Source organism: Copadichromis virginalis, unplaced genomic scaffold, assembly GCF_057382275.1.
Source record: "Copadichromis virginalis isolate Kocher_CV1m ecotype Utaka unplaced genomic scaffold, C_Virginalis_male_GT1.1 unmapped_scaffold_1, whole genome shotgun sequence".
NCBI classification, from domain to species: Eukaryota; Metazoa; Chordata; class Actinopteri; order Cichliformes; family Cichlidae; genus Copadichromis; species Copadichromis virginalis.
Window position 1 is genome coordinate 3,832,328 of NW_028188589.1, and position 71,530 is coordinate 3,903,857.

A 71,530-nucleotide genomic window follows, 5' to 3' on the forward strand; every position below is an offset into this window, starting at 1 on the left:
AATATTTACACACGAGACACCTGACAGCATGTTAATGCTAAGCTAACACTAAGCTAACACTAAGCTAACACTAAGCTAACGCTAAGCTAGCCAAGAACCCAGAGTGAGGTTAAAGCTGAGTAAACACTGACCCCAGACCAGCACCGTGATAAAGTGAGCTGCTGCTGCTGAACTTGAACAGGTAACAAAGTGATGAGCAGTCAGGCTGCAGGTTTCTACCTGTTCATGTTTCTACAGTAGAATCACTTTGAAGTGTCTTTGTGCTGTTTCATCTTTGATTTGTGTTCATAAACACTCAGAGAAACATCACGTGACCTCATCAGGATCTGTGTTGGTGTGTGGGGCTGTACCTCAGCTTTATGTTGTTACATGCTCATTTGTTCATTTTAACATCAAAGTAATGTTATGAGGAGTAATGAAGTAACGTACTCCATTACTTTTAATCAAAGTGTTCTGTGTAATATGTGTAATAATGACTGTTTTGAGTAATGACCAACACTGATCACAACAAAGAGGAAATGCCTCCAACATGCACAAACATTTGAGCCACAACATGCAGTTAATGTGCACAAATGTCTTTGATATGCTGCTCAGTGATGGTGGTGACTGTCAGAGCAGAGCTACTGAGAATCAATAAGTAATATCAATGATGGGATCAGAATCACTAAATTCTTCTCATCCCTGTCAGTATCATACATGTGCTGTATAATGTGATAAATGTAGAGGTGCTGGCTGTTCTCTCACTCTGCTGTTTAGCTGTAAAGGACGCCTCCCTGCCTTTGTCTCATTCATGACCTTTAATAGTCTCTTCTAACATGCAGAGATCTGTATGATCTGTTTCATAGAGTCTAACCAGCCTGTACAGGTAACAACAACAGTCACTGCATCACTGACACACAAACGTCATCTCTGTCAATAACAACATTCATACATGGAATAAAAACACATCAGTGGATCATTGCTGGAGCTGATGTTTGTGCTCCTGGTGCAAAGGCTCTCAGTTTCCTCCTTGAAATAACATCAGTGGTGGGTCAGCGACATGCTTTCTTTCCCTCTCAGGTTTAAATATCTGGGACTCTCCACCGTTTGGTTTTAGAGCTGAAGAAGCTTCTCAGATGAAACGTCTTCCAGAAACCTAAAGACGTCTCTTTTCTCTCCAAGCTCCTTAGATCACATGACCTGGATGACTGAACCTACAGACATATTGACCTGGTTTCATGGTCACATGACAGGTCAGAGGTCAGTTCCTCCTGTTAATGTGAACTCACTGAGTGTTTGTGGTTTACCTCTCAGACTGACTGAAGATGATGATGGAGGAAGAGGAGGACAGAGCAGAGTCTGCAGGGTCCAGCTGTCCGTCTGTGAGGAGTGACCGGTCCAAACATAGCAATCCAAACTTCAGTGGTGAACCTGGAGCAACGAGGTCAGAGAGCTGTGATGACTCCTTTACATGTTTGTGTTTCCTGGATAAATATGACCTGAAACATCCTCAGATTGTTACAAAGATTCATTAAAAAGAAAACAATGAAAGAGAAAAGATCCAAATGTTCGACTTGGTCATTTGCTGTTTGAGGACAGTGATGCTCATATCTGTGGGGAAAGTGTGACCTGAGTGGGTTCATGTTTGTCTTTAAAGAACAGAGCTGCTCTGATTCTCTTTGTGTCTGATCTGTTAAACAGTCTGAGAGGTCACACAGAGACCCAGCAGCTAAAGCCTGGATCATACTGGCTGCTGTTACTCCATCAGGACAACACTGAACCACAGTGGTGTGGATGTAGTGGATAAATCCCACCATACTGATGCTCAGAGTTAACCACAGGGAACAAAACCAGATGTTACCTTCAGATTGTGACCTTTGGAGTGGACGATGCAGATTTCAATAGAGAATAAATGTTGTTGTTTTTCAGCTGTGAAGAAAGAATCTAATTTTCTGAACTTAAGAATTTATGATGCTGGAAACAACATGGAGACTATAACACAACATTTCCACTGTGTTCATAGAATGAATGTAAAACTGTCAGACATTCATTAAATATGCAAAATGTCTACAGAAGCATCAGAGGGTCAGACGTGAAGCACTCAGTGATTTTGATCAAATGACTCATCAGTTATTGATCTGTACTACACTGATCTACCACGTTAGTAAAGCTGGTGTTCTGGTGGTGGAGGGAGACTCGGATCATGTTCTGGTTTTGGAGCAGTGATCTGCTGATGGTTCAGTTTGATGAGCTTCTTCAAAATCATCCCTGACATCACCACTGAAAGGACGTCCATGAAAACAGACTGAAAATTACTGATATGTTCACAATCTGAGAGTTTAAAACTTGACAGACTTGATTCAGATGAAGTTATTTGAGCAGAAACTCCTGGATCTTTATCCTGTGTTGATCTAATCCTTCATGGTTCCTCCACAGAGTGGAGCAGCAGAGCTCAGAGGTTCCCAGTGGTCAGTCTGCCCAGCAGCATCAAACACAGCTGGACTCCATATTTATGGTCTGTACATGTACAACAACTACTTTATTATTAATAATAATGCATTTATTTATAGGTCCCTTTCAGAACACCAAGGACTCTGTGGACTAAATGACCAAAAGAAACAAACTTTGAAATCAGACGGTGCAAATGTGATCACAGGGAAACGTTTTAAACATCGAGGCTTTAAACAAAAACCAAAGTGAAACAGTTTGTAGTCGAGATCAGTGGGAATGAAGCTGAATAACTGTTTCTTCAATAACTTTGAGCAATAAATGACAAATATGATGGAAATTAGCAGCATTAGCACTTACTAATGATGTTAGTCGACACTCGGCTGTATTGAGACGACCACATTAGGTGGTCCTCAACTGTAATGGAAACCAGTGGATCCAGTCCAGTCGTGGCGACCTGTGGCGAGTCGATCTGAGCAGCTACTAATGGAAACAGGGCCATAGATGTGTTTGTGCTTAATAACAGTGAATCACATGAGTTTTACATTATAGTTAAAATCTCATGTTGTTTGTTAAAGTGTGCAGTTCAGGGTGTGTTACTAAAACACTTTCCAAAGACCCAGCCCCCATAAAAAGCAGCCAATCAGCTTCTAAGAGTTACACACCCACACATATCTATCAGGTTAACTCTGGTCTAACACACTTGGATTTAGCTTGAAGAATGTTCCTGTACGAGGACTGAAAATGATTTAATAAGCAGCTAATGTCCAAAGAACAACTTTGACACACCTTCATAAAACCTGCAGAGCAAAGAAAAACTAGCTGAAAGTCTGGCTGCTCTTATGAAAAGTACAGAGAAATTATGGGTCGCTCAACACTTGTGCACAATATAGGAGTTTAAATAAATCTAAAGAATAACTCAAAATCCTACAATTATACTGAGAAAATCATCTACAGCTAACTATCCAAGTGGATTTGTTTAAGACAGCTCCATCTGCTGGTGGCCCTCTGCAGGTGCATGAAAGGGGCGTGTTTATAGTGAAAGTAGTAGAGAAAGTAAACCCCACGGGAAGGAGGAGGACTCTCAGCAGCTTCCAGCTCATATTCAGACATTTGACTTCTCACTGAAAGCAGCAAGTTTGAGTGTCTGTACCTTAGTTAGAAGAGATAACATGTCAGTAGTAATTAGAGTTGATTGAGCAATGCTGTCCTTGTAATGTAGTTTATGATTTTTATGGACAAGTCCAGTTTTTCTGTAGAGCCTCTCAAGTTGGTGACAGCAGTCAAAGTTCACGTGTAAACCAGAGCAGCAAATCAGGTCCAAATGTGTTGTTCACAGTGAGTGGGATCATCATTGGCTGCTATGTTAACCTCCTGCAGCAGGATGTCTTTGGTCAGAGAATGGATAGATCACGAAGTCATTGTTGAGTTTAGGGAGACAGTAGACAGTTGGAGGAGGTTCAGCCAGTTGACACACAGTAGATAAAATAACTGAAGGCAGGAGCAGACACCTGTATGACTTTCCACCTCTCACATAGCTTATTGTCCCTGGGCAGCGCCACAGGGCTGGTAGATGTAAACAAAGCTGGAGGAGAGGATTGATTCATCTGAGAAAAGTCACAGAGTTGTGTCTTGATGCTCAATCATCCAGGTACGTAAATCCCAAAAAGCTTGATTCTGTTCATCTGGATGTTTTCAGTGGGAGAAACGTTTCATCATCATCAGGTGACTTCTTCAGTCTCAGCTGACTGCAGGTTTCAATCTCATAAACAGGACATTTGTATGACTGAAACCAGCCCACTGAAGGAACAATGGGCTGGGAGGTCAGTTCATTGATCATTGGTACGCATATTGTCAGGACCATTGATCAATGGTTGTTGATCAATGGTCATGAGTCCAGTTCACAGAGAGCTGGGGAATGGCTGCAATCACAGCATGTAAGATGGTGACAGTTGTACCCTTAGGCCCCTCCTCCATTCAGAGATGGTCTTTTCACATAAATGGCCTCCTTGACTCCGCCCTCAAACCAGCGTTCACATTTACTCAGGACCTTCTTGATGTGAAGTTCTTCTGCTTCGCTGGCTGCTGTGTCTGTGGGGATGGTGTTTGTTCTGTGTTGTAGTGTCCTGATGACGCCCAGTTTGTGCCCCAGTGGATGATGAGAGTCAAACCTTAAATACTGATCTGTATGTGTAAACAGAGTGAACCTTTAAGACCAGTTGTCTGTACGATCAACTCAGTCACCTGAAACATCTCCAAGTTTCTGGCTTTGATCATCAACCTGTTGGTAGTTCAGCTCTGAACACCAGTGAAATGTTTCTCCCACTGAAATCGCTGCATTCATATGAACAGCATCAACATTTTGGGATCGTGGAGTTGTGGACAAAGTCTCAGTTAATCAGATAAAGTCAAACCTATAATTGGTAAAGAGTTCGTGGATGATATGCCCCTTGATCGTAAAGAAGTGGATGTTGTGTGGACTAAAGTTCAGAGTGGTGGGTCATTCATAAATATTCTGTTCCAGCTGCTGGAGGACAACATCATCACTTTTGTGAAGAACGAGCTGAAGAAGATCCAGAAGGCTCTGAATCCAAATAAGCCCCAGTGCTTGGAGTTTCAGAGGGAGGATGATGAGCAGAGGAGAAACAGCAGAGAGGCATTTGTGAAGATCACAGTGGACTTCCTGAGGAGAATGAAGCAGGAGGAGCTGGCTGACCGTCTGCAGAGACGTAAGAGGATTTATCTAAAGATTTAAGCTGCTGGATAAATGAGAGACTTGTGACACCAGTGTGTTCAGTCATTTCTCAGTGGGTCAGAAATTGTCATCAGCATTTTGTAAAATGTGATTGTTAAAGTTGTATTTTTATTATTATTATTCAGAACTTCCAGCTGCTGTTTGTCATCATACCCTTAAGTCTAAGCTGAAGGAGAAGTTCCAGTGTGTGTTTGAGGGCATCGCTAAAGCAGGAAACCCAACCCTCCTGAATCAGATCTACACAGAGCTCTACATCACAGAGGGAGGGACTGCAGAGGTCAATGATGAACATGAGGTCAGACAGATTGAAACAGCATCCAGGAAACCAGACAGACCAGAAACAACCATCAGACAAGAAGACATCTTTAAAGCCTCACCTGGAAGAGATGAACCAATCAGAACAGTGCTGACAAAGGGAGTGGCTGGCATTGGGAAAACAGTCTTAACACAGAAATACAGCCTGGACTGGGCTGAAGACAAAGCCAACCAGGACATCCAGTTCATATTTCCATTCACTTTCAGAGAGCTGAATGTGCTGAAAGAGGAAAAGTTCAGCTTGGTGGGACTTGTTCATCACTTCTTTACTGAAACCAAAGAAGCAGGAATCTGCAGCTTTGAAGACTTCCAGGTTGTGTTCATCTTTGATGGTCTGGATGAGTGTCGACTTCCTCTGGACTTCCACAAAACTACAATCCTAACTGACCCTAGAAAGTCCACCTCAGTGGATGTGCTGCTGATAAACCTCATCAGGGGGAAACTGCTTCCCTCTGCTCGCCTCTGGATAACCACACGACCTGCAGCAGCCAATCAGATCCCTCCTGTCTGTGTTGGCATGGTGACAGAGGTCAGAGGGTTCACTGACCCACAGAAGGAGGAGTACTTCAGGAAGAGATTCAGAGATGAGGAGCAGGCCAGCAGGATCATCTCCCACATCAAGACATCACGAAGCCTCCACATCATGTGTCACATCCCAGTCTTCTGCTGGATCACTGCTACAGTTCTGGAGGATGTGCTGGAAACCAGAGAGGGAGGACAGCTGCCCAACACCCTGACTGAGATGTACATCCACTTCCTGGTGGTTCAGGCCAAAGTGAAGAAGGTCAAGTATGATGGAGGAGCTGAGACAGATCCACACTGGAGTCCTGAGAGCAGGAAGATGATGGAGTCTCTGGGAAAACTGGCTTTTGATCAGCTGCAGAAAGGAAACCTGATCTTCTATGAATCAGACCTGACAGAGTGTGGCATCGATATCAGAGCAGCCTCAGTGTACTCAGGAGTGTTCACACAGATCTTTAAAGAGGAGAGAGGACTGTACCAGGACAAGGTGTTCTGCTTCATCCATCTGAGTGTTCAGGAGTTTCTGGCTGCTCTTCATGTCCATCTGACCTTCAGCAACTCTGGACTCAATCTGCTGGAACAACAACAAACAACATCCAAGAAGTCTGAAACAGGAGAATCTGCAAAGAAACACTTCTACCAGAATGCTGTGGACAAGGCCTTACAGAGTCCAAATGGACACCTGGACTTGTTCCTCCGCTTCCTCCTGGGTCTTTCCCTGCAGACCAATCAGACTCTCCTACGAGCCCTGATGACACAGACAGGAAGTAGCTCACTGACCAATCAGGAAACAGTCCAGTACATCAAGAAGAAGCTCAGTGAGAATCTGTCTGCAGAGAAAAGCATCAATCTGATCCACTGTCTGAATGAACTGAATGATCGTTCTCTAGTGGAGGAGATCCAACAGTCCCTGAGATCAGGAAGTCTCTCCACAGATGAACTGTCTCCTGCTCAGTGGTCAGCTCTGGTCTTCATCTTACTGTCATCAGAAGAAGATCTGGATGAGTTTGACTTCAAGAAATACTCTGCTTCAGAGGAGGCTCTTCTGAGAATGCTGCCAGTGGTCAAAGCCTCCAACAAAGCTCTGTGAGTAAACATGTTGTCATCGCTTCATTGTTAAAATCATGGGAAATAAATCAGAAATGCTGAGTTCAAAGAGCACTGTAACATTTTTTTTAAATAGTAAATTAAATGATCATCAGTCACTCGGTAAATATATGGTAGTTTTAATGTTTCACTCCAGCATTTCTAAAACACACTTTGTTCTGTAACTCTTATCAAAGGACAATCCAGACCCAGCCTATAAGAACATGAGCTCTGATGCTTCAGCCCCTCTGACAGGTTTATTATCCTCAGCTTGTTCACTTGTCTCCAACTCCAGGAGTTTGGTTGTTTTATTCTAAAGCACAAACTTCACCTGCCAGACTTCACCTACATCTTTTTCTGATGTTCATAATTTAAGTTCAAGTTTGTATCTCACTTTCAGTGCACACCCTCCCTTTTTAAATATAAATCTCTGCTGTGCTGTCATGTTTTCATCCTGTATGGAGGGAGAAACTCGGTCTTCATTACTGAAATTGCCTCTAAGGTCGTGTTTCTTGTCAGTAACCATATGTAACTGTAAGGCTTCCATAACCAGTGTTATCACAGAATTACAGTGGGTTCACTCTGGGTCCTCTACAGTTTCTTCCCACTGTCCACAGACATGCAGTTAGGTTACCTGGTGATCTAAACTTCATGCAGGTGTGAGTGAGAGTGGTTGTCTGTCCCTCTGTGGGCTTAGTGGAAGAGACTGGATGGATCTCTGCTTTGTCTTTGATATATGCTGACAGCAAACATTCTCCATGAAGTCTGCATTTCAGCTCATCTCCTTTATACACACCTTTAACAGGAAGAGTTTTATACAGCTAGTGTTTAAAATCAAGTGTTATTCACAATACACAGGTAATGAGCATGATTATTGAATTACTAAAATTTTCTAAAATAATTGTTTTAGTTAATATTGTATGACAGTGTACACAGAATTATTAGCTCAGTAGGCAGAGTGGTCGCCCCATGATCATAAGGTCAGGGGTCGAATCCACCGAATAGTTACCTTGTGGTACCCCTGAGCAAGGTACCATCAAGGTACCAATCATGTGCACTGGACTGGTAGCACTCATAGTCTCATAGGTTTAAATACATTTTTAAAAAAAAGGGTTCAACATATAAACAAATTTAATTTGATCACATATATTGTTTGTTTTTTTTGTTTTTGTTTTTTTCCTTTCTCTCTCAGACTGAGCAGCTGTAACGTCTCAGAGAAAGGCTGTAAAAATTTGCTGTCAGTGGTCAGCTCCCAGTCCTGTAGTCTGAGAGAGCTGGACCTGAGTACCAACAGCCTGAAGGCTTCAGCAGTAAAGCTTCTGTCTGCTGCAGTGGAGAGTCCACATGCCAAACTGAATGTTCTGAGGTCAGATCAATTTGTATTATGTTTAGTTCTGTTTGTTTATGTGTTTGATGTTTGTTTTTGTTTATGTCTTTATCCAGTTATCCTTGTTTCATAGCATTTTTATTCATTTCAAAGTTAAACGGAAGTTTTACTAACCTGCTCAGCACAAGACAATAAGCTATTGCACCTTGATTACACTTTAACAACAATCTTTATTCATGTTTTTATCTTCAGACTTAACATCTGTGAACTCTCAGAGGAAAACTGTGAAGCTCTGTCCTCAGTTCTCAGCTCGCAGTCCTCTAGTCTGACAGAGCTGGACCTGAGTATCAGAAAGCTGCAGGATTCAGGAGTGAAGCTTCTGTCTGCTGGACTACAACGTTTAAACTGTAAACTGAATACTCTGAGGTCAGATCAGAAAACATTTAGTTTTTAGAATTATTAATTAAAGTTCATCCATATGATGTTGTATCTTAGTATGTTTATGTTTCCTTTAAAAAATAGAAAGTCAACATTTAATGTTTTGAAATGTATTAACAAACTCTACATGAGTATTTGTTGTATAGACTGTCTTTTATTTTTCAGACTGAGTGGCTGTAACCTGTCAGAGAGAAGCTGTGAAGCTCTGTGCTCAGTCCTCAGCTCCCAGTCCTCCAGTCTGAGAGAGCTGGACCTGAGTAACTCTGACCTGCAGGATTCAGGAGTGAAGCTTCTGTCCGCTGGACTAAAGAGTTCACAGTGTGCAGTGGAAACTCTCAGGTCAGGATTCAAACTTTTCCACAGATGATCATTTGAAATGTGATTTATATTATTGTATAAACAGGTAACTTTTACAGCTGTCAAGTGAACTTTTATTTACATTTGAGTGGATAATTGGACTCTGAATTACTAAAAGTTGTTATAGTCATGTCTTTGTTTATTTAAAAAAATACTTCACGTACTGCCTAATTTAAAGATTTAGGCTCCTTTGGGCCCATAATATATATATTTGATTTCTTTGTGAATGAAATTAGGAGGATATTGGCGACTGCTGATTGGCTCGCTGTTTGTTTTTTATTCACAGTACTTAATTTTAAAGGCTGATTTCTCAAAATGAGATGTTTATCTTTTCTTCTACAACACGTGGAGCCACCAAATCTTCTTGCTTGATTTATTCATTACAGTTTGATTTAAAGAATATTAGACTCGTAACATAATAAATACATTTATTTCACTTCTTCTTGAGAGAAAGAAAGGGATGACTGGGTGAGCTCCAGTGGTTCATCCCAGCAGAGAGAGCGGCACACTGGGCTGCAAATGATCACAGTAGTAATGGCCATAGTTTGATAAAACAGGCAGTCTTACCCTGTAGATAATACAGGGTTCTGGTGCCGATGTGGGGGAGGGGAGTCGCCCGGTACTAACTACATACTACTAACTACCTCATCCAGATGTCTTCCCTACTAAACCTGATAAGAAGTAACTGCAGTAGCCTTATAGGTCAAATCAGTTTCACCTGTTAAAGTTAGCTCCACTATTAATTAGGGGTGGGGGAAAAAATCGATACTGTGTAGTATCGTGATATTTTGTTTGCTAATAATGTATCGATACAGGGACAGCAGAAATCGATATTTTGTTACAAACAATTTTTTCTCTGAAGTCAACATGCTCTGGAGTCAGAGCATGTTGACTTCAGAGCATGTTGATCCTTTTTCTGAGCAACAATCCTGACATTCCTTCACTGTCCAAATGTGTTTAACTTTTTTCTTGGCAGCAATAAACATGACAGTTTACTTATTTTAATTTAAGACATGTTTAATTTTAATTAAGTTTAAAACTTTTTTATTTAATGTAAAATTAAATTTTTTTTAAAATTTACTTTCAAATTCTTCAGTTGCTGAAGGGGCTGCATAGTTTTCATAAATTGCATAGTTCAGAATAGCTATAATTGTACCAGATGGTTGCATTCAGTTAAGTTGGACTAGACTGTAATACAAACCGTTCAGTCTGTCAACAATAAAACTGACTGAAATGAGAGAAAGACTGAGTGTGAGACTTTGATATTAGATAAAATGAATATTGATAAAGTTTACCTTTATGTGCAGAATTTAAATATCGCAAAATATTTTTAAAAATCGCAATAATATCGTATCGTGCGTTAAGTATTGTGATAATATCGTATCGCGAGTTGTATGGTGATTCCCACCTCTACTATTAATGGTGTCACTTGTTATTTCTGGGATGAGTTTAGTAGCCTGAACAGCTGCTTAAAGGAAAGTAATTAAATAATAAAAATAACCTAAGTCCGGGGGAACCTGCAAGAGCTGTTTGCACAAAGAATAATGCTCAGACTTTGAGGTTTTATCGTTTTACACAAGGTTTAAAAATGAATGTCCACAATTGAATTGCAGAAATTGTTATTGAGCTAATACTGATGTAGTTGTTATCTTTGGTAAGGAGAGGTTGGAGGAAGGATGAGCACAGTCAGGCCTAAAGATGCTCTTAATAATAATAATGGATTGCATTTATATAGCGCTTTTCGAGACCCTCAAAGACCCTTTACAATCCCACTACAGGGAGTGCAGAATTATTAGGCAAGTTGTATTTTTGAGGAATAATTTTATTATTGAACAACAACCATGTTCTCAATGAACCCAAAAAACTCATTAATATCAAAGCTGAATGTTTTTGGAAGTAGTTTTTAGTTTGTTTTTAGTTTTAGCTATTTTAGGGGGATATCTGTGTGTGCAGGTGACTATTACTGTGCAGAATTATTAGGCTGTGAGGGACCAAGCAGCCAAAGCAAAGAGGACACAAGCAAAAATATCTTCAAAAAGGGTTTTCTTTATTTTAACCCTCAAAAAGTCCAAAATTAACAAAATTCAAAACCATACTTAACAGGCCCATAAAACAGGTCAACTAAATATAACTCTACAAAAAGTAATTTCCAAAAACTTAAACAACAAAGTGAGACACAACTTAACTCACAAACTGACCTAATTAAAAAGACACATGAGGGTAGCTTTTATAATGATTTGGCCAAACCATTTGAACACAATAGGGGGGAAAACAAAAACACACACTAATATTAACTAAGCACAGAATAACCCAACTAAACCTAAAACACCCCTGCTCCTGGTAAGCCCATGGTTGGTCCTGCTGAGCAGGCATTTTGTCCCCAGAGTCCTCAGCCACGCCTTTTGCCCAGACAGGAAACAGCCACCGCCCAAACCCAGGTAACTCAAAGAAAGAGAAACATAATTAATATAACAAAACATTTTAGAAAAACCATACAATGCTACTATGTGCGCGCCTCATAATACCAGTGTTAGGTTTAACCAAATGATTAATGAATTATATTAATGAAGAATACTGCAAAGCAAAATAATAAAGTGAAAAATGGACTAATTTACCCCTGTGTGGCTGCTGCCATCACACACCCCCCCTCTTCAGGACTCTCGCTGGTACAGCGAGAGAGGAAGTCGGCGGTAACGTTGTTCTTCCCAGGAATGTGCTTGATGACAAACCGGAAAGGTTGCAGAGCAAGGTACCATCTTGTGATCCTTCCGTTCTTATCTTTCATCTTTTCCATCCACTGAAGTGCACTGTGATCCGTCTCCAGGGTGAATTCTCTTCCAAGAAGGTAGTACCTGAAGGAATCAAGGGCCCACTTGATTGCAAGGGCCTCCTTTTCCACTGTTGAATATCGAACCTCTCTCGGGAACAGCTTTCGGCTGATATAAGCAACAGGATGACGTTCTCCTTCCAAACCTTGAAGTAGCACTGCTCCCAGACCCCTATGAGATGCATCCGTTTGAAGGAAAAAGTGCTCATTAAAGTCTGGACTGTACAAAACTGGTTCGCTACTCAGTGATTGACCGATGTCCTTGAAAGCTGCTATAGCCTCCTCTGTCCAGTTAATCTGATTAGGACACTTGATGCCTATCAAGTCCGTTAGTAGAGCTGCCCTGGTGGAGAATCGTGGTATGAACTGACGATAAAAGCCTGCCATGCCCAAAAAGGATCTTAGTTGCTTCCTTGTCTGTGGGAGAGGACAAGACTCAATGGCTTGGATCTTACTGACCTGAGGCTTGATCACCCCATTCCCGATCACATGGCCCAGGTACGCAGTCTCAGCAGAGGCAAAAACACACTTAGAGGGGTTCACCGTCAACCCAGCAGTGCCAAGACGGTCGAAGACAGCATGCAGATGTTCCAAGTGTTCCTCCCATGTGGTGCTGTAGATGACAATATCATCAAGATATGCAGATGCAAAATCTGAGAAACCACATAGTACTTGGTCCATTAATCTCTGAAAGGTTGCTGGAGCCCCATGCAGCCCGAATGGCATCACTGTAAATTGGAAGAGACCCCAAGGTGTTCGAAAGGCAGTCAACTTCTTTGATCGCTCCGTTAGTGGCACCTGCCAATATCCCTTGCACAGGTCAAGTGTGGTCAAGTACTTTGCCTTCCCCAGCCGTTCCAGCAAATCATCAATGCGTGGTGTGGGGTATGAATCAAACAGTGATATTGAGTTTAGGTACCTGAAGTCTATACAGAACCTCATGCTTTCATCCTTCTTTGGCACCAGGACCACTGGATTACACCACTCACTCTTTGATGGCTCAATGATCCCCAAGGACAACATGAGGTCGACTTCCTTCTTCAGGGATATTAGCAGACGTTCAGGGATCCTGTAGCTCAAACGCTTTACTGCGACGCCCTCTTTAATGACAATGTCATGCTCAACAATATCTGTTTGGCCAGGATTCACTTGAAGCACCTCAGAGTTGCATGCAGCTCTCACCTGAAGCTGTTTATCATCTGGCAGATGACTAAGGTCAAAATCTACCACATCAGCAGAAGGCAAGTATTGCTCACCAACCTCTTCTTCCTCTGGCACACCCCTTATGAGCATCACCTCTGCTGTCTTTTCAGGGCGCTGCGCCCATTCCTTCAATAGATTTATGTGCAGAACCCTGCTGGAGCGTGGCTTTCCAGGGATGAACACTTGGTAAGTAGTGGACCCCAATTTCTTCTGAACCTCAAAGGGCCCTTGCCACTTAGCCAATAGCTTGTTGTTGTCAGTGGGGAGGAGCACCAACACCTTTTGTCCAGGACTAAAAGACCTCTGACGAGCTGCTCGGTCATACCAAAACTTCTGCTTCTGCTGGATTTTGGTCATATTTGACTGAGCAAGCTCACTCATTTTCTGCAGTCGCTCCCTCATCTGCACAACATAGGAAACAATGTTAACAGAGTCCATCTTTTCCTTGCCTCCCTCCCAGATGTTTCTTAGGAGGGCTAGAGGTCCTTGTACCTCATACCCATACAAAAGTTCGAACGGAGAGAAACCAGTGGAGGCTTGTGGCACTTCCCTGTAGGCAAAGAGAAGATAAGGAAGCCACTGATCCCAATCAGCACCATTCTTATCTACCACCTTCCGGAGCATCTGCTTCAGAGTCTGATTGAACCGTTCTGTTAGCCCATCAGTCTGAGGATGGTATGGGGTGGTCCTCAGGCTTCTAATGCCCAGCAGCTTGTACACCTGTTTTAGTAAGTTGGACATAAAGTTACTCCCCTGATCAGTCAGTATTTCCTGTGGGAACCCTACTCTTGCGAAGAGCTGTACAAGGCAGAAAGCTACTGATTTTGCCTTGATGGATTTCAGTGGGAAGACCTCTGGATATTTAGTTGCGTAATCAGTGATTACAAGCATATAGCGATTCCCTGACTTACTCTTCTCAACAGGTCCAACAATATCCATTCCGAGGCGCTCAAATGGGGTACCAATAATAGGCAGTGGTTGGAGTGGAGCTTTGGAAGGGACTTTGGAGGATGTCATCTGGCACTGAGGACAGCTCTTACAGAAGTAGGCTACATCTCTATGGAGGCCAGGCCAGAAAAAATGTTGTTTAATACGAGCTGTGGTTTTGTGCTTACCAAGGTGGCCAGACCAGGGAATAGAGTGTCCCAAATTAAGCACAGTTTCTCTAACCTCTTGGGGGACCACTAGCTTCAGAAGTGAGCCCATCTGATGGTAAAGTATGCCATTTTGCAAGACATAGTCACTTTTGTTAATGCCTGCCTCCTCTACTTGGTCCTTGTCTATTGCTCGCTGAAAACAGGAAGCTAAACTAGGATCAGTTTTTTGCAACTCTATTATATTGCCAGGAATTTGAAGTCCCAAAGGCAAGTCTGGGTCAGTATGCATTTCTGGGTGTACTATAGTATGCTGGAACTTCTCCTGTCTCCTCTGTCTGCGACTTTTCCGAGGCTTCACAAGTGCAACTTCCCATTCCTCATCAAAAAATGGCAAGGCACTGAAAACTTCTGAGGTTTCACTAGATTTTTGAGCTTGGGCTCTAGTAACAGCCACATTGCATTGATGATTCTGGTCTGACTCCAACAAATCAAAAAGCACTGGAAAATCTCGTCCCAGAATAGCTGAATAAGGCAGGTTATCAACCACCCCAACATTTAAAAGGTAAGTCTGTCCATTCACTTTAATGTACATGTCAGCTGTTGAGTACATCTTCTCATCTCCGTGCACACAACAAATGGGGATGGTATCACTGACACGGACAATATTGGGGGGCACAAAATCTCTGTGTATCAGTGTACGAGAACTGCCAGAATCAAGCAAAGCTCTTAAAGTTGTTCCATTAGCTTCAATTTTTATCATTTTAACAGTCTGGTCACACTGGAGCCCATGTTCAGCATGTGAACGTGGCATGAAACACATTTGAACCATCTTAGCTGAGGTTTTTGGGCACATTGGCTTTGTGTGGCCCTCTAACCCACAGAGGTAACAAACAATCTTTTTTGAATTTTTTAATGGTCTGCCAGCAAACTGGTTCTCACCCACAGGAGTTTTTTCTGCTGACAATGGCCTTTGATGATACATCTGGGTTGATTTGGGGCCTTCCTTTGGCATTTTATTTGCATTACAGGTCCAAGGTTGCCCTTTCCTCCTGGCAGCTACAAACACTTCTGCCAGCTCAGCTGCCTTCGCTGCAGAAGACGGATTGTGCTCTCGAATCCAAACCTGTAGCTCAGGGGACAACATTCTCAAATATTGTTCAAGGATGATTATTTCACCAATTTCTTGGTTCGTTTTACCTTTTGGCTGAATCCATTTCCCGTACAGATCTTTAAGTCGAGCATACAACTCCTTAGGGTTCTCATCAAGCCTGACTTCCAGTGAACGGAATCGCTGCCTGTAGGTCTCCGGGTTAACATCATACTTGGACAAAATTGCAGCTTTAACTTTGTCATAGCTGAGAGAGTCATCAATATCCATATGAACGTATGCCCCTCTTGCCTTGCCCGTTAGCAGTGGTATTAATCGAAAAACCCAGTCTGTTTTTTCCCAACGATATGCTAAGGCAATGCGTTCAAATGTAGTCAAAAAATGCTCAATATCATCACTATCAGTCAACTTTTCCAGTCTGGGTTCATGCAATGAAAACTGACCTGATAATGACTGACTGGATTCAGCTTGAGCTTGAGGAGAACTAGGAATGTGAGGTAGCTCCCTTGACTCTGGTGACTCTGTGGTAGGTAATGGTAGCTCTGGTACTGGTGATGTCCGGGACTGCACCTCTAACTGTAAAAGCTGAAACTGATGTTGCAATGCTTTGAATTTTTGTTCTTGTCGTGCAGTTACCTCTTCTTGCCTTGCTTCCCGAGCCTCCTGTTGACCCATATGAGCTTGCAATATTGACATCAGATCTGACAGAGATGGCTCCCTTTCTTCAACCTCAGTGCTCTCCACCATTTCAGAGACTCCAATTTCCTCCTCAGCATCAGCTTCCTTCTGAACAGTTACTCCTTTCTTCTTTTCCACCTTTCCTCCACGATGCATTTTTCTTTTTTTTTTTTCTGGGGGTGAAAAAGCCTCAAAGAAAAAAATACTGTGTCCTCAACTGGCAGATCCCACTGCTGCCACCAATTGTGAGGGACCAAGCAGCCAAAGCAAAGAGGACACAAGCAAAAATATCTTCAAAAAGGGTTTTCTTTATTTTAACCCTCAAAAAGTCCAAAATTAACAAAATTCAAAACCATACTTAACAGGCCCATAAAACAGGTCAACTAAATATAACTCTACAAAAAGTAATTTCCAAAAACTTAAACAACAAAGTGAGACACAACTTAACTCACAAACTGACCTAATTAAAAAGACACATGAGGGTAGCTTTTATAATGATTTGGCCAAACCATTTGAACACAATAGGGGGGAAAACAAAAACACACACTAATATTAACTAAGCACAGAATAACCCAACTAAACCTAAAACACCCCTGCTCCTGGTAAGCCCATGGTTGGTCCTGCTGAGCAGGCATTTTGTCCCCAGAGTCCTCAGCCACGCCTTTTGCCCAGACAGGAAACAGCCACCGCCCAAACCCAGGTAACTCAAAGAAAGAGAAACATAATTAATATAACAAAACATTTTAGAAAAACCATACAATGCTACTATGTGCGCGCCTCATAATACCAGTGTTAGGTTTAACCAAATGATTAATGAATTATATTAATGAAGAATACTGCAAAGCAAAATAATAAAGTGAAAAATGGACTAATTTACCCCTGTGTGGCTGCTGCCATCACATAGGCAACTTAACAAAAAACAAATATATACCCATTTCAATTATTTATTTTTACCAGTGAAACCAATATAACATCTCCACATTCACAAATATACATTTCTGACATTCAAAAACAAAACAAAAACAAATCAGCGACCAATATAGCCACCTTTCTTTGCAAGGACACTCAAAAGCCTGCCATCCATGGATTCTGTCAGTGTTTTGATCTGTTCACCATCAACATTGCGTGCAGCAGCAACCACAGCCTCCCAGACACTGTTCAGAGAGGTGTACTGTTTTCCCTCCTTGTAAATCTCACATTTGATGATGGACCACAGGTTCTCAATGGGGTTCAGATCAGGTGAACAAGGAGGCCATGTCATTAGTTTTTCTTCTTTTATACCCTTTCTTGCCAGCCACGCTGTGGAGTACTTGGACGCGTGTGATGGAGCATTGTCCTGCATGAAAATCATGTTTTTCTTGAAGGATGCAGACTTCTTCCTGTACCACTGCTTGAAGAAGGTGTCTTCCAGAAACTGGCAGTAGGACTGGGAGTTGAGCTTGACTCCATCCTCAACCCGAAAAGGCCCCACAAGCTCATCTTTGATGATACCAGCCCAAACCAGTACTCCACCTCCACCTTGCTGGCGTCTGAGTGGGACTGGAGCTCTCGGCCCTTTACCAATCCAGCCACGGTCCCATCCATCTGGCCCATCAAGACTCACTCTCATTTCATCAGTCCATAAAACCTTAGAAAAACCAGTCTTGAGATATTTCTTGGCCCAGTCTTGACGTTTCAGCTTGTGTGTCTTGTTCAGTGGTGGTCGTCTTTCAGCCTTTCTTACCTTGGCCATGTTTCTGAGTATTGCACACCTTGTGCTCTTGGGCACTCCAGTGATGTTGCAGCTCCAAAATATGGCCAAACTGGTGGCAAGTGGCATCTTGGCAGCTGCACGCTTGACTTTTCTCAGTTCATGGGCAGTTATTTTGTGCCTTGGTTTTTCCACACGCTTCTTGCGACCCTGTTGACTATTTTGAATGAAACGCTTGATTGTTCGATGATCACGCTTCAGAAGCTTTGCAATTTTGAGACTGCTGCATCCCTCTGCAAGATATCTCACTGTTTTTGACTTTTCTGAGCCTGTCAAGTCCTTCTTTTGACCCATTTTGCCAAAGGAAAGGACGTTGCCTAATAATTATGCACACCTGATATAGGGTGTTGATGTCATTAGACCACACCCCTTCTCATTACAGAGATGCACATCACCTAATATGCTTAATTGGTAGTAGGCTTTCGAGCCTATACAGCTTGGAGTAAGACAACATGCATGAAGAGGATGATGTGGACAAAATACTCATTTGCCTAATAATTCTGCACTCCCTGTATTCATTCACTCTCACATTCACACACTGGTGGAGGTAAGCTACAGTTGTAGTGGTAGGTTAGGTTTTGCCCAAGGACAAAATGACCAAGACAGAGAGAGCTGGCTCATCAGACAGACAAGCTCATCTTGTAACCTACTGGTTCGCTGGTCAGCACACCAGCTGACTAGCGAACCAGCTAACTAGCACACCAGCTAACTAGCACACCGGCTAAATAGCAAATCAGCTAACTAGCAGACCAGCTAACGGCAGCCACAAGCTGAAGGACGATTAAATGTAGTGGAGATATCAGAGATGACACTGGTGTGTCCGATTCACTCTTTAGCACTCTGGTCACTCCGGTGTGTCAGCCAGAACACCACTGAAGGCCAAATGATCCCAGCATGTGGAATAAAGAGCTTAAGGTTTGGTTTGAGACACTTTATTCTTTCACTGATTGATTCTTGCGGCTGTGATCATGTGTGTGGTTTCTTACAAAAAGGAAGTACACAATACAAATACATGACAAATAAGATGAATAGATAAGTTACATATCCAGTTATATGTACGTACATCAGTATAGCTAATATAGCCATATATAAGGACAAAGATCACAGTACTATAATGCAGTAATGTTAAACACAAAGGTGTATATCTACATAAATCTGTCCTATCAGTGATCAGGGTACTGTAGTATACTTCCACTACATAAACTATAGAAACTAAACGACATTAGTGTGACTTTAAGTTACCATCAGTACAGACGAACTGATGGTAGTTGTACAAAATAAAGGCATTGCAAATATTGTGAAGGGCTTCCGGTTAAACTAAGATCAGCTGATTACCTCATAACAAATTGTTTGCTATAGAACGCAGCTCCCACTCTTCATTAATATCATGTACTGTAACTCCCAAGTAACCATGGTTACCCAGCCACGCCCAGTAGTCTCCAGAGAGACCAACAGCTGGTGCACGTTGTAACGCCGTGGCTTTCATAGTCTCTCCTTTTTCCACAGCTCATGTGTTCTTCTTGTGATGGTGCGTCTTGAGGGAGGCTCATACATGCCGTCATTTGTTGATCCTAAGAACGTTCCTCAGACCGACTTCTTCAACAACACTAATCAGCCTGCAGTTTGTAGCTACTCACTTCACTGTGGTGTTTGTTAGCTTGTCTTTCTTTGGTTTTATCCTGACTCCTCCCACAAGCTGATCCTACGTAGTCTGCCCAAGCCTCCCACCTCTGTTTGTTTGGGTGGTTTGTTTGCTGCCATCAACAGCGTGTAATGCATTTAAGTGATACTTCAGACATGAAGTACTGCGACAATAAAAAACTCAACTTTGCTTAAAAATAACTTTAGTTGTATCAACACTGCCCTCTGGAATAATTAGACTTTGGTGACAAACTGATGTGATCTCCATGTTTCCTTTGTTGGACTGTGGGCGAGTGTCAGAACTGAATGTACTGAGTAACATGTGGAGTTTAAATATGTGTCAGTTCCAGTTTTAGAGCTCTAAAGTGCAGCTATCATGTTAGGAATATGTTAGGAATAGACAGGAACACTGAGCACACTGAGGTCAAATCTTTATTTATCCAGTTCATCTGTAGGCTGAGCTCAGTCCATCCATTTAGTGAAATGATGTTTAAAGGTCTCCTTGTTCTGTGAGCGTGCACAGATCCTGAAGCAGAAAGCCTGGGTTAACAGAGAAATGATCATCACTGTGATGATGCTCACCATCTCTGACTGGGATTTGAGGTTTTGTCAAAGCAGCAAAGAAAGCCTGGCTATGTTGGACTGGGTGTGGAAGCAGCTCCCAGTTTGAGTTCAGGAGACAGACACCCTCTCTACTTTGACGATCAGCTTCAAACTTTCCTTTTTGATAAAACTTATAGTTAGAGCTGGATCAGGTGACCCTGAACCATCACTTAGTTATGCTGCTATAGAGATGGATAACAGATGGATTGTTGTTTTGTGTGTCTGCAGTCTGTCAGGCTGTCTGATCACAGAGGAAGGCTGTACTTCTCTGGCCTCAGCTCTGACCTCCAACCCCTCCCATCTGAGAGAGCTGGACCTGAGCTACAATCATCCAGGTGACTCAGGAATGAAGCTTCTGTCGGCTGGACTGAAGGATCCAGGCTGGAGACTGGACACTCTCAGGTATGGAGAGAATGTCTGATATAGGAGGAAGAGCTGGAATCATTTCCTGTGTCTTTCACTCACTTCCTGTTTGTTTCCTGCAGATGAGACATGAACAATCACACATGCAGGAATATTTTCAGGGACAGACACACTAGTCTAGCTGGATAGTACATGGATATTTATGTAGGGGGTCTTCAAGGAGTCTGTTTGCAGGAACATTAATGATAACTGATAAGTCATGTTGAGAGTTTCATTAAAAGTAGACTTACAGTTAGGTAATATTTGGACAGAGACAACATTTTGTAACTTTAGATACAAGTATCAGCCATGTGTGTGTTTCCCATGCTGTATGTCCACAGTCACAGTGACAGTCAGTGACACTGACAGAAGGATGAAACAAGGCTGTGAATCATTTCAGTCTGTGTGTGTGACAAAGAGGCAGACAGGAGCAGCTAACATTTGGAAATGGAAGCTTACTGGAAACACTACATTCACGGCTGAATTCACAATAGATTTGTTCTCAAGTGCACATTTAGCAGCTAATTTCCAACAAATTTCCCACGTGTGGGACTAATAAAGGTTATCTTATCTTATCTTAATGCTAATACTGTTTTCCCTTTGCTTTCTACAGCAGCTATTGCTAAGTAGGCCACTTTGCTCCGCTAAGGATTTGTGTGACCATGATGGAGACTCTGATAAGCTAATGCTGCTAAGCTAATGCTGTTTATGGGCCCTGTTAGAATCAATATTTCATTCTCATTCTGTCGTTTGAGAACAATATTAACGTTTCACATCATTATAACACAAGAGAAAAGGGTATTGGCATTAGCTACTAGTGCTTATTCACCTCAAATTACCTTTAGCTGCTAATGGCAGCCTACTTAGCATTAACTCCTCACTAATATAATGCTAATTCACATCAAATTAGCATTAACTGCTCATATTGTTATAAGGAAAGAGAAAACGGTATTAGCATTTGCTGCTAATAATTATTCACCCCTAATTAGAATAAGCCGCTAAAAGCAGCCAACTTAGCATTAATTCCTCACTTTGTTGTTACCCAACGGAAAAGAGTATTAGTATTAGCTACTATCATTTTTAATAAGTAAGAGAAAACAGTATTAGCAGTAGCGCATAATGCTAATTCACGTCAACGTAGTATTAGTTAATAATGGCAGCCTACTTAGCATTAACTGCTCACTAATATAATGCTAATTCGCATCAAATTAGCATTAGCTGCTCAAGTTGTTATAAGGAAAAAGAGAAAACGGTATTAGTATTAGCTGCTAATAATTATTCACCCCTAATTAGAGTTAGCCCCTAATGGCAGTCTACTTAGCATTAACTCCTGACATTGTTATAATGCAGGGGAAAAGAGTTACCATTATCGGATAATGCTAATTCTCATCAAATTAGCATTAGTTAATAACGGTAGACTTCATATCATTAGCTGCTGTCATTCTTACAAAGCAAACAGTATGAGCATTAGCTGTTAATCCTTTTTCATCTAAAATTAGAATTAGCCACTAATGGCGTATTGTTAAAAAGTAAGAAAAAACATTGTTAGCATAAGCGGATAATGCTAATTCATCTCAAATTAGTATTAGCTAATAATGGCACCTGCTTAGCATTAGCTGGTCACATTGTTATAAGGCAAGAAAATATGGTATTAGCATTAGCTGCCAATTTCTATTTACCTAAAATTAGCATTAGCCACTAATGGTAGCCTATAGCAAAAACTTCTTAATGCTAAATGAAGTTAATTAATGCTAAGTAGGTTTAACTGAAATTAAAGTAGTGTTAGCATTAGCTGCTGATATTGTTAAAAGGTAAGATAAAACATTGCTAGCAGCAGCGGATAATGCTAACACACATAATAATTAGCATTACCTAATAATGGCAGCCTTCTTAGCATTAGCTGCTCATATTGTTATAATGCAAGGGAAAAGAGTTGGCAAAAACAGTGTTAGCATTAGTGGATAATGCTAATTCACCTAAATTAGCATTAGCTAATAATGGCTACGTACTTAGCATTACCTACTAATATTGATATAAAGCAAGAAAATATGGTATTAGCATTAGCTTCTAATGCTTTCTCATCTAAAATTAGAATTGGCCACTAATGGCATCCTATTTAGCATTAACTCTTCACATCGCAAGGGAAAAATTAGAATTCAATAAAAAAAAAAAGTGTTCACATTAGCTACTTGTATTGTTAAAAAGTAAGAAAAAACATTGTTAGCATAAGGGGATAATGCTAATTCACCTCAAATTAGTATTAGCTAATAACGGCAACCTACATAGCATTAGCTGGTCACATTGTTATAAAGCAAGAAAATATGGTATTAGCATTATCTGCCAATTCCTATTCACCTAAAATTAGCATTACCTGCTAATGGCAGTCTACTTAGCATTAACTCCTCACTAATGTGATGCTAATTCACATTAAATTAGCTTTAGCATTAGCTGCTAGCATCAGCCTACCTAGCACTAGCTGCTCACATTGTTAAAAGGGAAGAGAATACGATATTAGCATTAGCTGGTAATATTTATTCACCCCTAATTAGAATTAGCCACTAATGGCAGCATACTTAGCGTTAACTCCTCACATCGTTGTAATGCAAATGAGGCTAACTTGCATTAAATTAGACTGCTGTTATTAGCTAATGCTATTTAGCAGTAGCTGCTCACATTGTTATAAAGCAAAGGAAAACGATATGAGCATTAGGTTCTAATGCGTATTTGCCTTAAATTAGACGTAGGTGCTAATGGCAGCCTACTTAGCATTAGCAGCTCAGATGTTATAATGCTAGGAAAAAGAGTGTTAGCATTAGCCGTTCACATTGTTATAAAGTTAAGGGAAATAGTGTTAGCATTAGCTACTCACATTTTTAAAAAAAGTAAGTGTTAGCATTAGTGCATAATGCTAATTCATGTCAAATTAGCATTAGTTAATAACGGCAGCCTATTTAGCATTAGCAGATAATGTTGACCTTGGGCCACTGGAAAAGTTAAGAACTAAAGATTTAGGAGTGTTTCTCGATAGCTCTTTCTCGTTTGAGAAACAAATGAATTCTGTTATTAAAACCAGCTGTAAGGTTTATATTGTTGATTGTCATTTATGCTTAGAAATATTTACTCATATATGCTTAGAGTTGTGTAATCGATTGCATAATGATAGAGGTTTGATCCTGAGTAGTCTGTAAAGACTCTGTGTGCCTTCCAGAGTGCTCTGGCATGCACACACCACTTGGGGCCGTGAGAGAGGTCGTACCCTCTCTTACTGATTTATGGTGTAGGACAGGGGTCTCAAACTCAATTTAGCTGGGGGCCGCTGCAGGCAGAGTCTGGGTGAGGCTGGGCCGCATTAGGTTTTCCACAAGAAAGGCATGGTTAAAAAATTGATCATCCGTAAGTCTGGACCTGTACTTGGACTTATTGAAGTTCAAAGTGGAGAAGAGCTTTTGGCACAAGTATGTGCTACCAAAAAGGCACATGGTCCGCTTGAACACTCGGGAAAGCCGAGGGAAACTAGGGCTCAATCCTCTCAAAAATTGTCCAAGCTTGTCTGCTTTTCCACTCACCTCCCTGAACTTTGCTTTGAGTTCAGAGTTGCACTGCAGCTCAATGAGCTCCATTTGAAGCACAGAAGGGGCATCTTGCACATCAAAGGAGAAGGGGTCCGCAAAAATGTGAAAGGTGGCTCTGTGTGTCTTGAAGTCAGCAAACCTGTGATCAAATTCCTCCTGTAGCCTCAAAATGACATCAACATACTCGTCAGCACTGAATGGTGTGCCTGCATCCACGAGTGCCTTGCATGCTGGGAAATGGCAAAGGTTTGTCTGAGAGAGCTGAGCTTTCCAGAGCGCCAGTTTTGTGGAGAATGCTCTCACGTTGTCATAGGCAGCACTGACAAGTTGCCCCTGGCCTTGTAACGTCTTGTTCAGTACATTAAGCTCATGTGTCATATCAACAAGAAAAGCTGAGTCCATGAGCCATTTGGGATCAGTTAGCACAGGAACACTAACTCCATCCTTCTCCATGAAGGCTTCACTTCTGCTCTCAACTCAAAAAGTCTCTTTAATACATTTCCCCTGCTGAGCCAACGTACCTCAGTGAAGTCGAGCACATCCCCATATTCTGACTCCATTTCCTCTAAAAATTATTCTCTTTGGTTGCTTTCTTGGAGAAATCTTGCTGCCTCAGTAGATCTGTTTTAAGACTGGCAACCCGGTTCGCTCTCTCGTCTCCCTGGTATTTTGCATCCACCTCAGCATGTCTAGTTGTGTAATGACATTTCAAATTGTATTCCTTGTGCAGCGCAACTTTCTCTGTGCAAATAAGACAGGTCGGGGTGCCCCTGTGCTCAACAAAGAAATATTGCATTTCCCACTTTTCCTGAAATTGTCGGTGCTCATCACCAACCTTTCTCTTCACCGCAGGCTTTGAAAAAGACATGTTTGGGGCTATGTGACATTTATAATTCTACTTGGTGTCACTGTCGCATTGAAGTTTCAATCAAGCGTTTAGCCGACGGACGGGGAACGTCTCAACGCGTAGAGAACGTCATTTCTGCTTCTTTTTCTTGCAACCGTAGCACGGCGATCGGCAGATAAAAAGCCGGTAGCAGTCTCCTTTGTTTTTACGCTCGATGTTCATGTCTTTCATGACGACACGAACACCGTGGCGTTTGCAGATGGTAGAAAGTGCAGGGATAGCGAGCGCAAAACAGGCGACTGCTCACGGCGCCGGGCTGTTGTTACAGGAGAAAGAAGCGGAAATGACACCGTGACATATAACAAATAACATCAGCTGTTTCTGATGTTAGTTGTTTTGACTGCTTTTACATTATATTGAAATATATGTAATGTTCATGTTTGCTGCAATGCAAACGCAGTGATGCAAATAAAAACATGGAGCCACAAATTACGGTGCGACCCTATAATTAGTCCGGGTTACCGGGGACTGTTGTTGCCGATGAACAGGTGTCGCTATGTGACTGCAGACTAAATTGGGCTGCATTGAGTTCATGACTTTTCTTTTATCCCGCCGCCTACGCATCACTGTGAGAGTTAATATGAGATCTCTCTCTGTGGAAAAATAACTTTAAATCCCACTGACGTGTGTATAAATCTATATACGTATAATGTCCCGCTGGGCAGCAACTTAAAAAAACAACTTTTTTTGAAGTGTTGTGAACGCAACGCGCTGGGGCGAATGTCGGCGTTTGCCCAATAGAAAGGAGGAAGCCAGCCAGGCACAGAAAGAAAGAAACACTCCAGGGCAACGCTGCTGGAACTTTGACTCATTGAGAAATGTTTCCCTGCTTGCATCAAGCCCGGCTGGTGTCCCCTGAGATCCATATCCCACCCTGATTGGTGGGTTAATTCAGCTCCGCCCACAACACTGTAAAGTGTCATACATTATCAAACTAACATTACATTTTCATATTAAGGTGGGGCCAAAAACTATCGTCCTGCGGGCCGCAATTGGCCCGCGGGCCGCGAGTTTGAGACCCCTGGTGTAGGAGGACACCTACTCTGTGTCTGGTTAAGTATAAGAGCCCTTTGTTAGGGGGACCGCTGGACTCTTAGCACCAGCTTTGGGGTCACAGGGTCACATCTGGAACACACACACAGACACACACACACACACACACACACACACACACACACACACACACACACACACACACACTATGCACAGACTGGTACTCTTTGTTCATACCTGTGTAAGACGTCATAATGAACTTGTGCATATTCATGTAAGCTCAATAAAGAGCAGTGTTACGAGGGAGCAGACGAGAGCGACTGAGGTCAAGTGAAGGAACGGCGCTGTCACAGTTCTCTCCCTCATCAATTGTCTGGTTCCAGCGGTGGGTCTGTGCTAGACGACCCATCACCAGCTTTTTCCACTGGTTACCAGTACGTGGTAGAATCCACTTCCAGATCTGGTTGTCTTTAAATCTGTGAATGGATTGGCTCCATCTTATCTCTCTTTAACAAAAGAATCCAAGTGGAGCCCTCAGGTCTGCAGATAAGCAGCTTCTGACCAGAACTAGACGTAAAAACAGAGGTGAGCTTTATCGATGGCTGCAGCCAAACTCTGGAACAGTCGCCCTTCACATCAGGTCGTCACCAACACTGGACATTTTTAAAAGCCGGTTGGAAACACATTTGTACTCTGTAGCTTTCAATCCTGACCAGTCTTTATAGTCATTACTGTGTATGTTTCCTATTTTCTCTCTACTCTGTGCAGCACTTTGGCTCAAGCTGTTTTTAAATGTGCTGATAAATAAATGTAGATTTCTTTGAATAAAACAGTGGAGCCGAGCTTTGAGCTCAGTGTGTAACAGTGTGTGTGTGAGAGCCATGTAATGTCCATGTGTGCATGCTGACTGTGCTGCTCTGACCCCCCTCCTCCTTTCAGGGTGGAGCCTGCTGGAGTCCGATGGTTGAGACCAGGTCTGAGGAAGTGTAAGTGTGTTTTTAATGGGATTCATGAAAACAAAGCAGCACACATTCAACCATCTTCATCATGTCAGGAGTCATCATCAAAGTGTCAATCAATGAACAGATGATGGATCAATAACTGCAGCTGGATTGTGTTTGTTCTCTCCATCAGATTCCTGTCAACTCACAATCGACACAAACACAGTGAACACAAAGCTCCAACTGTCTGACAACAACAGGAAGGTGACACGTGTGGAGAAGGTTCAGTCATATCCTGATCATCCAGACAGATTTGATGGTTTTTATCCTCAGCTGCTGTGTAGAAATGGTCTGACTGGTCGCTGTTACTGGGAGGTCGAGTGGAGAGGAGACGTTGAGATATCAGTGAGTTACAGAAGCATCAGAAGGAAAGGAGACAGTGCTGACTGTTGGTTTGGAAACAATGATCAGTCCTGGAGTCTGATCTGCTCTGATGATGGTCCTCAGTCTGTCTGTCACAATAACAGACTAACACTCATCTCCTCCTCCTCCTCCTCCTCTGTCTCTAACAGAGCAGCAGTGTATGTGGACTGTCCTGCTGGCACTCTGTCCTTCTACAGAGTCTCCTCTGACACTCTGATCCACCTCCACACCTTCAACACCACATTCACTCAAACTCTTTATCCTGGGTTTATATTCTTGTCTCCTGGTACCTCAGTGTCCCTGTGCTGAGTGGAGTGTAAAGAGTGTCTCCTGTTACAGAAACACTCTGACTGTTGAACAGATAGTTCAGTCTGTACATGTCTGTCTCTTTCACTCACAAACACGTTTTCAGATTCATGGATTCAATCAGTTGATGTTTGAAACTCTTCTAAATGATTCCTTGTAAACTTCTTCAGTCACAAACAAACAGGAAGTGATGTCACATGTGTTCCTGTCCACACAGCAGAATGAGTCTATTGCTGACAGTGATGTACAAACAGAGTGAGCATTTCTGAGGCCCAAAATAAACTGAGTAGTTCACTGAATGAACAATGGACTGTGAGCTCAGTTCCTTCATCATTAGTATGGATTATATATGTATATGTATTATATTAGTATCATATATATCAGGTGCTGCTGCTTTCAGTCATTGTGCAAATGTGCTGTTTGTAAGCTTGTAAAGCTGCAGTCAGCTGAGACTGAAGAAGTCACCTGATCAGTGAGCAAACGTTTCTGAAAACGTCCAGATGAACAGAATCAACCTTTTGGGATCAGCCAGCAATGCAGCATCATTGTTGTTCAGCTTCAGAGGTTTGCAGGAATGAACTGATGACCAGAAACAGCTGCAAAGTCCAAGAAAATACCAGCTGGAGTTCAGCTGCATTTGAAGAAGTCAAAGAAAAGTAAGGATGGCAAAGGGCGACGTTTTCTTCCAAAGAGCTGCAAACATGGTCGACGCCTCATTAGAAGAATCATCTGGACATTTGTGAGGAACTCTAACCAAGAAAGCAACGTCACACAGATCCAACAGACAGTTTCCATGACTGCAAGTGTTGAGTGGAAAAATGCTACATTGCATTATTGCATCCTCTCACCACAGGAGGCGCTGTTGGCACCACTGATTGCTGATCAGCTGTTCTCTGATGATCTGATTGATACTGTGAATAACGGGACTCACTGAACTCTGTGACACAGTGAAGATTACAGAGTTTAACTTCACCCTTTAAGACTGACCACAGAACCAAGTCCGCCAGAGCTTTTGTTATATTTTTACATGCTGTGGAGCCATTTGTGGGAGCATTTCAAGTTGCTATACATCAATACAACTGTTATAGCCCTAATTTTAATAATATGTGTGCATTAAGTCCATAGTAACTACATAAACTGCAAAAACAACCTCTGCTCATCCATCTCTGTGTGTATCAGGATACATTTGGTTCATAATACACAGAAAAATCAGAGTTATTACCTGTAATAAATGTGAAAGATTCCTGCAGTGATAACCAGGCAGGACTGAAACACATCCAAGCTGTCACCACGGTAACAGCACCGTCCATCCACAGGTGAGGGGAGGAGCAAAAAGAGGGACTTTGACCATTTTATACTAAAAACACTCAACTAATGTTTCTAATATGAAACAAATAAGCCCACATTAATGTGAGCGTTTATTAAATAATAATAATGATGATTTCCTCCTGATCTCATTTCCACAGCAGAGAAAACTGTGGTGTATATTGAGGTGGAGGGTGTGGTCTGTGGCTCAGGTGTAGAGTGAGGGTGGGGTGCACCACAGCAGCATGCTGGGACTGCTGAGGGTGGAGGAGGGAGTGATGATGACATCAGAGCTGCAGCACAGAGACCAGTGAACACACAGTCTGTTCATCTTTGCATAGATACAATATACAGCACAATATTGAATGACAGACACGCTGTGGGAGCTTCCACAGATACACTGACGTCAGCATCCAGAGTCCTCCTGCTGCTCCCCCCTCAGAGCCCCGTGATCAGCACCAACACATTCAGTTAGATGACAGAGTCCAGCTGCAGCTAGAATCAGCTCCCCTCTGTGAACAACAGCACAGCGTCAGTGTTTCACACTCAGTGAAAGGAGGAAACAGCAGAAGAACACCATGTGTGCTACGTTTCCCAGGACACACTACAAACTGCACAAATACAGAGCAGCACGTGGAAGGACCTGGAGCTGCATTTACAGAGCTGCAGACAGCGTGATGTCCTGTATGGACAGGTGGAAGGAACCAAGTCCTCAGCTGGAACACTCGTGTTTGTCCACAGACAGGAAACACAGCAGGAAACTTCCTCACAGAAGTGCAGCTCATGGATAACACACTTCCTGTCAGTCAGAATGAGGCTGCAGCCAAACACAGAAAGGTGTTTTTGTCCAGATGAGCCCAGAGAAGAAACACGAGTGTTCACAGACATCAGAAGCTCAGAGAGGTGAAACATGAGGTTGGAGTCCTCGTCAGCATCCAGAAGAGCTGCTGTGAAACCCTGAGTACTCATGACAGACTCTGATGGCACAAACACATCATGATTCAAACAGAAAGACAAACATGGAGCTCCTGATCCTCCTGCATGAGAACAAGCTGACATGAGCGCTGTGTCTGAGAGTGTCTCCCTGTCACAGTGACAATAACACAGCTGCTGCTCACAGTCATTAAACTGACCTGAGGTCAGCTGTGCTCCTTACATATGAACCATGTGACCTCACATCAGTGCTGTGGATGACTGTAGTCATAGAAGAGTAGAGCTGTAGCAGGTGGTGTGAGGAGGAGGTGGTGTATTCTAGTTAACGCAGTACTGAAACACTCCAGCAGAGGGCGCTGTTAAGTCCTTATTGTAACACAGTTACTGTGTGCAGTTAGACTTCATACATAATCTGCACTTATTTCCATCAGACATGCTGTCAGTAAATGATTGGTTTCTATTGATTCTACTTCCTGTTGACTCGTTTGATGACAGTGAAACAATCACAGCTGATTGTGTGATGATGTAAACTGTCACTGTTACATTCAGTGTGTGTGACATAATGTTAGTGCAGGCTGATAACAGCCTGGTTCTGTTAGAAACACATGAACGTGTCCATAGATCAGTGTGTGTTTAACATGAGAGCTTCAGCCCTGCTGATGTGTTAAATAAAGACATGCAGGAAAACTGATGAGACTCTGAAATAACTCTTTATATTTATAATGTAACTCTGCATCAAAAGAACAACAAAGGATCCCAGACAGGTTTCTGTGAACAAAGACCATTCTGATGTTTCTGTGTTTCTAACACTTTGACATTATTAGTAAACAGACTGCAGTGAGCAGCATTTATAAAGAGCTTCTATATAAAGATATGACAGCTGTTTGACAAGTTTATCACTCTGTGTTTGGACCTGATCAGTCCAGCTGTTTACTTGAAACATGTTCATTTACCTGTTCTGTTATATTCATGTTCTTGTCTCTGTTGAAAACACATTTTAATGTCCCTCAGATTTTTCTCCCAGATGAATAAATATAAAAATGACACAAACTGACTGCAGCTACTTTTTGTCCTTTCTGTCAAAAACCTTCATGTGACTCATGAGAGACACGTTTCAGCTGTTTGTGACAGATCAGAGGCCAACAAGTCATTTATAACACTTTCCATCATTGTTTAAAGTTCTCAGTGTTTCTGTGTTGCTGCGTATAGGATCTCCCAGCATCATCACTGTGCTGTCCAATCATTGTGTGCGAGGTTACCCTTATAGTGCGATGTGTGTTTGCACAAAGAGAAGCATGTGTGTCAAATATAAATAAGCACAGAACAGAAACAGCTGCTCGTTTCTTCTGTTTAGAGTCAAGTTAGTGTTTTGTGTCTTTGTTTGAGGCCTGATGTCGAGCAGAGGTGTGTGTAACTGCACTGCTCTGTTATATGTGTGAAGTGTGTGCTTCTCTTCAGCATCATCTTTGTCACTGCTGATTCCTTTGTGTCATCATGTGTTGAGAAGAGAGAACAGTTATAACGGAGGAGCAAAAGGAAGCCCTGAAATCTGCATCAACAAGGAAGTGTTGGCTCACCAGTGATCCCAGCAGAGCCACTGGTTTGGCTCCAGTTGTTCTAGATTCAATGATGTTGCTGCTACAGATACATGTCAGCATCTTTATTGAATTTAATATGAAGCAGAAATGGTGTCATTAGGAGAAGAAGAGGAGAACAAGTCCGGCGAGGAGGCAGCAGCTCTTAAAGATGAAACAGCAGCTCAGCCCTGAGCTCAGAGAGCTGCACATGAAAAAGCTCCTCAAGCAGATCCTGTCAGAGGTTTGTCATCAACAGGAGGAACTGTTCACATCATAGGATGAAGATGCTGTCAGCTGGATGAAGAAGGTTATTTAATGCAAACGTTCACACTGAAGTCAAATTGTTGTCGTGTTGAACAGATTCATGTACTGATCGTCTCCAGAATGTTAGAAGAGCTTCAATGAATCATTAGAAACAACTTACAGCTGCACAGCTGTGTCAAACACATCTGTGTGTCATTGTGGGATTGTTGTGTTTCTACATGTGACACACGTCTAAAACATGCACACAATCTGAACACAAACAGGGACTCATGTGTTCCCACAGCCAGATGCTGAGAGCCATTTCCTTGTAGTCCTGTGTCTACATACATGAACCATTAGATGTTATTGGAATGATTGTCAGCTCTGATAGTTTCATGTGTGTTTAGCTGGACGCTGTTTGATCCTCGACATGTTTAAAGGTGTCCAGTCCTGAGACACTGGGGCTGGAAACAGCTGTGATGTCATTGGACTGTCACACAGACAGAAGTGCATGAAGTGAGCAGCCGAGGAGCCGCTGATGTTTTGGATTCAACAGCATTTGAAAGGTCGACACAGACACATTTGCACACAGAAAGCTGAATCTGTCATATGCCACAGTGAACTCACTGTTCAGTGTTTTTCAGGAAGCTTCTTAACTGCCTCTGCTGCCAAACAAGCAGCTGATGTCCTTGAGAAGAAGCTGAAGAAGTCTTCAACAACAAATACAGGAAGTGGACTTTCAAATACTAGATTCACTTTAGACTCACAGAGAAATGACTCAACCAGCTGTGTTTGACTCTATGAAAGGTCAGTGTGTGTCTGCACACAGACTGTTGTGTTGGACTGTTATTCAGTTGTCTGCTGAATGTTTTCAAATGTCTGCATCTCAGCTGTGATGAGGCTGGGGGTCATGGGAGGCCACCGTAGCAGCCTCTTCAACATCATGACATCATCATAAATGCTGCTGGACTGTCTGATGGGCTGACGGTGAAAAAGCCGTCGGGAAGGAAACAGAAGACATTTCAGAGGCTGCAGCAGATTTCTTTGATTCGGGGCCTTTTTCAGCTTTATTGGACAGAGCAGTGAAGATAAGTGACAGCAAAGCAGAGAGAAAGGGGGCGTGGCCCGGGTCAAAGCCAGGCCAGCTGCTCTCCACCTCGTGGTCACCTGCTCATCCTAGTGAGCTCCACCAGCAGCCCTTTCACACACTTTACACTGTCAAACACTGTGTGTGGACCTCAGCTAACAACAGGCTACATTTAAGTCTGGACTACATGCTTTTATATTGTTTTTATTCCATCAGCAGCTCAACATCATGAGCAGCTTTGACATAAAGACATCAAACTCAAGCTGACTTTAAACTACTTTTAATACAGGGGCTCAAAAACAACAACATCTTTATTATATATCAGGACACAAAGTCATTTCATCTCAAAGGGAAACAGCTTTATTTGGAATAACCAGCACTATCAACTGGTTTGGGATCTCCACCAGTTTCATGTCTTTGCAGCTTCTCCAACAAAGTTCCTGTAAAATCAGCATGTTTGTCTTTATTGGTTTGATAGTGATTGATTATTCAGTCCCAATCTGCTGTCATCTAAAGAACAAAATGATGTTTCTATGAGTCACAAAGCTCCAGATGTTGTCGGCTTCACAAAGAAAACAAAGAACTTAAACACAAAGTGTTTGGAGCCAAAATGTTCCCAAGCTGCTCTTTTTGAAATGGCAGAGGTACAGTGGTGTCTAACAGCACACTGTGGAAGGCAAACATGTTATTGTTGGATGAAACTTCATGAATCCTTTGTAGATTTGAGCTGTTGGAGCCTTTCTTTTCTCTTCAGGTGTACAGATGCTGAGGAGGCAGGTGAAGCAGGTGGAGCTGTTGTGATGCTGGCAGAGGGTGTGTCTTAGTAACTCTGTGAGGCAGAACTGGATCCAACATTGTGGATGTGTTGATGTTGGAGCCATTAAGAGTCTCTGGCCACACTGTAGGATTTCCCTTTGATCCACTGTGGGGGCATTTTGGAGTCTGTCAGTGAAACTCTTCATGTTTGTGTTTGACTCCAGTTTATAGAAACAGAGGAATGTGTCATGCTTTTGTTCGGCCTCCACAAATACACACATTTGTTCATTGGTTGGACTTTTTGGAAGGAGACACATTGAAAACCATGTTAATAAGATCTTGTTGTTTCCTGTGGATCCGACACAGAGAGTGGACTTCAGACAGAAAGCGTGGAAGAGATTTTAGAGGCCGTGTGTGGCAACAGGAAGTTTCTGTGTGTTTGCTGATCTTACATGTGGAAAACAACACGTGATGTTTGTGAAGTTCTACAATGATCATTGTTCTCACAGCATTTTGAGTGGGAACAGTTCAAACTGGGAGTAGTGGGAGTTATTTACTGATTGAAACAAGCTGAATGTTTCTGTGACGATGAAGATCAGCAGCTCAGCTGATCAATGAACTGACATCTATCAGTCGTTTCATGAGATGAAGTCATCAGCAGACATTTGTTCTGACTGTGTGATGAATGTCAGAAGGTCAGGGCTCTGCTTTAGTCACTGCTTGATGATCATTGGCTCATTGTTGAATCCAGGGGCCCAGTCTGACCTCTGACCTTTGCTGCAGGTCTTCTGTGTTATCTCCACTTTCATGTCTGATCTTCTACTTGTAGTCCTGTGTCTACATATACAGTGGCTTTCAAAAGTATTCGGCCCCCTTGAACTTTCCCACATTTTGTCACATTACAGCCACAAACATGAATCAATGTTATTGGACTTCCAGGTGAAAGACCAACACAAAGTGGTGCACACGTGAGAAGTGGAACGAAAATCATACATGATTCCAAACATTTTTTACAAATAAATAACTGCAAAGTGGGGTGTGCGTAATTATTCAGCCCCCTGAGTCAACACTTTGTAGAACCACCTTTTGCTGCAGTTCCAGCTGCCAGTCTTTTAGGGTCTGTCTCTGCCAGCTTTGCACATCTACAGACTGAAATCTTTGCCCATTCTTCTTTGCAAAACAGCTCCAGCTCAGTCAGATTAGATGGACAGCGTTTGTGAACAGCAGAAATTGAAATTGAAATTGCAGTGAAGTCAGCTAGAAACTTACAGTGACGTGGATATCATGCAAAGACTGCCAGACTCTGTAATACTGCAAATGATCAGTGACTCAGGTTAACACTAAACTTTAAACGGCACCTCTGTGTCTCTGTGTGCTGAACATTTAGGATTGAGTCAGGCTGCATCAGCTGAAGCTGTTATTTGTATATATCAGTATTTTTTTATTCAGGTGTGGGGAAAATACGTAAGACTGCAGTGAAGCGATGCACCAGATTAATCCCTGGCCAAAGGTATCGTACTCAAATCAGACTACTGATCCAGCCACATCAGCCTTTTGTGAGGTCTGTTTAAAGTAGACTAAAAGTGAACTGCAGGTTCCTGAGAGGTGGACTGTGAGCACAGAAACACATGTTCATACATACAGCTGCAGCAAACTTACATTAATTTTAAATAGATTTATTAGTCTGATGTCTGTCTCTGTGTTAGTCCTCTGACAGACTGGTGACCTGTCCAGGTGTGCTCTACCTACTACTGGGACAGGTTCCAGCCTCTGTAATAGAAATGTTCTGTTATTCTCATTTACAGTGTTTAAGTGCTTATGCATATGCTTAGTTGTGACACTGTTACTGTTCAGTGAAAGTTGCTAAAACTAGATGAACTTACTTCAGCAGTTTGAGAAAACAACTCCCTTTACAGGTGCTGATAAGGCCAAGGGCACAAAACAGCACAACCATTGATGCGTTAGGTTTCATAGCGAGACACGTGAAGTGTGGTAGGATCAGTTTGTAACTTCCTCCCTCTTCCTTGGAAGGCGTAAAGGAGGAGGAGCACGACCTCTGTGGCAGCGCTGACATGACTGAACTGTGATGTTTGATGTGTGTTGGCGCAGTAATAAATAGCTTGATCACAGCTCTTTCTGTGTTGCAGACTTTATTTAAAAAATTCCACGAAACCCCCCCCACTGTGAACCTGAATTGAATATTCAGAAGACATTTGTTTAAATAGTTCTACAAATCTGAGCTGTTGGTGTGTCCTTGGATTGTGTGGTAATAATATTAGAGCCTGCAATCTTTCTTACTGGATCTCTACTATGAGTCATGTTACCTGAGATTAGTTCTATGTTTACCTGTCAGCCTGGACGAATGTGCTGTGTGAAGAATGTAAATGACATCAGATCTGAACTGCTTACATCTAAGGAGCCTGTTCATATTTAATTGTAATATGAACCAATGATTTTCTGATTGATTGCTGATATATACAGTGGGGCAAAAAAGTATTTAGTCAGCCACCGATTGTCATCATTTTAGGTGGGGGAACTTGCACAGAGGTCAGTAATTTGCACCAGAGGTACACTTCAACTGTGAGACAGAATGTGAAAAAAAAATCCATGAATTCACATGGTAGGATTTGTAAAGAATTTATTCGTAAATCAGGGTGGAAAATAAGTATTTGGTCAATAACAAAAATACAACTCAATACTTTGTAACATAACCTTTGTTGGCAATAACAGAGGTCAAACGTTTACTATAGGTCTTTACCAGGTTTGCACACACAGTAGCTGGTATTTTGGCCCATTCCTCCATGCAGATCTTCTCGAGAGCAGTGATGTTTTGGGGCTGTCGCCGAGCAACACGGACTTTCAACTCCCGCCACAGATTTTCTATGGGGTTGAGGTCTGGAGACTGGCTAGGCCACTCCAGGACTTTCAAATGCTTCTTACGGAGCCACTCCTTTGTTGCCCGGGCGGTGTGTTTTGGATCATTGTCATGTTGGAAGACCCAGCCTCGTTTCATCTTCAAAGTTCTCACTGATGGAAGGAGGTTTTGGCTCAAAATCTCACGATACATGGCCCCATTCATTCTGTCCTTAACACGGATCAGTCGTCCTGTCACCTTGGCAGAAAAACAGCCCCATAGCATGATGTTTCCACCCCCATGCTTCACAGTAGGTATGGTGTTCTTGGGATGCAACTCAGTATTCTTCGTCCTCCAAACACGACGAGTTGAGTTTATACCAAAAAGTTCTACTTTGGTTTCATCTGACCACATGACATTCTCCCAATCCTCTGCTGTATCATCCATGTGCTCTCTGGCAAACTTCAGACGGGCCTGGACATGCACTGGCTTCAGCAGCGGAACACGTCTGGCACTGCGGGATTTGATTCCCTGCCGTTGTAGTGTGTTACTGATGGTGACCTTTGTTACTTTGGTCCCAGCTCTCTGCAGGTCATTCACCAGGTCCCCCCGTGTGGTTCTGGGATCTTTGCTCACCGTTCTCATGATCATTTTGACCCCACGGGATGAGATCTTGCGTGGAGCCCCAGATCGAGGGAGATTATCAGTGGTCTTGTATGTCTTCCATTTTCTGATGATTGCTCCCACAGTTGATTTTTTCACACCAAGCTGCTTGCCTATTGTAGATTCACTCTTCCCAGTCTGGTGCAGGTCTACAATACTTTTCCTGGTGTCCTTCGAAAGCTCTTTGGTCTTGGCCATGGCGGAGTTTGGAGTCTGACTGTTTGAGGCTGTGGACAGGTGTCTTTTATACAGATGATGAGTTCAAACAGGTGCCATTCATACAGGTAACGAGTGGGGGACAGAAAAGCTTCTTACAGAAGATGTTACAGGTCTGTGAGAGCCAGAGATTTTCCTTGTTTGAGGTGACCAAATACTTATTTTCCACCCTGATTTACGAATAAATTCTTTACAAATCCTACCATGTGAATTCATGGATTTTTTTTTCACATTCTGTCTCTCACAGTTGAAGTGTACCTCTGGTGCAAATTACTGACCTCTGTCATCATTTTAAGTGGGGGAACTTGCACAATCGGTGGCTGACTAAATACTTTTTTGCCCCACTGTGTGTGTATATATATATATATATATATATATATATATATATATATATATATATATATATATTAATCCCATATTAGATTCTTGATGAATGTGTGTTGTTGTTATTCAGCCTGGTTCAATGTGCCCCTTTTTAACTTTGAGCACCCGCCCCTTTAAACCTCTCTGCACAGCCCTGCACTGAACTCACTATCTTCTCCCTCTAACAGCCTCCACATGTTCTCACTGTAATTTCCCCTCATGAATGAATTTATGCTGCACTAATGTGAATGTTTGCAGGGAAATCAAACGCATTTCACACGCAGTACTCGAGCTGACTTACCTTTGTTTGAATGACGACTTGTACGCGCTGACTCCACAGATAAGGTACGAAAATATATCAGGCTACGTCTTCAGGGTTTCTACTCCACGGCCGTATTTCATACGGGTCCACATTTCCACTGCACGCTATTTTCTGCAAGTACCGCCGCTTCGCCTCTGGACGCAATCGGTCTCTATACAGTCCGTTCTCTTTTGAGCTGCTTTTAAGCATCTTGTAATCGTCGTTCCAACACAGTGTGTTTGTTTTGATTCGTAGACCTCGAAAATGGTGCCGCGCTCCCACAATGCATTGCGGCGTGACGTCAACTCCAAAGCCCTATAGAACATGTTCTTTTTCATTGTCAAAATTATCAGGAATAAAGAAGAAAACTGATTCAAAACCTGTGGAACCTGCCAAAAAACAAGTTTTACTGCAAAGGATTTCTAGATGTGAAGGTTTTGTGGCTTTTTTCAGTTTCTAAAACAAACTCATTTGTACAGAAGGATATGAGGATGTATATGTCCGGTGGTGGGTTTTTTTCTTCTTGATTTAATGTATTCATTTATCTCTTCACTTAATCTTTCTTTATGTTTTTTTTTTTTTGATTTGGCATGAGCGATTTCCGGTCCTCACTCCAAGCCAGTTGGTGGCGGTAATGCACCACATGTTCTATCACAGCTGCGTCCGAGAGGACAGGAAACGTCTGTATGCGTCTGCAAACCAGGTAACTACACTCAGCTGAGCCTCTCTGCTAGTCGTTATTAGTTGGAGGGTTTTTGTGTCACTTTCTCTCGGCTTGATAAAGGGCTGTATAGAAATCTCTGGTACGTAACACGTAACGTCATTTTTAGGGAGCGTCGCAGAGAAGTGAGGCTGTTTCTTTGTTTTTGTCGAGTTTTGATTGAAGACATGTTTCCAGTCCGTTTTTTACTCGTTTGTTTTTTCATTAATAACTTTACATTATCACAGAGAACAAGAAGGCGCTTTGTTTGTCACATTCACCTTATGTCTGTGAAGGTTCTCAGTCATCCAGGTCATCGTAGTCAAAGGAGCTTGCAAAGAAAAGCGTCTGGACTTCTTTAAGTTGCTTGAAGACGTTTCACCTCTCATCCGAGAAGCTTCTTCAGTTCTAAGGTCAAATGGTGGAGAGTCCCAGATATAAACCTAGTGGGAGTGACCCCCCACAGAGGGACAAAAGGACCCCCTGATGATCCTCTAATCACCTGAGCCAAGGTGTGAAACTGGGTGTGGGTCCCAATCAGCCAGTTTCGGGTGAGTTCATTGTGAAACCTGGCCCCACCTTATCATGCGAATTCCTGAGGTCAGATGGCCCAGGATGTGAGTGGGCGTTAAGGCGTCTGGGAAGGATCTCAAAACTGGATTATAGATGGCAGAGAGTTGGTGTCGTAAACCCCGCCTCTGTTCAAAGATGGTCGCTCACAGTGGACATAGATGCTTCTTTCACTCCTCTTTCAAACCATCTGTCCTCTCTGTCCAAAATGTGAACATTAGCATCCTCGAAAGAGTGTCCTTTATCCTTAAGATGCAGATGGACTGCTGAGTCTTGTCCTGTGGAGGTGGCTCTTCTATGTTGTGCCATGTGCTTGTGAAGTGGCAGCCACTTGGCAGCCACAGTGATAAATGGCTGAGATGGCTGCAGCTGTACGTGTGAGGTACCTACATGTTTCAAGATGAATTTGCAGAGATGTCATGTTTGGTGCTTACAGACATCACACTGCATTTTGTGATTTCGTAGCTATTGTTGTGATATTTTGGAGCTTCCCATGATCACCGTGACAGTCATTCATTTTAACATAACCTTTCTATTCCTTTCAGGGATCCTCATTTTTTTGGTACGGAAGATCAGCAGCTGTGTCGACAGGCAACAGGTAACGGCATGCTTTTCTGTTAGTACTGTAGACCTTGGTCTGGTGCTCTTTTTTAGTTTAACACAGTATTTTCATTTGCCGAAGTGTAAAAAGCTTGTTCCAGGAGAAACAAACTTTAGTGAGTTCTGTAAAATGATTCCCACCATTGCACACTCTGTCAGCCTCCAGTGTGCCCTTTTTTTGTCCTTTAACTGAAGAAAGTCGGTATCAGAACATATGAGATAAGTGAGATCCTCATTTTGCCTGCTTATTTCAAGATACAACATTTTCACAAACTGCTGTAGGATAACCTTGCTATTTGTCTTTTCCAACACTTCTACATTCATCCATATTTCCTTGTCTGCTTCTTTCCAGGTGAAAAGTACCTGAAATGGGTGAAAGGTTTTGTTTCCAAAAACAAAAGCATGTGCGTTCACCTGAAGAAGCCAAGTGGTGCTGACCTGTGGATAGAAGAGCTTGAGAACACCAAATACAACGGGGATGATGATGAAGTTAACGCCTGGGGAAAATTCTACCTTCCCGAGATTGTAAAAATGCAGGTTATTGGTGTGGTAAAGGGCACCTCATGTCCATGTGACGAGCTTGTGCTGATGACGTGTGAGGACAAAAAGCTGTACGGCTATGACGGAGAGGAGCTGCATCTGGTGGCTTCCAGTTTCCTGGAACTATGTGACAAAACGATAGAGTATCCAGCATCCAAGCGCTACTACAATGGAGAGGCCTTCAAAGATATGGTGAGAAGTTAGACTGCTAAGAATAAGACTGGGGATGCCTAGTGTTAGAGATCAATCACCTGAGCTTTTCTTTGTATTGTTGTGTGTTCTGTTTACACTGAGGAGGACTGGAAAAAAGTTAAGATGAGTGATGTGGGGAGGAAACTGCAGGAAGAAGATAAAAAGCTGGTAAATGAAACCCAGTCAGCGTTCGTAAGCCTAATATCATAGGTGGGTATTGGAGCTGAGTATCATCACTGATTTCTAGAACCTGTTCAATTCCAATTCACAAGGTCCCAATTAGATTCCATTTAATTCTTACTCAGAGAGTCAGAAACATTATAATTCTGATCATTTATCAGTACTGACACTTGTGAAACTTCATCAGAGGTGTGAGCATCACAGCAGATGCTTTTGTGTCAAAGTAACTGAGGATAAAACACAAAACCATGAAGCAGATTTTCCTGGCCTAGCTTTTTACAGTAGATAACCTTAAAAATATTATTCTGCAGTAGAACAAAAGCAGACGAGAACCACGACTCAACAAATGTACATTGGCTGATGCTGCTGAAGTGATTCAGAGGTTTTAATAAGAGGTTTTAATAGAGACACAGCAGAGCATTTTGCAGTTTCACTTAATTTGAAAAAAATAAATAAAATTTGGTATTGAACAGCAGAAATGAGGCTGTCTTGTCGGAAGTCATTAAAAAAAAATGGCTGTAAACAACGGTAGACTGCTTCATAACAAGCAAGCGAATAATGCCAAAAACAGAGATTTGAGATGGGAAACGGTGTTCTTAAAGTACACTGAGAGAGGCAGAGAGCTGTGCTGTGTTGTTTTTCTGTGTGTGTTTTAATGGTGGTGGAAGCAAACCAGCAAAAGTAAGAGGGAATTCATGACAATGTTTATGTCAAGCGAAATGTGTCTTCTTTTGCTGCTGGTTTGGTTAGAGAGAGACAAAACGTGCAGCTTCAGGATCTGAGCAGCTTTCAGCACCAACGGCATCACAGCTCAGACTTGGATTCAGGATTAAGCCCTTTATGTTTGACTGTAGTGATTGTAGCTCTGTCCTTGTTATTAATCGCTTTAGTCAAACACAGCTATTGTTTGCTGGGATGTGTATATACTTGACAGTTTGTATCTCAGAGTTATCAAAGACACTGTGGATAATCATCAAGAGATTGTTGTTCTCTTAATAATGACCTATTTGATTGTTTGTTTTTTCTTCTTCTTACAGATTCTGGTATTTGGCCAAAAGAGAGCTTCACAATTCTTGGCTTCACCTGTGGTAGAAAAATGACTAAAGTTATGCAACACTCTCTAAAATTAAAGCTATGCAACGCTTTAACATGAATGGCGAAGGAGTGCATCTCTTTCACTGTCTCTTCCTGTCCTCTTCTCAGTCTTTGTTGTGGCACCTCTGCTATGTGTTATAGAAAGCACTTGGAATCATGTTCAATACAAAAACACCAAACTCGTGGGATTGCCCTAGCAAGCAGTTGGTAAAAACTAATTAAAACTGATATATATCAGCTTCACTTTCTAGCTGCAAAAGCACGTTTCTGCAAAAGCATGCAGTTTCCTGTCAGCACTTTTTGGCACAGAGTGTACTCAGAGTTAGGCCTTTCTTATATAAAGCAATATAATCAGCATATAAACATTTAAGATGATACATTTAAAGCTCAACAGTAACTGCTATAAATATAACTACACATGTAGTGCTTTTGCTTAAGTAAATTATATTTGGGATCATAATAAGAAAACATGTGTTTTTATTTTCTGTGTACCCTGGGTACAGACCAGTATAAATATGGGATTCTTCCCAATAAATGCTGTCTAATAATGCTTCATATTGCATTAAACACTAGATATGTAAGCAAACAAACAAAAACCCATAGAAGCCAGTTTTAATTATTAAATGTGACAATTACATGGAGATGGAAAGTAAACGTGCTTATACACGTCTCTGTGATTACAGAAAATCCACACAGATGCTGTCAGAGCAGAGAATCTTTGATTTATCAGAATGATGAATGCAAATGATTTCATGAAATCTCACTCTTGTTCTGGGTTGTAAAATTCACCTGTCCAGTTAAACCGAATCCTTTGCAACACAGTTCTAAGAACCCTACCAACCTCATCCTCAGCTCTCTGCCTGTTATCCTTTTCAGCTGAGTATTCATCCACATGTGTTTCAACTTCTCTCTCATTTTCAAGCAAATTGCTCAGGCTCTCAGCTTCAGCACAGTTACCATATGGCCACTCTCTGAGGTCTTCTGTGTTCAAGCCAAACAAATTCTTACATGATCTGCAAGGCTTCATTCTGGCACCATCACGGAGACAAAAAGCCTCACACCTGATATTTCCAGGTACTTCAATTGTTCCATCAAAGTAATCTTTCTGGACTGTGTTTGGATAATAGGTCATCACCGCACCAGATACATATTTATGCCATTTGCTAAGACAGGAGGCAGCAATCATAATTTTCCCAGCGTTAGGACCTTTGGTGGACATGGAGACTCCGCAGTACCTTTCTGATTTGTTGGTTTGGGATTTTTGAGAAATGCAGATGGTGGACGAGACGAAAGCTGTTTTTTTATTATTCTCTTCTAAGTCCAAGTCTGTGAGGAGATCTTGCAGACTCTGCTTTATTTGCTCTTCATTCTCTGAGTTATTTTGCAGGACGATCTGAAAACAGTTACAGATCTGGTCAAAGTGTTGCACCTGATTATATAGTTGTTTTTCATAGAAAGTTGATCAACATGTTTGTTTCGCTGCTTGACTTGTTTAACTATGCAGGACCATTGGATGCTTTTGATTTAGACATTTTAAGATAGGGGGTGAAACAAGTCACAAAAATCTATTTAATTTTAAATCAATAAGCAAAAATCCATCTTTGTTCTCACTAATTTATAATTCAATTTGCTAATTGACCTTTTTTTTTCTATTTTGCTATGCCGGGCTGTCAAAACACGCTGAATTTAGAGTCTTTGAGCTTAACAGATCCAGCAGCTACACAGTGACAGCATCATATACGCCTTGAAGACTGTAAGCATCTCCAATAATGAGTCTGTTAGACATTATTTAGAACTAACAAATTCTGAAGCAAGTCTCCAGCTCTCCTGCAGTCTCTGTGTTTGGTGGAGAAGTATAGCTAGAAGCATATGTTGAAGTATAAGGTACAGTATGGATTTTCTTTGGATTTCTCAGTAAAAAAGCACTTTGCATTATACTTTCCTAAAAACTGGAAGTTTGTCAGATTGACTGAAAATGTGAGAAGAGTTATCTTACCATGTCGAGCACACAGGAGAAGGGACTTCGCCTGGGAAGCTGAGTCGAATACAACTTAAAAGGCCTGGGATATCTTCTCATTAAAGAACCCAAAACAAAAGGATTAGGGAAGATTTCTTCTGGAGAAAAGGGGATGTTGTTGATTTTGCCCAGAAACAACATGCTGTGAAGGATCTGTTGAGTGAAAACATATTTGCTTATTGTTAGTAGTGATAAACAGGACTGTCTTAAAAGTGTCAAAGGTAACACACCTCATCCACCAAGTGTTGACTTCCCGGAGTCATGTAAGAGCCCCGAACCCTCCTCTTGGTAATCTTGTAGGCATTAGTTTTGAACCTCCTTTGAGAAATTGTTGTCTTCTAAAATGATAATGATCGAGCAGTTAGGGATTTAAAGACACAGGAGATCTGATAACTTTGGCTACAGCAGAGTCTGCAGACATACCTATTTTGCTCTTGGTCGGCCTATTTTAAACATGAGAGAAAACATAGTTAGTGAAATGTTGATAACATACAATGACTATCATTGGTGGCTGAAAAGATGCCAGGTAACAAGTGAAAAGCTGCTACTTACCATCGCCACAGTCTAAGAATGAAACAGGAAACACTGAGCGAGTTGCCTCCATCTTAAAGCTGTTGATCATGTGATTTAAAGGAAAGCCACACCCAGCTCTTTCCTGGAATTTTACTCGACTGTAGAAAACTGCTCCATTTGCCCCGCCCACCCATGATCTTTAATATCTACCAAAAACAACCTTTTGGTTGTCAGTAACCAGCCGATCGTTTTCGCGATTAAAAAGTGGCTTTTTGCGGCGGCGTTCCCACCGCGAGCAGAACTCCGGCTCAAAAACCGCTGTTTTTGAACACTTTTATTTACTTAAGCATTTTAATGGGCTTACTTTGAAACAAAGTGCGATTGAATGATTATTGTTATGTGTTGCCTTGAATTCGGCTATGCTGTCTGTTAGACAGCTGTTTTCCTTTATTGTTGTTTTTGTATTGTTTGTAGCGAACGCTACTGGAATGTATAGATTAAGCTACGTAGCCAAGATGATTAATAATTTAACTGTTGTACATTGGTTGATGATGATTTGCATTGTTACATAGGCTTGCAGAAAAATATATTTGTTTACCGGTAATCTGAATCGAACTTGATGTGCTAATGGACGTTTTTCTGACCTACAGGTCAGGTTTTGTTCCCTCCCTTTGAATTAATCTTCTTCATATTGAAGTGGCGAGCCGGTAGGACCATTCTTTGTTTCCCCTCTTTCCCCCACTTAGCCGTCTTTGGATTACGGACATATTTCCCCATTTGTATGAAGCTGGACTCTAAGGAGGAATACCTTAAAAGTGAACTTTAAAAAGAAGAGGACCAAAAAGGACTTTTGCACAGAAAGATCACAGCATTGATTTATTATTTAATTGTGGGCATTTATGTTGTGTGTTGTGTTAATTATTTTGTTCCATTTCCCCTTTCCTCCATTTATTCAATATATTTTTGGTACAAGATATTGCAGTCTTTGGTCTCATCATTCACACCATCTAGGCTCCATAAAGAACTATTTCTTCTGCGCGTCAGTCAGTAAACTCATCCATTGAAATAAACTAGTCCTTAAATAACTTTGAGTTACACAGTGGCAAATGTAATAGAGAAAGACACAGGGCCACCTGAAATCTGTCGTCCTATCTGATTCAAAACCAACATGTAGGAGAATCTGGAATCTTTGATTTTGAGTTAAAAATAAAATATGGGTAAAATGCAGAAATGTTTTTACTAACATGTACTAACAGAGACTTGGAGGAGAGAGACCTAATGTTTAATAATCCACATTTCACTGTTTTTGTCAGGCTCAGGAGGGACTCGGAGGCAGACCGTCACTTAAGTTCGTGATTTATTGACACACACAGACACCAGGTGCGAATATATACAGGTGAGGGGGCACAGGAAGAGGGTCTCCGGGAAGCACAGGCACGGGAAGAAGAGGGCTATGTACAACATCCACTGAAGCTCAGGTAGCTCGGACTCCGGCTTTAGCTCACCAACGGCGGTCCTCAGGCTGGCGAGAATCCTGGCACAGAGAGGAAAGGCAGGTGAGTAGTGGCACGACAGAAACTCGAAAAACGGCTCAGATAAGTGATGACACTGACGAGTGTTACACAATAATCCAGCGAGGAAGCACTCTCAGCAGCCGCCTTAAGAAGTGAGTGAGATGATTGCTTGCAGGTGTCCGAGCCAGGGGCTGGAGCCGTCATGACTCCGCCCCGGTAGAGCGCAGTGCAGGGGAGAGAGAGAGATGCAGCACAACAAAAACACTTGTAGCCATACAGAGTCAGCCGAGAAGGCACAGGGTCATGACAGTTTTACTCTTTGGTTCAGATGTGGATACTGTATTGTTCTTTCTTTGTGATTGTTTATGTTTAAGTTGTTTGTTGCTGGTTTTTAGTTTGTTTTTTGTCTGTTTGGGAGCTGACACAGTCTCTATGGAGATGGGTTTTTGGGGGGGTAGCAGGAGGAGAGAAGCTGCAGAGAGGCGTGTAAGACTGCAACTCTGCTTCCTGGTCCCAACTCTGGATAGTCATATTTTGGGGGGTTTAATAAACTACTACTGCATGATGTAAAGCTGAAGTATGACACAGCTTTATGAACCTCCTGTTATCCTGGTAGACGAGTACAGCAATAAATCTTTTACTTGAACATCTTCTGGCTCCAATAAGCTTTGAAATGTGACCATGAAGTTAGAGACACACTGACTGAAACCCACAGCTGTGACTGTGGATCACATCCACACACAGTGTAGCTGCTGTCTCTGTGTGAGGTCTGTGTATATATGTACATATTTATGCTTATATTCATATTCTCTTATTCCCCTTTATTTGATATCCTAATTCTGTGCTGTGTAAAGATTTGTCGGTGTTCTGCTGCTACAAACTGGATTTCCTGGAGGATAAACATGAGGGATTCATAAAGTTCTATCTCTCTGTTAAAATCCCCCAAAATCAATGAAATGTGAATTTCAGGCAGACGTGTTTTTAAAAGAGTCTCTTTAATGGAAAAATGTGTTTTTAAAACCAGCCAATAGGAGCGTCTGTGGATATCAGCTGAGGCTGAACTCAGGAACACCATCATATATAAATACACAGAATTAAATCACTAGATAAAAGACGTCATTAAATAAGGATCGAATCAACATGTCAGAGGTCAAAGGTCAGTCAGAAGAGGTGTGGTTAAACACTGGCAGTGCAGTGACCTAATGCAGTTTGGTTACCGCCACGGGAAAAGCCCCGCCCCCTCTGAGCCTCCGCTGTGTCCTCAGCACATCCAGGAGCAGCAGGTCAGAGGGGGCGGGGCCATGTCAGGACTTATTTTAAGTAAAATTTAAAGTGGAGCGACGGCAGGAGTCACACAGCAGTAACCAGCTCTGTCTGCCAGGGTCAAAGGTCAAACAAGTCCTGCAGCTGACCCACACACAGACTTACACTGATCCACAGAGAGTGATGAATCCACACATCACTCGGCTGGAGGAAGCTGGGTTTCCACACCGTCCAATCAGAAACCAGTGTTGACACTGAGACCCGTCTCTGTAACAGGAAGTCCATGAACAGGCAGACCCTCTGCAGCAGGCTGACCTGTGACCTCTGAGACAGAGGGAGGAGTTTGTGTCAGCAGGGGGCGCTGCAGCATCGCCTGAGAGCTTCAAGAACAACAGCAATAAACAGGAAGTGAAAGTCACACTTCTGTTGGTGTGCGTTATCAGCAGACCCCACCCTCTGCAGGAAGCTGAGATAAGAAGCAGCCAATCACAGAGCAGAGAGCATGTGACTTCCTGTTCCTGCTGTTACTGTGACAACAGCTCCTGGGACAGAGAGCAGCTTTCTAAAGAGGAAAGATGTTGCTGTCACCCCCGGGTGTCATGTGACCCACCTGATGTACCGATTTAAGACTGTAAGAACAATAATAACAACATGTTTTAGTCAGGTGATCCATGCAGAGCAGATCCATGTGACCAAACACAGCTGGATCACATGTTTCCTCTCCTGGAAACAGAAAGCCTTCATGTATAAAGGCTCATGTACCCACTGAGCCCTGCTCTCAGATCTGTGAGGCTTTAACAAACAACAGTTTAAAGTCATGTTTAGCATCTTCTGTCAGTGTGGAAGGTCACACACTTTCCTGAGTGTTGAACCCTGAACTACTAGCTGTTCATGTCAGCCTGGACATAAATACAGACCTGCCTGCTGTCATAGACCCCAGCACTCACATGTTACTTATAAGTGACTCATATGTATGCATGTATATATTGTGTATATTGTGCTATTTCTTACTTAGTGTGTTGTGTCTTTGTTCCTGTTTGTGCTGCAGCACTGTAACCTAAATAATTTCCCCTGGGGATCAAAAAAGTATTCTGATTGTGATTAAATGAAAGCAGTCAGAGCAGAGGACGGTGATGTAAGGAATGGGATTTTAATCAGCCAGTCTCCTTTAACTCTCAGCATCACAAAGTAATGTGGTAACATCTGGACTGATGTGTTTACTGTCAGCTAGTTTAAATGCTGTAGGCTGCAGCCGCTGCTCTAACACTATAACTGTAACAGGGCTCAGTGCTGCTTCTAACAGTCTGAGCTGCTTCAGGCTTTATTTGTGAGGAGCACAGCAGCTTACAAACACGTGGCTGGGCCTGGACCCAAAGGAGTGTTTGTTAAAGCCTGCAGTGAATCCAGCAGCAGAATGATGGAAATGCAACACAGCAATGATGAAGAGGAGCAGCATTAAAGCCAAAGTCCAGTTCATACAGTTAGGTCCATAAATCAAATAAGGGAAAATAAAATGTTGTTGGATGCACCTGTCTGCACCCTTAATGCTCTCTGGTCGCTATGGTAACGCGTAAACATTTCTTTCAAAATAAGACACACGACTACAACACGGGAAAAGACCCAGGGAAACGAAGTTAACGATAAAAACCCTGAAAACCATTGTTGGATTTATATTTTATCATTGTCATTGTTATTGGGGAATATCTAACCATATATGCTCAGAGGTGTAGAACCAATTGTGTAATGATAGTAGTCTTTAAAGACTTTGTGTGACTCCAGAGTGTTCTGGCATTCACACCCACGTCCTGGGATCATGGGAGAGGTGCTACCTTCTTATTGTTTTGTGGTAGGATGTCTGTTTTAGTCTAAGTGCCTTTTGTTTAGATGAACTGCTGGACTTCCAGACCAGCAGGTTTAGGGAAGTCGTTTATGGGGTCACACACACACACACACACACACACACACACACACACACACACACACACACCTACATAACATACAGACTGGTACCTTTGTTCACGTGTATGTTAATGAACCTATGTATATTCATGTAACCTCAATAAAAGAGCAGTGTTACGAGGGAACGGACGAGAGCGACTGTGGTCAAGCGAAGGAACGGCATTGGTCCAGGTCTCTCCCGTGCACGAGAAACATAAAGAACTACTCGTGTCTTGCTTTGCTGTGTAGCTGGATTGAACGATCCAGCGAACAGGTTTATGCTACAAACCTATCAACCATCAATTTCACACCGAGCCTCGACTCTCACGGCCCGGTACCAAACGACTCACGGACCGGTCCGTGACCCGGGGGTTGGGAACCGCTGAGTTAACGCATGAGTAGTTCAGGGCTGCACGTCATTTTCATTGTTAATATCTTTGTGAAAAGCACATTGATGTGAAAATCTTCATGAGAGTCAGAGGCCCTACAACACGATTAAAGATTCATTCAAAAGAAAATCACAAGTTATTATCATCTTCAGAACATTTCATTAAACATTAGAGACAGACTGCTGAGTACATCTCATCTCTATCCAAACAACCTACAGTCCACAAACACATCATGAACCAGTGCTCTGGGCTGTGGTCTGTCCCCAGTTACATGGATCAGCTGGTTCCCTGGAGGTGACTGCTGCTGTGGTTTGGAGCGGATGAATAAACCTGAACTGAATCAGGTGTCCAGTTACTTTTGGTCCCTTTAAACCAGGCTGTCACATGTTCAGGATGTGAAACTCCTCCTCCTCCGTGAAAACGGGTGTGGGTCTCAATCAGCCAAGGTTTTGGGTGAACCCATTGTGAGATCTAGCCCCACGCTATCATGTGATTTCCTGTGATCAAATGTCCCAGGATGTGAGTGGGCGTTAAGACGTCCATGTCCCTCTTCAAGCAACTTAAAGAAGTCCAGACGCTTTTCTTTCCAAGCTCCTTCGACAACATCATTCATAGAACAACTTCCAGCTTCTTTTGCTCGGCTACAGTTTGGATGGATTTGCATTTAAAGATGCAACAAGACTAAAATGGTTAGGGTCAGGAGGTCAAAGGTCAGGGCTCCTGTGGGTCTGAGGGCGGCCTCACGCTGGAGAAGGATGAAGGAGTCTGACCTGAGCCAGTGTTTGACATGAACACATCAGCACTGCTGTCAGTGAGCCTAACGACAGCCGTTAGCATCATTTCAGTGTTTCAGTCATAAAAACACTTCCTGTCTCTGTGGTGGTTACAGTGACATCATGCAGTTTGTGCTTTGACCTCCAGAGGGCGACAAATCAGCACAGACAGAGAGCTCCATTCAAACTTTGCTGCCATCAGGAATAATTCTTCAAATATAATCATCAGTGTTTGAGCAGTTATGATATCAGGGACAATCTAGACATGTGTGACAATACTGAACATGTCACATGACACACCTCAAACATCATGTGATCCACTCTCAGTCTGCACTTTCATTCATGACTTCAACAGGTTGAAATGAGCTTTGAAGAAACATCAGTGAAATAAATCTTTCATGGATTCATGTGAGCAGCAGATGAACTTTGTACCAACAACATCTTCAATAACAGAGTCTGAATGAAGCTCAGGTGTTGATGCTGCTCACTGATTGGACGCTTGCTTTCAGCTCTGCTCTCAGTCTTTACTGCACAGGTGAAGGTAGAAAGTGTGACTGGATCTATAGACTGGAAACAGAGAAACATGCTGAACATTTGAAGCTTTGCAGCAGAAATGTTCATGTTACAAATACAGCAGAGCTGATCTGGGATCAGTGTGTTCACACCTGCAGCTACAACAAGGTTTCATGTCTCCACACGTCAGCATGTGAACTTTACTCTGACTCAGTCTGAGCAGTCAGACGGCATATTTTTAAAGTTAACACATCAGCACACACAGAGCTGAGCCCCTCCCACCTGTGCTGAGTTTCAGGTGGAGCCCCGCCTCCTTCCAGGAAGCAGCTCACCTGTGTGTCCGTGTTTAGTGTCCAGGTGTGGAGTGGAGCTTGTTGTTGGTGTGTGAAGAAACTGTAAGTTTGCTTCGTTTCCTCCTTTAACAGTTTGTCTTTAGGAACTTTACTGTTTGTTCAGCTCGTGTTTGATTTCTTCACACAACAAACTGTGTGTGTTTGTATTTCCGGTCTCTCCATTAAAGTCAGTGTGTAATGTTTCCTGGCTAACATCAGCTGTGTGCAGCTTAGTTCAGCACAAATCTGCCGCTCCATAGTTCACGGTAACGGACTCACAGCTGGACCAACGAGGCCGAGTGTGTCCGCCACTCTGAGCTACGTTCGTGTTTGTGTACTTGTAGTTTGTACTTTGAGTTCACTCAGAGCCCACAGAGGACGCAGCGTACGTGATGACGTCACAGCCCTTTACCTCCTTTACTGTCACTGTGATTAATATTTACACACGAGACACCTGCAGAGCTCTGACGCTAAGCTAGCACACAGCATGCTAACACTAAGCTAACGCTAAGCTAACACTAAGGTAAAGCTAAGCTAACACTAAGAGTTCTTACAGACACGAGTTAAAAAGCTGCTTTTAGTTTGTGATCAGAGTCCAGGACTGAGAGCAGCAGCAGAGCTGATGGATGATGAATTACTGGATGGAAAAAGCTTCTCATTAGCAGTGAATCAGTGTGTGTCAGTGAATGCATCGTGTGTGCTTCAGGCTCCATCTAGTGGCCTGATAGCAGAGCAGCTGATGGCAGCTTCCTCTGCCTCACACTGCTGTCTGACTGCATCCAGCTGACACTGAGATGAAGCAGGAAAGAAGCAGCTGATATTTGGACAGCACACATGATGAAAGGAGGATTTCAGCTGATGTGCACATGAATGATTTGTGTTTCCTCTGCAGGTAGAAAGTGTGTGTGAGCTGAATTGAGCAGCATGGATCAGTGTGAGGACAGAGAGGAGGGAGTCCCTCCCTCTAAAAGCACTCTGTGTGGGGAACATGAGAGCCAGACCAAAGCTCAGAGGTGAGATGACCATCTCTAACTGTCCATGACTCTTCTCCATGTCACAGCTCAGCACTCACATCACTGCTCCATCATTATTCACAGGAACCAGCCTGGACCTCCACCCAGCTCTGTGTCCTCTAAGAGCAAGCGGGTGAAGCATTTCTTTCGTAATTTAGGGCAAAAAAAGTCATCTGACGAAAAGTAAGTTCATGTCAGTATTAAAATGTTTGAAATTTTAATCAGCTTTTACTATTTAACAATTTATACTTTATTTATACTTTTTATGTATTGGACACATTGGATGTGACACATGTTTCATGTTCACTTACTTTTAGCGTCAATCAGAAACCACCCAGCTCTGTGTCCTTACAGAGTGACCGGTCTAAAGATCCTCCCCTTCATTTTAAAGTCCAGCCTGTGTCTGCTGCAGAGAGGTGAGCTGTTAGCAACATGAACTCTTTGATTAAACTGCTCGATGTTGTTGGATATAAACTACAAACACGTCGTTCCCTCAGTCCCATTTAAACTGTCTTTTAAAACAAGCCTTTGGTTTCTAAACAACTGAAAACCCACTTCAGCAAACAGGAAGTGATCAGAGCGTCCGTCCACTTCCTGTCAGGCCCTGCAAACATTTCATATTGAAGAAAAGTAGTTGATATCTCACATTTTTACTCCACCACATTCAACCATTTTGACATTTTACAGCATGAAACTCTTGTCACATGACTCCTGTTATGTTATAGAGTCATGTGACCACCAGGGAGGGATTTGTATGGATGAAACACATTCAAATCAATCTGATTCATCAATGGAAACATTTTTGGTGTAAATGCAGCAACACTGAAAACGCTGAAGATAAAAACACAACAGATGAAATATGAACAAATCGAGGCTTTGAATACACGTGTGTGTGTTTGAGACACAGAGATAAATGGATTGTGTGTCTGTCCTATTGCTGCGTGAGGATTTTATTGTAGATTTTGTGCGTGTACACTTTTGACCACGAAGGTGTTGAAAGGGCGTAAAACAGTTGGAGGCACAAGAGTGAACACTAGTGCTGTCAGTAGATTAAAACATGACTAATTAATGACACAATCTTCTGTCATTAATCCTGATTAATCACAATTACTTGATCAATAGCTGCAGTTACATTTTTCCAACTTTATATTTAAGCCTGTAACAGACGTTTACACCATATAATGAAGTCAATGCAGAATAAACACAAAGAATGTTAAACGCTTCAATTCAAAGAGACTTTGAATAGTTTTCAGTCTTTAACTCAGCTTCTCTGCTGTAAATACAACTTTGTAACAAACATATATACTAAAAGCTAAGTGTGCACTAATATATAATAATATATAATCTATATTACTGCTGTTAATGAAAATGTTTAATCAGACTCATCACAGGGTTACTGTGGATTCATTTGGATTAATCACCATTAAACATCATTTTTAATGTAAACGAATCAAAGTTCATTTCATGAGCAAACAGACTCGAGAGAAAAGGGCAAATTTACACACTTAACATGTTTATTGAACATGTAAACATTGATTAACCTCCTGAATGAGCCGACCCCCCCAGGGACAGTCCTGCATGCTAATGATGGGCTCTGCTCTGTACCTGCAGGATTCTGTCAGCCACAAACTCCTCAGCTGATCCTGAATCTGAGCCCATCTGTCAAACAATCATTTTCTTCACAGGTCTGTGGAGGTGGCACTGATCCTGCAGCAGTCTAACACTCTCTGTCACTCTTCTTCAAGTCTTTGACACGAGGAACCAAAACTATGTTATTAACAACACTAACAGGTCTGCAGTTTGTCCACTTGGCAGTTGTGTCATCAGTGCTTTGCATCGTTGTGATATTTTAAGCTGGAAGTGCTTCGGTGAAAAGAAAATTCCTTCTGTCACGATGTGCAGAATCCTTCATGTTGGTCGGCTGGTCCGTCTTGTTATTTTTTTAATACTCAAACTTTCCATCGAGAGGTCAGTGTGTGTTTGTCATCTTCCATATTGAGCTGATTGGTTCAGCTGCCGTCACTAACAGATGTGCTGCACATCTGCACGTGTGCAAAGGTAACTCTACTCGGACAAACTGCTCGAAGTGCGTTGATAGAAACATTTCAGGGATTTTGAGTCGTTCTGCTCTCCAGATGTGTCGTGTTAAAGGTTTTTATCATGTTAATCATGATAACAGATGAACCCCTAACCCTAACCCTACATGTTAATTTTGACAGCACTGGTAAATCCTTTTTAATGTTCTTCTGTCAGATCATTGATTAGACTCGACTCCAAATACGAGACTCGGAAAACTCAAATGAAAACTCAAATCAAAGCAATGAGAAAAGGACTTCTTGTGTTAGAATGAAAACATATGGAAGTGGTCAGGTTTCAAACACTCGATGAATCTACTGCACAGTTACATTCAGGGACCTTTGGCCTCCTGAGAGCATTAGTTGATGGTTCATCACAGTTTTCTCAAAGTTTCCTCTGAGCTTCTGCAGCATCATCACTTCCATCACTGATGAAAGAAAGTTCATAGAAAACAGAAAATATATCTTCAGAATCTGAGAGTCTAAAACTTGACAGACTTGATTCAGATGAAGTTATTTGAGCAGAAACTCCTGGATCTTTATCCTGTGTTGATCTAATCCTTCATGGTTCTTCCACAGAGTGGAGCAGCAGAGCTCAGAGGTTCCCAGTGGTCAGTCTGCCCAGCAGCATCAAACACAGCTGGACTCCATATTTATGGTCTGTACATGTACAACAACTACTTTATTATTAATAATAATGCATTTATTTATAGGTCCCTTTCAGAACACCAAGGACTCTGTGGACTAAATGACCAAAAGAAACAAACTTTGAAATCAGACGGTGCAAATGTGATCACAGGGAAACGTTTTAAACATCGAGGCTTTAAACAGAAACCAAAGTGAAACAGTTTGTAGTCGAGATCAGTGGGAATGAAGCTGAATAACTGTTTCTTCAATATCTTTGATCTCTTAAAAAAGAAAAACTAGCTGAAAGTCTGGCTGCTCTTATGAAAAGTACAGAGAAATTATGGGTCGCTCAACACTTGTGCACAATATAAGAGTTTAAATAAATCTAAAGAATAACTCAAAGTCCTACAATCATACTGAGAAAATCATCTACAGCTAACTATCCAAGTGGATTTGTTTAAGACAGCTCCATCTGCTGGTGGCCCTCTGCAGGTGCATGAAAGGGGCGTGTTTATAGTGAAAGTAGTAGAGAAAGTAAACCCCACGGGAAGGAGGGAGGACTCTCAGCAGCTTCCAGCTCATATTCAGACATTTGACTTCTCACTGAAAGCAGCAAGTTTGAGTGTCTGTACCTTAGTTAGAAGAGATAACATGTCAGTAGTAATTAGAGTTGATTGAGCAATGCTGTCCTTGTAATGTAGTTTATGATTTTTATGGACAAGTCCAGTTTTTCTGTAGAGCCTCTCAACTTGGTGACAGCAGTCAAAGTTCACGTGTAAACCAGAGCAGCAAATCAGGTCCAAATGTGTTGTTCACAGTGAGTGGGATCATCATTGGCTGCTATGTTAACCTCCTGCAGCAGGATGTGTTTGGTCAGAGAATGGATAGATCACTAAGTCATTGTTGAGTTTAGGGAGACAGTAGACAGTTGGAGGAGGTTCAGCCAGTTGACACACAGTAGATAAAATAACTGAAGGCAGGAGCAGACACCTGTATGACTTTCCACCTCTCACATAGATTATTTCCCTGGGCAGCGCCACAGGGCTGGTAGATGTAAACAAAGCTGGAGGAGAGGATTTATTCATCTGAGAAAAGTCAGAGAGTTGTGTCTTGATGCTCAATCATCCAGGTACGTAAATCCCAAAAAGCTTGATTCTGTTCATCTGGATGTTTTCAGTGGGAGAAACGTTTCATCATCATCAGGTGACTTCTTCAGTCTCAGCTGACTGCAGGTTTCAATCTCATAAACAGGACATTTGTATGACTGAAACCAGCCCACTGAAGGAACAATGGGCTGGGAGGTCAGTTCATTGATCATTGGTACGCATATTGTCAGGACCATTGATCAATGGTTGTTGATCAATGGTCATGAGTCCAGTTCACAGAGAGCTGGGGAATGGCTGAAATCACAGCATGTAAGATGGTGACAAATGTACCCTTAGGCCCCTCCTCCATTCAGAGATGGTCTTTCCTTTTCACATAAATGGCCTCCTTGACTCCGCCCTCAAACCAGCGTTCACATTTACTCAGGACCTTCTTGATGTGAAGTTCTTCTGCTTCGCTGGCTGCTGTGTCTGTGGGGATGGTGTTTGTTCTGTGTTGTTGTGTCCTGATGACGCCCAGTTTGTGCCCCAGTGGATGATGAGAGTCAAACCTTAAATACTGATCTGTATGTGTAAACAGAGTGAACCTTTAAGACCAGTTGTCTGTACGATCAACTCAGTCACCTGAAACATCTCCAAGTTTCTGGCTTTGATCATCAACCTGTTGGTAGTTCAGCTCTGAACACCAGTGAAATGTTTCTCCCACTGAAATCGCTGCATTCATATGAACAGCATCAACGTTTTGGGATCATGGAGTTGTGGACAAAGTCTCAGTTAATCAGATAAAGTCAAACCTATAATTGGTGAAGAGTTCGTGGATGATATGCCCCTTGATCGTAAAGAAGTGGATGTTGTGTGGACTAAAGTTCAGAGTGGTGGGTCATTCATAAAGTATTCTGTTCCAGCTGCTGGAGGACAACATCATCACTTTTGTGAAGAACGAGCTGAAGAAGATCCAGAAGGCTCTGAATCCAAATAAGCCCCAGTGCTTGGAGTTTCAGAGGGAGGATGATGAGCAGAGGAGAAACAGCAGAGAGGCATTTGTGAAGATCACAGTGGACTTCCTGAGGAGAATGAAGCAGGAGGAGCTGGCTGACCGTCTGCAGAGACGTAAGAGGATTTATCTAAAGATTTAAGCTGCTGGATAAATGAGAGACTTGTGACACCAGTGTGTTCAGTCATTTCTCAGTGGGTCAGAAATTGTCATCAGCATTTTGTAAAATATGATTGTTAAAGTTGTATTTTTATTATTATTATTCAGAACTTCCAGCTGCTGTTTGTCATCGTAACCTTAAGTCTAAGCTGAAGGAGAAGTTCCAGTGTGTGTTTGAGGGCATCGCTAAAGCAGGAAACCCAACCCTCCTGAATCAGATCTACACAGAGCTCTACATCACAGAGGGAGGGACTGCAGAGGTCAATGATGAACATGAGGTCAGACAGATTGAAACAGCATCCAGGAAACCAGACAGACCAGAAACAACCATCAGACAAGAAGACATCTTTAAAGCCTCACCTGGAAGAGATGAACCAATCAGAACAGTGCTGACAAAGGGAGTGGCTGGCATTGGGAAAACAGTCTTAACACAGAAATACAGCCTGGACTGGGCTGAAGACAAAGCCAACCAGGACATCCAGTTCATATTTCCATTCACTTTCAGAGAGCTGAATGTGCTGAAAGAGGAAAAGTTCAGCTTGGTGGGACTTGTTCATCACTTCTTTACTGAAACCAAAGAAGCAGGAATCTGCAGCTTTGAAGACTTCCAGGTTGTGTTCATCTTTGATGGTCTGGATGAGTGTCGACTTCCTCTGGACTTCCACAAAACTACAATCCTAACTGACCCTAGAAAGTCCACCTCAGTGGATGTGCTGCTGATAAACCTCATCAGGGGGAAACTGCTTCCCTCTGCTCGCCTCTGGATAACCACACGACCTGCAGCAGCCAATCAGATCCCTCCTGACTGTGTTGGCATGGTGACAGAGGTCAGAGGGTTCACTGACCCACAGAAGGAGGAGTACTTCAGGAAGAGATTCAGAGATGAGGAGCAGGCCAGCAGGATCATCTCCCACATCAAGACATCACGAAGCCTCCACATCATGTGTCACATCCCAGTCTTCTGCTGGATCACTGCTACAGTTCTGGAGGATGTGCTGGAAACCAGAGAGGGAGGACAGCTGCCCAACACCCTGACTGAGATGTACATCCACTTCCTGGTGGTTCAGGCCAAAGTGAAGAAGGTCAAGTATGATGGAGGAGCTGAGACAGATCCTCACTGGAGTCCAGAGAGCAGGAAGATGATGGAGTCTCTGGGAAAACTGGCTTTTGTTCAGCTGCAGAAAGGAAACCTGATCTTCTATGAATCAGACCTGACAGAGTGTGGCATCGATATCAGAGCAGCCTCAGTGTACTCAGGAGTGTTCACACAGATCTTTAAAGAGGAGAGAGGACTGTACCAGGACAAGGTGTTCTGCTTCATCCATCTGAGTGTTCAGGAGTTTCTGGCTGCTCTTCATGTCCATCTGACCTTCATCAACTCTGGACTCAATCTGCTGGAACAACAAACAACATCCAAGAAGTCTGAAACAGGAGAATCTGCAAAGAAACACTTCTACCAGAGTGCTGTGAACAAGGCCTTACAGAGTCCAAATGGACACCTGGACTTGTTCCTCCGCTTCCTCCTGGGTCTTTCCCTGCAGACCAATCAGACTCTCCTACGAGCCCTGATGACACAGACAGGAAGTAGCTCACTGACCAATCAGGAAACAGTCCAGTACATCAAGAAGAAGCTCAGTAAGAATCTGTCTGCAGAGAAAAGCATCAATCTGATCCACTGTCTGAATGAACTGAATGATCGTTCTCTAGTGGAGGAGATCCAACAGTCCCTGAGATCAGGAAGTCTCTCCACAGATGAACTGTCTCCTGCTCAGTGGTCAGCTCTGGTCTTCATCTTACTGTCATCAGAAGAAGATCTGGATGTGTTTGACCTGCAGAAATACTCTGCTTCAGAGGAGGCTCTTCTGAGAATGCTGCCAGTGGTCAAAGCCTCCAACAAAGCTCTGTGAGTAAACATGTTGTCATCGCTTCATTGTTAAAATCATGGGAAATAAATCAGAAATGCTGAGTTCAAAGAGCACTGTAACATTTTTTTAAAATAGTAAATTAAATGATCATCAGTCACTCAGTAAATATATGGTAGTTTTAATGTTTCACTCCAGCATTTCTAAAACACACTTTGTTCTGTAACTCTTATCAAAGGACAATCCAGACCCAGCCTATAAGAACATGAGCTCTGATGCTTCAGCCCCTCTGACAGGTTTATTATCCTCAGCTTGTTCATTTGTCTCCAACTCCAGGAGTTTGGTTGTTTTATTCTAAAGCACAAACTTCACCTGCCAGACTTCACCTACATCTTTTTCTGATGTTCATAATTTAAGTTCAAGTTTGTATCTCACTTTCAGTGCACACCCTCCCTTTTTAAATATAAATCTCTGCTGTGCTGTCATGTTTTCATCCTGTATGGAGGGAGAAACTCGGTCTTCATTACTGAAATTGCCTCTAAGGTCGTGTTTCTTGTCAGTAACCATATGTAACTGTAAGGCTTCCATAACCAGTGTTATCACAGAATTACAGTGGGTTCACTCTGGGTCCTCTACAGTTTCTTCCCACTGTCCACAGACATGCAGTTAGGTTACCTGGTGATCTAAACTTCATGCAGGTGTGAGTGAGAGTGGTTGTCTGTCCCTCTGTGGGCTTAGTGGAAGAGACTGGATGGATCTCTGCTTTGTCTTTGATATATGCTGACAGCAAACATTCTCCATGAAGTCTGCATTTCAGCTCATCTCCTTTATACACACCTTTAACAGGAAGAGTTTTATACAGCTAGTGTTTAAAATCAAGTGTTATTCACAATACACAGGTAATGAGCATGATTAATGAATTACTAAAATTTTCTAAAATAATTGTTTTAGTTAATATTGTATGACAGTGTACACAGAATTATTAGCTCAGTAGGCAGAGTGGTCGCCCCATGATCATAAGGTCAGGGGTCGAATCCACCGAATAGTTACCTTGTGGTACCCCTGAGCAAGGTACCATCAAGGTACCAATCATGTGCACTGGACTGGTAGCACTCATAGTCTCATAGGTTTAAATAAATTTTTTAAAAAAAGGGTTCAACATATAAACAAATTTAATTTGATCACATATATTGTTTGTTTTTTTTTTGTTTTTGTTTTTTCCCTTTCTCTCACAGACTGAGCAGCTGTAACGTCTCAGAGAAAGGCTGTGAAAATTTGTTGTCAGTGGTCAGCTCCCAGTCCTGTAGTCTGAGAGAGCTGGACCTGAGTACCGACAGCCTGAAGGCTTCAGCAGTAAAGCTTCTGTCTGCTGCAGTGGAGAGTCCACATGCCAAACTGAATGTTCTGAGGTCAGATCAATTTGTATTATGTTTAGTTCTGTTTGTTTATGTGTTTGATGTTTGTTTTTGTTTATGTCTTTATCCAGTTATCCTTGTTTCATAGCATTTTTATTCATTTCAAAGTTAAACGGAAGTTTTACTAACCTGCTCAGCACAAGACAATAAGCTATTGCACCTTGATTACACTTTAACAACAATCTTTATTCATGTTTTTATCTTCAGACTTAACATCTGTGAACTCTCAGAGGAAAACTGTGAAGCTCTGTCCTCAGTTCTCAGCTCGCAGTCCTCTAGTCTGACAGAGCTGGACCTGAGTATCAGAAAGCTGCAGGATTCAGGAGTGAAGCTTCTGTCTGCTGGACTACAACGTTTAAACTGTAAACTGAATACTCTGAGGTCAGATCAGAAAACATTTAGTTTTTAGAATTATTAATTAAAGTTCATACATATGATGTATCTTAGTATGTTTATGTTTCCTTTAAAAATAGAAAGTCAAGATTTAATGTTGTGAAATGTATTAACAAACTCTACATGAGTACTTGTTTTATAGATTGTCTTTTATTTTTCAGACTGAGTGGCTGTAACCTGTCAGAGAGAAGCTGTGAAGCTCTGTCCTCAGTCCTCAGCTCCCAGTCCTCCAGTCTGAGAGAGCTGGACCTGAGTAACTCTGACCTGCAGGATTCAGGAGTGAAGCTTCTGTCCGCTGGACTAAAGAGTTCACAGTGTGCAGTGGAAACTCTCAGGTCAGGATTCAAACTTTTCCACAGATGATCATTTGAAATGTGATTTATATTATTGTATAAACAGGTAACTTTATACAGCTGTCAAGTGAACTTTTATTTACATTTGAGTGGATAATTGGACTCTGAATTACTAAAAGTTGTTATAGTCATGTCTCTGTTTATTTAAAAAAAATACTTCATGTACTGCCTAATTTAAAGATTTAGGCTCCTTTGGGCCCATAATATATATATTTGATTTCTTTGTGAATGAAATTAGGAGGATATTGGCGACTGCTGATTGGCTCGCTGTTTGTTTTTTATTCACAGTACTTAATTTTAAAGGCTGATTTCTCAAAATGAGATGTTTATCTTTTCTTCTACAACACGTGGAGCCACCAAATCTTCTTGCTTGATTTATTCATTACAGTTTGATTTAAAGAATATTAGACTCGTAACATAATAAATATATTTATTTCACTTCTTCTTGAGAGAAAGAAAGGGATGACTGGGTGAGCTCCAGTGGTTCATCCCAGCAGAGAGAGCGGCACACTGGGCTGCAAATGATCACAGTAGTAATGGCCATAGTTTGATAAAACAGAGTCGCCCGGTACTAACTACATACTACTAACTACCTCATCCAGATGTCTTCCCTACTAAACCTGATAAGAAGTAACTGCAGTAGCCTTATAGGTCAAATCAGTTTCACCTGTTAAAGTTAGCTCCACTATTAATTAGGGGTGGGGGAAAAAATCGATACTGTGTAGTATCGTGATATTTTGTTTGCTAATAATGTATCGATACAGGGACAGCAGAAATCGATATTTTGTTACAAACAATTTTTTCTCTGAAGTCAACATGCTCTGGAGTCAGAGCATGTTGACTTCAGAGCATGTTGATCCTTTTTCTGAGCAACAATCCTGACATTCCTTCACTGTCCAAATGTGTTTAACTTTTTTTTTGGCAGCAATAAACATGACAGTTTACTTATTTTAATTTAAGACATGTTTAATTTTAATTAAGTTTGAAACTTTTTTATTTAATGTAAAATTATATATTTTTTTAAATTTACTTTCAAATTCTTCAGTTGCTGAAGGGGCTGCATAGTTTTCATAAATTGCATAGTTCAGAATAGCTATAATTGTACCAGATGGTTGCATTCAGTTAAGTTGGACTAGACTGTAATACAAACCGTTCAGTTTGTCAACAATAAAACTGACTGAAATGAGAGAAAGACTGAGTGTGAGACTTTGATATTAGATAAAATGAATATTGATAAAGTTTACCTTTATGTGCAGAATTTAAATATCGCAAAATATTTTAAAAAATCGCAATAATATCGTATCGTGCGTTAAGTATTGTGATAATATCGTATCGCGAGTTGTATGGTGATTCCCACCTCTACTATTAATGGTGTCACTTGTTATTTCTGGGATGAGTTTAGTAGCCTGAACAGCTGCTTAAAGGAAAGTAATTAAATAATAAAAATAACCTAAGTCCGTGGGAACCTGCAAGAGCTGTTTGCACAAAGAATAATGCTCAGACTTTGAGGTTTTATCGTTTTACACAAGGTTTAAAAATGAATGTCCACAATTGAATTGCAGAAATTGTTATTGAGCTAATACTGATGTAGTTGTTATCTTTGGTAAGGAGAGGTTGGAGGAAGGATGAGCACAGTCAGGCCTAAAGATGCTCTTAATAATAATAATGGATTGCATTTATATAGCGCTTTTCGAGACCCTCAAAGACCCTTTACAATCCCACTACAGGGAGTGCAGAATTATTAGGCAAGTTGTATTTTTGAGGAATAATTTTATTATTGAACAACAACCATGTTCTCAATGAACCCAAAAAACTCATTAATATCAAAGCTGAATGTTTTTGGAAGTAGTTTTTAGTTTGTTTTTAGTTTTAGCTATTTTAGGGGGATATCTGTGTGTGCAGGTGACTATTACTGTGCAGAATTATTAGGCAACTTAACAAAAAACAAATATATACTCGTTTCAATTATTTATTTTTACCAGTGACACCAATATAACATCTCCACATTCACAAATATACATTTCTGACATTCAAAAACAAAACAAAAACAAATCAGCGCCCAATATAGCCACCTTTCTTTGCAAGGACACTCAAAAGCCTGCCATCCATGGATTCTGTCAGTGTTTTGATCTGTTCACCATCAACATTGCGTGCAGCAGCAACCACAGCCTCCCAGACACTGTTCAGAGAGGTGTACTGTTTTCCCTCCTTGTAAATCTCACATTTGATGATGGACCACAGGTTCTCAATGGGGTTCAGATCAGGTGAACAAGGAGGCCATGTCATTAGTTTTTCTTCTTTTATACCCTTTCTTGCAGCCACGCTGTGGAGTACTTGGACGCGTGTGATGGAGCATTGTCCTGCATGAAAATCATGTTTTTCTTGAAGGATGCAGACTTCTTCCTGTACCACTGCTTGAAGAAGGTGTCTTCCAGAAACTGGCAGTAGGACTGGGAGTTGAGCTTGACTCCATCCTCAACCCGAAAAGGCCCCACAAGCTCATCTTTGATGATACCAGCCCAAACCAGTACTCCACCTCCACCTTGCTGGCGTCTGAGTGGGACTGGAGCTCTCTGCCCTTTACCAATCCAGCCACGGGCCCATCCATCTGGCCCATCAAGACTCACTCTCATTTCATCAGTCCATAAAACCTTAGAAAAACCAGTCTTGAGATATTTCTTGGCCCAGTCTTGACGTTTCAGCTTGTGTGTATTGTTCAGTGGTGGTCGTCTTTCAGCCTTTCTTACCTTGGCCATGTCTCTGAGTATTGCACACCTTGTGCTCTTGGGCACTCCAGTGATGTTGCAGCTCTGAAATATGGCCAAACTGGTGGCAAGTGGCATCTTGGCAGCTGCACGCTTGACTTTTCTCAGTTCATGGGCAGTTATTTTGTGCCTTGGTTTTTCCACACGCTTCTTGCGACCCTGTTGACTATTTTGAATGAAACGCTTGATTGTTCGATGATCACGCTTCAGAAGCTTTGCAATTTTGAGACTGCTGCATCCCTCTGCAAGATATCTCACTGTTTTTGACTTTTCTGAGCCTGTCAAGTCGTTCTTTTGACCCATTTTGCCAAAGGAAAGGACGTTACCTAATAATTATGCACACCTGATATAGGGTGTTGATGTCATTAGACCACACCCCTTCTCATTACAGAGATGCACATCACCTAATATGCTTAATTGGTAGTAGGCTTTCGAGCCTATACAGCTTGGAGTAAGACAACATGCATGAAGAGGATGATGTGGACAAAATACTCATTTGCCTAATAATTCTGCACTCCCTGTATTCATTCACTCTCACATTCACACACTGGTGGAGGTAAGCTACAGTTGTAGTGGTAGGTTAGGTTTTGCCCAAGGACAAAATGACCAAGACAGAGAGAGCTGGCTCATCAGACAGACAAGCTCATCTTGTAACCTACTGGTTCGCTGGTCAGCACACCAGCTGACTAGCGAACCGGCTAACTAGCACACCAGCTAACTAGCACACCGGCTAAATAGCAAATCAGCTAACTAGCAGACCAGCTAACGGCAGCCACAAGCTGAAGGACGATTAAATGTAGTGGAGATATCAGGGATGACTGGTGTGTCCGATTCACTCTTTAGCACTCTGGTCACTCCGGTGTGTCAGCCAGAACACCACTGAAGGCCAAATGATCCCAGCATGTGGAATAAAGAGCTTAAGGTTTGGTTTGAGACACTTTATTCTTTCACTGATTGATTCTTGCGGCTGTGATCATGTGTGTGGTTTCTTACAAAAAGGAAGTACACAATACAAATACATGACAAATAAGATGAATAGATAAGTTACATATCCAGTTATATGTACGTACATCAGTATAGCTAATATAGCCATATATAAGGACAAAGATCACAGTACTATAATGCAGTAATGTTAAACACAAAGGTGTATATCTACATAAATCTGTCCTATCAGTGATCAGGGTACTGTAGTATACTTCCACTACATAAACTATAGAAACTAAACGACATTAGTGTGACTTTAAGTTACCATCAGTACAGACGAACTGATGGTAGTTGTACAAAATAAAGGCATTGCAATTATTGTGAAGGGCTTCCGGTTAAACTAAGATCAGCTGATTACCTCATAACAAATTGTTTGCTATAGAACGCAGCTCCCACTCTTCATTAATATCATGTACTGTAACTCCCAAGTAACCATGGTTACCCAGCCACGCCCAGTAGTCTCCAGAGACCAACAGCTGGTGCACGTTGTAACGCCGTGGCTTTCATAGTCTCTCCTTTTTCTACAGCTCATGTGTTCTTCTTGTGATGGTGCGTCTTGAGGGAGGCTCATACATGCCGTCATTTGTTGATCCTAAGAACGTTCCTCAGACCGACTTCTTCAACAACACTAATCGGCCTGCAGTTTGTAGCTACTCACTTCACTGTGGTGTTTGTTAGCTTGTCTTTCTTTGGTTTTATCCTGACTCCTCCCACAAGCTGATCCTACGTAGTCTGCCCAAGCCTCCCACCTCTGTTTGTTTGGGTGGTTTGTTTGCTGCCATCAACAGCGTGTAATGCATTTAAGTGATACTTCAGACATGAAGTACTCCGACGATAAAAAACTCAACTTTGCTTAAAAATAACTTTAGTTGTATCAACACTGCCCTCTGGAATAATTAGACTTTGGTGACAAACTGATGTGATCTCCATGTTTCCTTTGTTGGACTGTGGGCGAGTGTCAGAACTGAATGTACTGAGTAACATGTGGAGTTTAAATATGTGTCAGTTCCAGTTTTAGAGCTCTAAAGTGCAGCTATCATGTTAGGAATATGTTAGGAATAGACAGGAACACTGAGCACACTGAGGTCAAATCTTTATTTATCCAGTTCATCTGTAGGCTGAGCTCAGTCCATCCATTTAGTGAAATGATGTTTAAAGGTCTCCTTGTTCTGTGAGCGTGCACAGATCCTGAAGCAGAAAGCCTGGGTTAACAGAGAAATGATCATCACTGTGATGATGCTCACCATCTCTGACTGGGATTTGAGGTTTTGTCAAAGCAGCAAAGAAAACCTGGCTATGTTGGACTGGGTGTGGAAGCAGCTCCCAGTTTGAGTTCAGGAGACAGACACCCTCTCTACTTTGACGATCAGCTTCAAACTTTCCTTTTTGATAAAACTTATAGTTAGAGCTGGATCAGGTGACCCTGAACCATCACTTAGTTATGCTGCTATAGAGATGGATAACAGATGGATTGTTGTTTTGTGTGTCTGCAGTCTGTCAGGCTGTCTGATCACAGAGGAAGGCTGTACTTCTCTGGCCTCAGCTCTGACCTCCAACCCCTCCCATCTGAGAGAGCTGGACCTGAGCTACAATCATCCAGGTCCCTCAGGAATGAAGCTTCTGTCGGCTGGACTGAAGGATCCAGGCTGGAGACTGGACACTCTCAGGTATGGAGAGAATGTCTGATATAGGAGGAAGAGCTGGAATCATTTCCTGTGTCTTTCACTCACTTCCTGTTTGTTTCCTGCAGATGAGACATGAACAATCACACATGCAGGAATATTTTCAGGGACAGACACACTAGTCTAGCTGGATAGTACATGGATATTTATGTAGGGGGTCTTCAAGGAGTCTGTTTGCAGGAACATTAATGATAACTGATAAGTCATGTTGAGAGTTTCATTAAAAGTAGACTTACAGTTAGGTAATATTTGGACAGAGACAACATTTTGTAACTTTAGATACAAGTATCAGCCATGTGTGTGTTTCCCATGCTGTATGTCCACAGTCACAGTGACAGTCAGTGACACTGACAGAAGGATGAAACAAGGCTGTGAATCATTTCAGTCTGTGTGTGTGACAAAGAGGCAGACAGGAGCAGCTAACATTTGGAAATGGAAGCTTACTGGAAACACTACATTCACGGCTGAATTCACAATAGATTTGTTCTCAAGTGCACATTTAGCAGCTAATGCTAATACTGTTTTCCCTTTGCTTTCTACAGCAGCTATTGCTAAGTAGGCCACTTTGCTCCGCTAAGGATTTGTGTGACCATGATGGAGACTCTGATAAGCTAATGCTGCTAAGCTAATGCTGTTTATGGGCCCTGTTAGAATCAATATTTCATTCTCATTCTGTTGTTTGAGAACAATATTAACGTTTCACATCATTATAACACAAGAGAAAAGGGTATTGGCATTAGCTACTAGTGCTTATTCACCTCAAATTACCTTTAGCTGCTAATGGCAGCCTACTTAGCATTAACTCCTCACTAATATAATGCTAATTTACATCAAATTAGCATTAACTGCTCATATTGTTATAAGGAAAGAGAAAACGGTATTAGCATTTGCTGCTAATAATTATTCACCCCTAATTAGAATAAGCCGCTAAAAGCAGCCAACTTAGCATTAATTCCTCACTTTGTTGTTACCCAACGGAAAAGAGTATTAGTATTAGCTACTATCATTTTTAATAAGTAAGAGAAAACAGTATTAGCAGTAGCGCATAATGCTAATTCACGTCAACGTAGTATTAGTTAATAATGGCAGCCTACTTAGCATTAACTGCTCACTAATATAATGCTAATTCGCATCAAATTAGCATTAGCTGCTCAAGTTGTTATAAGGAAAAAGAGAAAACGGTATTAGTATTAGCTGCTAATAATTATTCACCCCTAATTAGAGTTAGCACCTAATGGCAGTCTACTTAGCATTAACTCCTGACATTGTTATAATGCAGGGGAAAAGAGTTACCATTATCGGATAATGCTAATTCTCATCAAATTAGCATTAGTTAATAACGGTAGACTTCATATCATTAGCTGCTGTCATTCTTACAAAGCAAACAGTATGAGCATTAGCTGTTAATCCTTTTTCATCTAAAATTAGAATTAGCCACTAATGGCGTATTGTTAAAAAGTAAGAAAAAACATTGTTAGCATAAGCGGATAATGCTAATTCATCTCAAATTAGTATTAGCTAATAATGGCACCTGCTTAGCATTAGCTGGTCACATTGTTATAAGGCAAGAAAATATGGTATTAGCATTAGCTGCCAATTTCTATTTACCTAAAATTAGCATTAGCCACTAATGGTAGCCTATAGCAAAAACTTCTTAATGCTAAATGAAGTTAATTAATGCTAAGTAGGTTTAACTGAAATTAAAGTAGTGTTAGCATTAGCTGCTGATATTGTTAAAAGGTAAGATAAAACATTGCTAGCAGCAGCGGATAATGCTAACACACATAATAATTAGCATTACCTAATAATGGCAGCCTTCTTAGCATTAGCTGCTCATATTGTTATAATGCAAGGGAAAAGAGTTGGCAAAAACAGTGTTAGCATTAGTGGATAATGCTAATTCACCTAAATTAGCATTAGCTAATAATGGCTACGTACTCAGCATTACCTACTAATATTGATATAAAGCAAGAAAATATGGTATTAGCATTAGCTTCTAATGCTTTCTCATCTAAAATTAGAATTAGCCACTAATGGCATCCTATTTAGCATTAACTCTTCACATCGCAAGGGAAAAATTAGAATTCAATAAAAAAAAAAGTGTTCACATTAGCTACTTGTATTGTTAAAAAGTAAGAAAAAACATTGTTAGCATAAGGGGATAATGCTAATTCACCTCAAATTAGTATTAGCTAATAACGGCAACCTACATAGCATTAGCTGGTCACATTGTTATAAAGCAAGAAAATATGGTATTAGCATTATCTGCCAATTCCTATTCACCTAAAATTAGCATTACCTGCTAATGGCAGTCTACTTAGCATTAACTCCTCACTAATGTGATGCTAATTCACATTAAATTAGCTTTAGCATTAGCTGCTAGCATCAGCCTACCTAGCACTAGCTGCTCACATTGTTAAAAGGGAAGAGAATACGATATTAGCATTAGCTGGTAATATTTATTCACCCCTAATTAGAATTAGCCACTAATGGCAGCATACTTGGCGTTAACTCCTCACATCGTTGTAATGCAAATGAGGCTAACTTGCATTAAATTAGACTGCTGTTATTAGCTAATGCTATTTAGCAGTAGCTGCTCACATTGTTATAAAGCAAAGGAAAACGATATGAGCATTAGGTTCTAATGCGTATTTGCCTTAAATTAGACGTAGGTGCTAATGGCAGCCTACTTAGCATTAGCAGCTCAGATGTTATAATGCTAGGAAAAAGAGTGTTAGCATTAGCCGTTCACATTGTTATAAAGTTAAGGGAAATAGTGTTAGCATTAGCTACTCACATTTTTAAAAAAAGTAAGTGTTAGCATTAGTGCATAATGCTAATTCATGTCAAATTAGCATTAGTTAATAACGGCAGCCTATTTAGCATTAGCAGATAATGTTGACCTTGGCCCACTGGAAAAGTTAAGAACTAAAGATTTAGGAGTGTTTCTCGATAGCTCTTTCTCGTTTGAGAAACAAATGAATTCTGTTATTAAAACCAGCTGTAAGGTTTATATTGTTGATTGTCATTTCCCATATGGAAAAGATATATAAATCTTATAAAGTTTGTATCTGTCTTGTGTGAAACTTGTATGAAAAGCATACAAGAGTGAAAACAGATATAAGATCCCTTGAAAAATTATATAATGAAACTTGTATGTTTTCGATACTTACTAAAACAATATATGAAAGTAATGAGAAAGTGGCCACTTTCGTGAGTATGACTTTCATCATATAGGTTTTTAGTCTTTTCCATATGGGATATGCTTAAAAATATTTACTCATACATGCTTAGTTTTATAATTGATTGGATGATGATAGAGGATTGATCCTTAGTAGTCTGTAAAGACTCTGTGTGCCTTCCAGAGTGCTCTGGCATGCACACACCACTTGGGGCAATGAGAGAGGTCGTACCCTCTCTTACTGATTTATGGTGTAGGACAGGGGTCTCAAACTCAATTTAGCTGGGGGCCGCTGCAGGCAGAGTCTGGGTGAGGCTGGGCCGCATTAGGTTTTCCACAAGAAAGACATGGTTAAAAAATTCCAATCTTCTCAAATCTCTTTATTTTTATTTTTTAACACAAAATATGAAAAATGAATAAACAAATTAAGAATTAATAAGAAAATAAATCAATCTGTAAAACATAAATAAAATAATAATAAGATATTTTTAGTCAGTGAACTTGTGTATCTTTCAGTCTTCTATATCTGCTGTATTTAGATTGAAATGTCTGTATTAACAGTTCTATAACCTTCTTCTGAACATGAATGGAACACTGTAGAAAATGAACTGTTCTTCTGAACATGGCTTCTCTTGCCTACTCCTTGCTGCTAGAGACCTGGCAGCGTTTCCTCTTGCATAGCCGAGCCAGATTTGGCCTGAAGGAGGAAGCAGTTGCGACCCTCAGTATGTCTTGAAGATGATCATCCGTAAGTCTGGACCTGTACTTGGACTTATTGAAGTTCAAAGTGGAGAAGAGCTTTTGGCACAAGTATGTGCTACCAAAAAGGCACATGGTCCGCTTGAACATTCGGGAAAGCCGAGGGAAACTAGGACTCAATCCTCTCAAAAATTGTCCAAGCTTGTCTGCTTTTCCACTCACCTCCCTGAACTTTGCTTTGAGTTCAGAGTTGCACTGCAGCTCAATGAGCTCCATTTGAAGCACAGAAGGGGCATCTTGCACATCAAAGGAGAAGGGGTCCGCAAAAATGTGAAAGGTGGCTCTGTGTGTCTTGAAGTCAGCAAATCTGTGATCAAATTCCTCCTGTAGCCTCAAAATGACATCAACATACTCGTCAGCACTGAATGGTGTGCCTGCATCCACGAGTGCCTTGCATGCTGGGAAATGGCAAAGGTTTGTCTGAGAGAGCTGAGCTTTCCAGAGCGCCAGTTTTGTGGAGAATGCTCTCACGTTGTCATAGGCAGCACTGACAAGTTGCCCCTGGCCTTGTAACGTCTTGTTCAGTACATTAAGCTCATGTGTCATATCAACAAGAAAAGCTGAGTCCATGAGCCATTTGGGATCAGTTAGCACAGGAACACTAACTCCATCCTTCTCCATGAAGGCTTCACTTCTGCTCTCAACTCAAAAAGTCTCTTTAATACATTTCCCCTGCTGAGCCAACGTACCTCAGTGAAGTCGAGCACATCCCCATATTCTGACTCCATTTCCTCTAAAAAAGCTCAGAACCTTCGGTGCTTTAAGCCCCTGGATCTGATTTGGTTGATGCATTTCACAACAATAGACATCACATTGTCAAACTTCCTGCATTTGCTGCAAAGGACCTGCTGATGGATGATGCAGTGCAGAGCAATGGCCTCCTCCACGCCTTCCTCTTCCAGTTTGTTTTGTGCCACCAGTCCATGTTTCCTCCCTGTCATTGATGGCGCTCCATCTGTTGTTATTCCAACAAACCTCTTCCATGGCAAACCAACATTCTCAATGGCATCACACAGCTTGTAAATATCTGCTGAGCGGTGGTCTGGCCATGCATTGGAAT

At 41.8% G+C, this 71,530-nt stretch overlaps 4 protein-coding genes and 1 long non-coding RNA gene across 6 annotated transcripts in view; 3 read left to right on the forward strand and 2 right to left on the reverse strand.

The window, feature by feature from the left end:
- The first annotated feature begins 4,866 nt into the window (after positions 1-4,866).
- LOC146679582 (protein NLRC3-like) lies at positions 4,867-29,189 on the forward strand. The gene is made up of 8 exons (XM_085450245.1): positions 4,867-5,156; positions 5,308-7,105; positions 8,298-8,471; positions 8,685-8,858; positions 9,036-9,209; positions 20,363-20,536; positions 26,948-26,994; positions 27,143-29,189. Exons 1-8 carry the CDS (start codon positions 4,871-4,873, stop codon positions 27,679-27,681), a joined length of 3,366 nt encoding a protein of 1,121 aa, XP_085306371.1. The 5' UTR covers positions 4,867-4,870; the 3' UTR covers positions 27,682-29,189.
- Positions 11,254-17,032, reverse strand: LOC146679583 (uncharacterized). Its single transcript, XM_085450217.1, has one exon. It carries the CDS (start codon positions 16,294-16,296, stop codon positions 11,839-11,841), a length of 4,458 nt encoding a protein of 1,485 aa, XP_085306343.1. The 5' UTR covers positions 16,297-17,032; the 3' UTR covers positions 11,254-11,838.
- A 13,410-nt stretch (positions 29,190-42,599) lies between the features above and the next one.
- On the reverse strand, positions 42,600-44,894 carry LOC146679584 (uncharacterized). Of its 2 annotated transcripts, XM_085450236.1 has the most exons (4): positions 44,294-44,894; positions 44,101-44,208; positions 43,850-44,023; positions 42,600-43,246 (listed from the first exon to the last, which is right to left on the reverse strand). In XM_085450236.1, exons 2-4 carry the CDS (start codon positions 44,131-44,133, stop codon positions 42,614-42,616), a joined length of 840 nt encoding a protein of 279 aa, XP_085306362.1. In that variant the 5' UTR covers positions 44,134-44,208; positions 44,294-44,894; the 3' UTR covers positions 42,600-42,613. The 2 variants fall into 2 exon arrangements, with proteins under 2 accessions (XP_085306362.1, XP_085306361.1); XM_085450235.1 differs by having other exon boundaries at positions 44,101-44,894.
- LOC146679585 (uncharacterized) lies at positions 42,869-45,357 on the forward strand. Its single transcript, XR_014918549.1, has 2 exons — positions 42,869-42,927; positions 45,034-45,357. It is a non-coding gene; the product is annotated as an uncharacterized LOC146679585 (long non-coding RNA).
- Positions 45,358-56,833: 11,476 nt separating this feature from the next.
- LOC146679586 (protein NLRC3-like) overlaps positions 56,834-71,530 on the forward strand; it is a 27,571-nt gene continuing 12,874 nt past the window's right edge. Inside the window, exons 1-6 of the mRNA XM_085450246.1 lie at positions 56,834-57,033; positions 57,185-58,979; positions 60,174-60,347; positions 60,561-60,734; positions 60,908-61,081; positions 66,342-66,515. Of these exons, the coding sequence (XP_085306372.1) occupies positions 56,997-57,033; positions 57,185-58,979; positions 60,174-60,347; positions 60,561-60,734; positions 60,908-61,081; positions 66,342-66,515 (2,528 nt within the window). The 5' untranslated portion in view covers positions 56,834-56,996. The remainder of the gene's footprint in view (positions 57,034-57,184; positions 58,980-60,173; positions 60,348-60,560; positions 60,735-60,907; positions 61,082-66,341; positions 66,516-71,530) is intronic.

What these genes read in the sequence shown, in the direction of transcription:
- LOC146679582 (XM_085450245.1), top strand. Translation starts at nt 4,871, where the DNA reads ATGCCCCTTGATCGTAAAGAAGTGGATGTTGTGTGGACTAAAGTTCAG. An exon ending in GGCTGACCGTCTGCAGAGAC is followed by an intron (nt 5,157 to 5,307) that starts GTAAGAGGATTT and finishes ATTATTATTCAG; the next exon opens with AACTTCCAGCTGCTGTTTGT. An exon ending in AAAGCCTCCAACAAAGCTCT is followed by an intron (nt 7,106 to 8,297) that starts GTGAGTAAACAT and finishes TTTCTCTCTCAG; the next exon opens with ACTGAGCAGCTGTAACGTCT.
- LOC146679584 (XM_085450236.1), bottom strand. Translation starts at nt 44,133, where the DNA reads ATGACTCCGGGAAGTCAACACTTGGTGGATGAG. An exon ending in GTCAACACTTGGTGGATGAG is followed by an intron (nt 44,024 to 44,100) that starts GTGTGTTACCTT and finishes TTCACTCAACAG; the next exon opens with ATCCTTCACAGCATGTTGTT. An exon ending in TCTCCTGTGTGCTCGACATG is followed by an intron (nt 43,247 to 43,849) that starts GTAAGATAACTC and finishes AACTGTTTTCAG; the next exon opens with ATCGTCCTGCAAAATAACTC.
- LOC146679583 (XM_085450217.1), bottom strand. Translation starts at nt 16,296, where the DNA reads ATGCATCGTGGAGGAAAGGTGGAAAAGAAGAAAGGAGTAACTGTTCAG.